Source organism: Musa acuminata, chromosome BXJ3-11 (genome assembly GCF_036884655.1).
Source record: "Musa acuminata AAA Group cultivar baxijiao chromosome BXJ3-11, Cavendish_Baxijiao_AAA, whole genome shotgun sequence".
Taxonomy (NCBI): Eukaryota; Viridiplantae; Streptophyta; class Magnoliopsida; order Zingiberales; family Musaceae; genus Musa; species Musa acuminata.
In genome coordinates, this window is record NC_088359.1 from 7,804,588 (window position 1) to 7,876,676 (window position 72,089).

At 37.6% G+C, this 72,089-nt stretch overlaps 4 protein-coding genes and 2 long non-coding RNA genes across 7 annotated transcripts; 3 read left to right on the forward strand and 3 right to left on the reverse strand.

The window, feature by feature from the left end:
* Positions 1–2,537: 2,537 nt before the first annotated feature.
* Positions 2,538–6,061, reverse strand: LOC108951726 (uncharacterized). The gene is made up of 3 exons (XR_010502165.1): positions 5,790–6,061; positions 5,575–5,701; positions 2,538–2,944 (listed from the first exon to the last, which is right to left on the reverse strand). It is a non-coding gene; the product is annotated as an uncharacterized LOC108951726 (long non-coding RNA).
* An 11,312-nt stretch (positions 6,062–17,373) lies between these two features.
* Positions 17,374–18,623, forward strand: LOC103971157 (vegetative cell wall protein gp1). The gene has a single exon (XM_009385115.3). The coding sequence runs from the start codon at positions 17,502–17,504 to the stop codon at positions 18,450–18,452; it is 951 nt and encodes a 316-aa protein (XP_009383390.2). The 5' UTR covers positions 17,374–17,501; the 3' UTR covers positions 18,453–18,623.
* Positions 18,624–22,381: 3,758 nt separating this feature from the next.
* Positions 22,382–23,518, forward strand: LOC103971159 (uncharacterized). Its single transcript, XR_670674.3, has 2 exons — positions 22,382–22,627; positions 22,694–23,518. It is a non-coding gene; the product is annotated as an uncharacterized LOC103971159 (long non-coding RNA).
* LOC103971158 (probable protein S-acyltransferase 6) lies at positions 22,835–29,284 on the reverse strand. Its single transcript, XM_009385116.3, has 6 exons — positions 29,035–29,284; positions 28,428–28,617; positions 28,043–28,225; positions 26,812–27,120; positions 23,652–23,885; positions 22,835–23,558 (listed from the first exon to the last, which is right to left on the reverse strand). Exons 2-6 carry the CDS (start codon positions 28,542–28,544, stop codon positions 23,076–23,078), a joined length of 1,326 nt encoding a protein of 441 aa, XP_009383391.1. The 5' UTR covers positions 28,545–28,617; positions 29,035–29,284; the 3' UTR covers positions 22,835–23,075.
* Positions 29,285–34,735: 5,451 nt separating this feature from the next.
* LOC103971160 (inositol polyphosphate multikinase IPK2) lies at positions 34,736–36,075 on the forward strand. The gene has a single exon (XM_009385118.3). The coding sequence runs from the start codon at positions 34,837–34,839 to the stop codon at positions 35,767–35,769; it is 933 nt and encodes a 310-aa protein (XP_009383393.2). The 5' UTR covers positions 34,736–34,836; the 3' UTR covers positions 35,770–36,075.
* A 27,165-nt stretch (positions 36,076–63,240) lies between these two features.
* LOC135652503 (probable BOI-related E3 ubiquitin-protein ligase 2) lies at positions 63,241–64,920 on the reverse strand. Of its 2 annotated transcripts, none has more exons than XM_065173470.1 (4): positions 64,739–64,920; positions 64,505–64,578; positions 64,115–64,407; positions 63,241–64,029 (listed from the first exon to the last, which is right to left on the reverse strand). In XM_065173470.1, the coding sequence occupies exons 1-4, from the start codon at positions 64,792–64,794 to the stop codon at positions 63,499–63,501; spliced, it is 954 nt and encodes a 317-aa protein (XP_065029542.1). In that variant the 5' UTR covers positions 64,795–64,920; the 3' UTR covers positions 63,241–63,498. The 2 variants fall into 2 exon arrangements, with proteins under 2 accessions (XP_065029542.1, XP_065029541.1); XM_065173469.1 differs by having other exon boundaries at positions 64,505–64,584; positions 64,739–64,919.
* Positions 64,921–72,089: the final 7,169 nt, after the last annotated feature.

Below are 72,089 nucleotides of genomic sequence, written 5' to 3' on the forward strand. Positions count from 1 at the left end.
GCTTTCGACTAACGATCTTGTCCCTATGACTTTTTCGCTGACGAGGTTCACTAGCAACTTCATCTTCTCTCTCTGGACCATGAGCTTACACGTCATATTCGGCAATGAGCCCTGCTAAAAAACAGTGGTGACCAAATTCATGGTGGTCAACATCCTCTTGGCGTACAACGGGATCATAGGCTAACCCATACTCAAGAGAAATTTGTTATGTTGAAGGCACATGACAAAATATATCCGAGACATGTGCCCAAGGCAGGCCGTTCGAGACTATCTTCCCCCAACCACCCATGTGGACAAAATGCCAAGAGGAGGACGTTGGAGCGGTTACAAGTTGTCCCCTCTAAGATCAGGTATAAAAGGTATTTCACAGCGCTACGTCAGATGACTCACTTTTCGAGAAAAAACCCATATCCAAAAAGGACCTCGGACTAACTTGAGGATTAAAGGGATCGGGTCGAAAAATTTCCTTCGACACCAATTTTAATATAGGTGACGCCCCGAGAGCTTGACACTTCCACCTCAAACCTACTTCGGAGCCACTTCAAATACTCTCATACTCTTGAGTTTGTATCACGTCGGGTAGACTTAGACATCGATGATGATTTTTCCTAATAACATAAAAAATTAAATTTAAACTCATAACCTGCTATAACATAATGATAGATATTTTTTTATTCAGTACATACTTCAATTACTAAAAAAATACCTGACATAATTATTAACTCTAATGAAAGCTATGACAAACAAAGTCTCCGAAACCATCGGATGGTCATAACTATTAACTCTAATGAAAGCTTTGACGAACAAAGTCTCCGGAACTCGGATGGTCAATGTCGAACACTATTAGAGATATTTTCATGATACTTAAATTGATATTGACATAACATAACAAAGTTGCCAACTGAACGGTCAATGTTTTCTATAATTGCTAGTAACTAGCTAGCGTGGAGAGGAAATTGTCATCCAAATTCTTTTTAATTGTTTTATCTATATAATATTGGCATTGTTTCCCCCATAAACATTCTTTTTTTTATTTTTTTAAATTGTATGTCTAGGATTCTATTGTCTATCTCTTGGTTTATTTTTAAATTATTTTTGTATGTTACTATATGCATTAGAGATGTTTATGGCGAGATTCAAATCCTTGATCACTTTATTATATATACAAATATGTTAATCATTGGATGTTTTCTTAAATGTGTCTTGTATACAGAAAAATATTTCCATATTTCTTTTTCTTACGAAAATAAGATTTGATCACGAAACATTACTATCGACAATCAAAATACTCGCTCTGTCGAGACGTCGAGTGGACGAGGAATTGGGTAGAGCGACGGTGTGGGGGCGATCTCTTCGAGGATGGGTGGGCGCGCGATTCCTGTCCGTGTCTTTTCACCATCGCGTATCGTTTTCACCACTGGTGCGCGGCATGCGAGCTCACGTCAATCTTTGCGGCTCAAACGCTTGACCTGAAGTCACGCTTTTGTGCTCGCCAGAGAGAAGGAAATGATTGATGGGTGGAAGACAGATCCATTATCCAACTCCATACGGTATATGTTTTTTCACTGACCTCACTTATATGATCTCAAACAAATTTATAATAATAATAATAATAATAATATTATTATTATTATTAAATTTAAATAAAAATAAACCAAACACATCAAAATATATCAAATAAGATTTTAAATCCTGATAAATAAATTTAATATATCATCATCAAATTAATATATTATAATTGAATTCTTACTACCGTCGATTGACTAAAGAATGGATCCAAACCAATTAGATGTCGATGAAAAATCTAACTTTAATGATAGTCAATAAGGACAATCTGATCAGATTGTCATTTTAAATTTAAATAAAAATAAACCAAACACATCAAATGTATCAAATAAGATTTTAAATCCTGATAAATAAATTTAACATATCATCATCAAATTAACATTTTAAATATAAAATTATAATTTTATTTTAATATATTATAATTGAATTCTTATTACCGTCGATGATGTCGATGAAAAATCTAACATTATTGATAGTCTATAAGGACAATCTGATAGATACTTTAGAAACGTTGGTAATCTTTAAAAACTCAAGAACATAGAGTTTTACTCTATCATCAATGAAATATTATTCTTGGAATAAAATGTTAAGAGTGAGAACTAACCTTTGTAGACATATGAAAACATGATTGCGAATGCACAGAGCATATTTCATTTAGTTCACAGGTTCAAAAATTTTCTCCCAGAAAATTTTCAGAAGCATGTTTCCTTCATGATTATAAGCCTTCAATCCTCTGCCTCAAAATGGACCAAGACATTCCCTATGTTATGAGCAGGTGGCAGGTTGGATATTGTGGTTAGTACAGTTTGTGTATCGACCCACGAGTAACAGCAGAAAGTAAGAAACAAGTTGTCCATGATTGGGCTCAGACTAAAACAATGTCCTTGTGAACCTTTGTAGTTCACCCTCTTAAGAATGATATGTAAGCTTATATGTATCTTCCCATAATTTACAAACCAATCTGTCACCACATAAAAATCACACTTCCGATGAAAATATAAAAGAAAAGAAAGAAACAATCTGACGATGAAGAAATTTTAGCGAGCATTTTGATAAATTATCGATCACAGAGAAGCTGTAGAAAAGAATATATTGAAAGAACAAATGGTACATTAATCGAGCTCAAGAGATTAATCTGCGGGACTAGGATTTGCTCGGGTCTCTGGTGCAGCATGGCCGTGTAGATTTGACATAATCTTGGAGTGGATAGCACAGAATACCCACAGAACACAGTTAGAAAAATATAAAACATGAAAATAAACATAATACTAAAAGGAAACACAGATTTTTTTATGTTTGAAATGCTATACAGGATTGTTCTTGACTGCTTCTGGTGCTTGCTCTTAGCAGTAAGCCACTTCCACAGATCTGGGCTTTCCTGCAGAATTTTTTACAAGCAAAGGTAGTGTCAATACTACAGAAGAAACATCTAGCAAACTCATTAGCACTAAAAGTGGCAGATAAAGCCAACAAAATATGTAAATAATTGCTACACTCATGCAGGGACAAGAGTAGCTATGTGGAATAAAAACCATGTTATTACCATTAATTTATTCAATTGGAGCAAGACCATGTTATTATTGTGAATTTCTTCCCAATCCTCCTTATTCCAAATTACATTCTTAAATAACATAATGAACCTGTGCCAGTTGCTAGTTATATGTGTTAATACATTCAGAAATCAAGAAAGGCAAATTAATATTAGAGACATTTGAAATAAGGACCACGCTACTATTGTAAGTTTCTTCTTAATCCTCCTCATTCCAAGTTACCTTCTTGATAACAAATTCAACTTGTACAATAGTTGCCAATCATAACATTAATACTTCAGAAATCGAGCAAAGAGAAACTAAGATTAGAGAAGGGCCACCACGCTAGATTATCGAATTAAACTTGACATATAGCAAATACATGGTGTCCCTGATATCACACACAACACACTAAAAGCCTCAATAATAATGAGGTAGGCAACTATTTGCACCCAAAATCTGAACAAAAGTACCAAATCTATGAATAAAGATCTGAAGAACTAGGATAATAATTTTGTGATGGCAATATGAAGAGGGAAGCAATTAAGGTGATATATCAAAAGTTGGAACTTCTCAAAATTCAGTGTTGGTTTCACTTGTAAGCAAATACCTAGGAAGTTATTTCAGAATTCATAAGAGTTAAGAGCTTTAATAAACCAATTGAGTGCTATTGTGGAAAATACTAAGCTTATAAGCAGTATAATAAACTTCAATAGGTGTGCCTTGTCTGAATTATCAATCAAATAACTGCTGAAAATGTTCAAGTTCTGATGAGTATGACATCAGTTTATTTTGCTTTTGAAGTATTTTCCTTGATATATCTTTTATCAATATGTATAGAGTCGATTTCTTGCATCCCAATCTCATGAAGATGTTCTTCTATATACATGTCTGATCTAATATTGAATTAAATGAAGCATATGACATGTCAGGTTATAAAGGTTCATTAGAAGAGTTACCAAGGGTACTACTCTGGAAGAAATGATTCGGCATACATGGTTGAATAAGCAAACTGAAGATAATTTTTTTATGATTACATGAATAGTTAATAAGATTGTATATGTGGACGTAAAGGTAGCTAAATTTGATGAAAGATATATTGTACATATCTATCAAACAACATATTGATGTTGGATTGAAGGTGTGATCCATGACATTGAATGGCAACAATTTGATAATTCTGCTAAACAGACAGAAAATGAAAGAAAGTTGTATTGGCATGTGGAGCTCTAGAACCAAGGCAAGATATAGTAAGTGGAAAAAGGATGAAGAGTCCTTCATAACAATTTTGAATATCTTATATGGCAGCACTTTAGTCTTAATGATGATTATATGTGGATGCACAAAGGAACATGAACAAATTGACTGGAAGAAAACTCTCTGCTGCTCTTCAAGTGATGAATGTAGTTACCCTACATAACCTAATTGAACTGAGTGAGCAAATAGGTTCAGAAACGTGGGCATCAAAAAGTTTCCGACATAGTTGTACAAGATGCATGCATTACAAGCCTAAATTACCCTCTGATATGATGCTTGAAAAGGAAAGTCCTAATTCACGGTTACAAATGAACGAAATAATAGGTCACCGGCACACTTAATTGTAAAATGTTGAAATTTTGACCATGGTAAAAGGTGTTTTCTTGGTTTGTCTTTTGGTTGCATCAATAAGGTGGATCTACTTTAATGCTCTCACAATGGAAAAGAACCTAGAGAGGGTGCCTCTTTAAGTTCATCACCCAAGCATGTTATTGTTCCAACTTGAAGCAATTTATACCTGCCTCAACAATTAATATCTTTTATAAACTAAGATCTCAGTTATGGCTAAAGACTATTCACACAAGTATTTTGAGAACTCAGCAAGAATAGACAACACTACTTCTTTTCCCGAACTACAAACCCAAATATGAAGCACCAAGCTGCCACTGCCCCTAATACCAATTGCAACACAAGCATAAGTCTCAAAAGCTGCTCAACAGTAAGTTATAACACCAATTCCAGAGATTGAATAAATGCAATTCTAGCATGAAATACCTGTTGTTTGAAATCTGAATGAGGATCAGCAAAAAAAAAAAAAGAAATCTGAATGAGGATAACATTGTAAATTGGAGGATCATTTTGGCTACTGTAATACTAGTACACATTCTTCTTATTGACAATTTCCGTTCCTTATAAATAATATGGTAAGTTGGTGTTACATTTAAGAATCCACTTCAAGAGATGCTATTATAATTTGTTGTTAGAAACACAAAATTATTGTTTCAAAAAGTAAGTATGGTTCAAACCCCACACGGCATGATGAGACCTAAAAGATGACCTTAATAGACATCATAAGATGATTTCATCAGAGCAGAGAAGAACAATGGAACACTTTTGGTACCTATATGGCTCAGCAGCTTTAGATATGTTAAATTCAGGAACATTGCAACAGAGTAATATGAGGCAAGCAAATTAAGATAGAACACAAATCAACTAAACTCACCAGGTCAAGAACATCCATGAGGGCTCTGATATGGAGCTGATCCAAGGCACGAATGTGCTCCCCTACCCATGTCCCCACTACCAAATCCAATTCAAGGAACCCCCTTTGCCTGATCCTACACAATAACCTGCCCACAACAAAGTGAATTCTTTATGGCTTCCAAGATCACACAGCACACGAATCGATTCGTCATGATGGATTGACGAGCAAAAGACCTGTTATGAAGGCGGCGCTCGCTCTCTTCGTCGGAGAGGTCGACGTCAACCGACCAATGACGCGAGGAAATCCAAGAAACGGGTCCAACTTGATATTGAATCAAGAGAGAGGATCAAATTGGATGACACCCTAGAATCCAAGGAAGCAGCTAAAATCAGGCATGGATTGGAGGAACAAATCGAGGATCAAGGTCAGAGAAATATTCGGTACATGAGGGATTGTGTATATCTCGGAGCACTTAGCATGATGCTTTGGCGAAGACGGAGGAGGGATCTGCTTATTGGTGAACAAATGTGCACAAATGTGCGTGGCTCATGATTCAGCACGGTTAGGTCCACGGGTCGATGTCGGGAGCTCTCTGTCGACTGAGCTGGATGCCAAGGTAGGTCGGACCTTCGCAACAGGGTGTTGGTCAGCATTTCTTGGTCCGAGTGCCGTCCGTGTCGAGCTGCGTCTCTCCGTTCCCGAGATAGGTAGCAACTCGCCCTCCTTCACTGGGTGGCGATTTCCGGGTCGAGGCGTTCGTGGCTCGGGATGACCACTTCCCTGCAAAAAAGGCCTTCATCGGGTGATTCCCAACTTTGGCCCCTCCGACAAGCAAGTCAGTTGTGAGTGGAATTCCTCCCCCAGGGCCGGGTGCCGGCCAAAGGTTTTTATACTACTATCCGATGGTCGATCGTACACGGGTTGGCGTGGTTGACGTGCTAAATAGTGCCTTGGTACGAATTTTGACTTGTCGTGTCTTGGGGGCGGTGCTGCCTCGGGATTCTCGAGACGTGCCAAGCAGTGGCTTGGTACGGATTCTGAGCTGGCGTGTGATACCGGCTGTGACGTGTCTTGGACCCAAAATAGGCCCTATCACTTCTCTTCCCCCCCCCTCAACATGGCGTGTCGTGGGGTCCTGGAAGGGCCAAGAGACGTGCCGAGGTCGGAGTGGTGTGATCGCGTCGGTTGCTCGTGAATGGGATCTGGGATGACGAGTCGTAAGTCGTGGATCGCGATGGAGCGAGTCGCAAGTCGTGGATCACGATAGAGCGAGTCACAAGTCGGGGATCGTCGTGAAGTGACTCGGATAACGAACTAGGCCGGCGAGGTGTGGCTCGAAAGTTAGATCGACCGAGATGTGACTCGAGCATTAGATTGGCCGCGAGACGCTGCTTGGTCTGAAGGTTGGCCCTAAAGGCCGAGTGATTGAGTCTGGGCCCATGTTTCGATGCCGATGAGCCACAAGTCAGGAACCGATCTAGAGTGGCTCAGGCACGGTCTAGGTCGACGAGTCTCAAGTCGGGAGCCGATCTGGAGCGAACTCGGGTAAGATCTGGGCTGGCGAGTCGCAAGTCGAGAACCGATCTGGAGCGGCTCGGGCAAGAGTTGGGTCGGTGGGTCGCAAGTCGGGAACCGATCTGGAGTGACCCGGGCAGGAGTTGGGCCATCGAGCCGCAAGTCGGGAACCAATCTGGAGCGGCTCGAGCAAGAGCTGGGCCGGCGGGTCGCAAGTCAGGAACCGATCTGGAGTGACCCGGGCAGGAGTTGGGCCATCGAGTCGCAAGTCGGGAACCGATCTGGAGTGACCCGGGCAGGAGTTGGGCCATCGAGTCGTAAGTCGGGAACAGATCTGGAGCGGCTCGGGTAAGAGCTGGGCCGGCAGGTCATAAGTCGAGAACTGATCTGGAGCGACCCGGGCAGGAGTTGGGCCATCGAGCCACAAGTCGAGAACCGATCTAGAGCGGCTCGGGCAAGAGCTGGGTCGGTGGGTCGCAAGTCGAGAACCGATCTGGAGCGACCAGGGCAAGAGTTGGGCTAGTGAGCCACAAGTCGAAAACCGATCTGGAGTGGCTCGGGCAAGAGCTGGGTCGGCGGGTCACAAGTCGGGAACCGATCTGGAGCGACCCGGGCAGGAGTTGGGCCAGCGAGCCGCAAGTCGGGAATCGATCTGGACCGGCTCGGGCAAGAATTGGTGCAACTTGGGCGTAGGCCTTCCTCGTCATTGAGCTGCTGTCGCCGGCTGTCGGTCCCCCAGAGATGACGTCGATCTGCCTCTCGATGGACCCCCGGGCCGCGTGGTCGCTTCTTGAGGTTCTTTGAGGTAGCGCCCGAGGTGCCCCCTTCGGATCAAGTCCTCAATTTGATTCTAGAGGTCGTGGTAGGTCTCCATATCATGGCAGGTCTCCGTATCATGGTCGTAGTCTCGATGGAACCTGTAATATTTGGACTGATTCTTGTGAGTACCTTTCAAGGGGTTGGGCTGCCATAAAAGGTATTTTTTCCTAATTTGGAGATAGATCTCGGTACGAGATGCGTTTAGGGGGAGAGGCGGTGGTCTCGGTATCGGCAGCTCTGGTCGGTCAGGCCTTCTGTTGTGGTCGCATCGGGGCTGTTGTGGTCATCCCACCGAATTGTTCCACCCTTGGCCTTTTCCCGTCCATGTGTTTTCCCACCACTAGAGCTTCAGCAGCGACGTACTGGTTGGCGCGTTGAAGCATCTCGGGGATGGTTGTGGGTGGCTTCTCGATTAGTGACTAGAAGAGCCTTGAAGGCTTCAAGCCCATTAGGAACGCCTGCATAATTAAAGAGGGGTGAGCGTCCGAAAATCCCCAGATTTCAGTGGCGAAGCATGCCACAAATTGGGAGAGCAACTTGTCTTCGAGTTGGGACAACATGAGTAAAGCTACCATGGAAGGCTTGGGCCGCACGCTGGCAAGGAAATTCTGCTCGAACTCCCTTGCGAGCTGGTCAAAGGATGAGATCGAGGAGAGGCACAGCCGACTGAACCACGTTCGGGCTGGTCCTCAGAAGGTGGTCGGAAATGCGCGGCACATTAGGGCATCAGACATGCCGTAGAGGGCCATCTGAGCTCGGAATGCGGCGATGTGCTCCGTGGGGTAGGAACCGCCGTCATACGCCTCCAATGCTGGTAACCTAAGGTTGAGGGGGACAAGCTTGTCCCGTATTTCTTGAATGAAAGGTGATCCGCCCGAGGTGCCTTCGCCTGCCTCACCCCGCGACTTCCGGAGCTCGCGTTGGAATTCGTCCAAGTGTTGGTTGTTCAGAGCATGGTTTGAGGAGTGCCCTGCCTGGGCGAGCCTCTTAGGTCCCCCATGTGCTCAAGTGCTTCACCCGTCTTGACTTGCTCCTTACTCGGCCCTTGGGGTACCAGCTCGATCGAGGGAGCTGCTAGCTAGACGATCTGAGAAATGAGGGGTACAAGGGTCTACATCATCCTAGCCATTGCTTGCATTTGCTTAGTCAAGTTGGGGAACTTCTCGGGTGTCACGACCGAGGTTCCCGCGGGAAGTCCGAGAGGCGACCACCCTAGGTCATTAAATAGACGCTAGTAGCGATTTGGCGTCGTGGCTAAGATACCCCCGTCTTTGAGAAGAGGTAGGGACGGCTCTCCGAGCCCGACAGAGGGGTGAACGGTCGTCGGTTCTTCCTCGGGAAAAGCCTCGGTGGGATGCTCCTACGACATGGCCCTCCTTCTAGTGCCAAAATATTGGTGAACAAATGTGCCATGGCTGATGAGTCAGCACGGCTAGGTCCATGGGTCAATGTCGGGAGCTCTCTGTCGGCTGAGCTAGACGCCGAGGTAGGTCAAGCCTTCGCGACAGGGTGTTGGTCAGCGTTTCTTGGTCCGAGCGCCGTCCGCGTCAAGTTGCGTCTCTCCGTTCCTGAGATAGGTGGCAGCTCGCCCTCCTTCACTGGGTGGCGATTTTCAGGTCGAGACGCTCGTGGCTCGAGGTGACTGCTTCCCTGCAAAAAAGGCCTTCGTCGGGTGATTCCCGACTTTGGCCTCTCTGACGAGCAAGTCAGTTGTGGGTAGAAATTCTTCCCCATGGTTGGGTGATGGCCAGAGGTCTTTATATTACTGTCCGAGGGTCGGTCATACATGGGTTGACGTGGTGGACATACCAAACAGTGTCTTGGTACGGATTGTGACTTGTCGTGTCTTGGGGGCGGTGCTATCTCGGGATTCCCAAGACGTGTCAAGCAATGGTTTAATATAGATTCTGAGCTGACATATGGCACTGGCCGTGACGTATCTTGGATGCCAGTACCATATCTTGGATCCAAAATAGGTCCTATCACTGCTTAAGGTCGCCTTGGGCGTCGACGGCGAGGTCGAAAGCGTTCGCCGTCCCTCGCGTTGCCGGGGGATATAAGAATTGCATTGATATAACGACACCATAAATTTTACCCGCGAGAGTGGGATTTAGTTCAGCGACTGGGCCCCCCCGGACTGGTGGCGTAGGCGACAGAATGGGTGAGCGTATCAAATTTGGTCACCTCAGTTGGCTCCACGTGTTCCTGGGCGGATCATAATTCGTCGCACGTGCTGCGGATTTGTCACCGTTCGTAATCCACGAATTGGTAAATTGGATATGGCCATCCGGAATAAGTCATAATTTTGTTTTGATTTTTTTGACGAAATTATACATAAAATGCTCGAAACTGTATCTAACTTTTGTTAAATAACTACTTATGAATATATGAAGATAATATTTTAGTTGTCTCGAGATTCAAAGCCAAACATGTTTCACTTTTATGTTAAATTAGATTCGAAATATTTCTCATTTCATAATACCTTTTCTTCATCCGTTCATTACATCTGTTTAGACATAACACACTTTCGTATTATCATCTATCATCCTTTTTTTATAATATTTCTTTTACACATGAAGATCATTGTATGTATGTTCGACTTTAGCACGGTTAGTCACCTGGGCAAACCAATCCTACCCCAAGATTTATTGTGCTATGCCCCTTAATATCCCTATAGAGTGAAAGAGCTAATTGGTGATCCCTAGGTTGTAACTGATAGAAAGAATAGAAGATAAGAAGCTTTATTGAAAAAATAAAGAACTTTATTGAAGAACTTTAGCTTGAATACATTAGCATGTCCCTCTACTATTTATAGAGATTAGGAGGGAGGATTTTCCTCAATAGAATAGAGGATTTTCCTCAACAGAATAGATAAGATTTCCTTATATAATTGGAGAAATCTTATCTTCTATCATGCCCCCGCAAGATGGTGCTCCTGACAAGGATACTAATCTTGGATCGATGCAAAATATGGTTTACAAGCAAGAGGCTTCATGAGTAGGACAAGAGCATATTGCTGCTGCTATTGTTGTTGCTATAGTTTTGACGATGATGGCTGCGGCTGCGATGGCAGTGGCTACGATTGCGATGGCGATGGTTGCGATTACGATGGCGGCGGTTGCGATTGCGATGGCGGCGGTTGCGACTGCGACGACGACGGTTGTGGCTGCGATGGCGACGGTTGTGGCTGTGATGGCGACGATTGTGGCTGCGATGGACCAACATCTCGCCTTATATTATGATGTTAGGAAAGGATCGATTAACACCTCATCTTAGGTTATTCTTAGGTTATTGTGTTAAGAAATCCAACCATATATTCTTAGGTTATGGTGTTAGGAAAGTAAAGATCCAACCCTATATTCTATAAAAACTATATGAAAGGCAAACCAAACAAGGCCTCTATAATATTAAGTTAGTTTATATTTGAAGGATTCAACTAAATACAAAGTTTATAAGCTCGAAAGAGTCATGAGCCCTTAACAACATACTTGCAAATATTTTTATATATTGTTATCATCATCATGATTAATATTACAGACAATTATATGTCTCATATGATTATGAATGTGATTGTAAAATCATGAACAGAATAGGGTAACGATTTTATTGACTCAACTTCCCACTAGTGTTACATGGTTGACGTCCTTCAACTAACGTTGGTGTTGGGTTCAACTTATAGGTGAGCTTGGATCGGACAATAGGACCATTGAGCTAAAATCTAATTAATTATTAAAATTTTAAAAAAATTAAGACATGCAAGCGAACTACGAAAGAAAATAAGATGAAAAAAAAAGAAAGAGAGAGAGGAGAGAGAAAGTTAGGTTTTAGCTTTTTATTAGATGATCAAATAACTAAACTTTATTAGTTTTGATCCAAATTTTATGAGAAGAATCCTTGCAATAAGCTCTATAATACTAACAGTGTTAATATGTGATTTGTTCTCTTTGAAATACTTTTATGATATACTCACTTGGTGAAATCTAAATTATTTTTTTGATAAAATCTATTTATGGTGATGATAATATATTATTATTGAACTAAGATCTATTTTCTCGATGTTATTGTGATCTTCTAGTTATTTTGGAGAAAGCTTGTTGTAAACCTATTATCATTATTGGTGATAGTAGAGGTTTGAAGTAGACTACGGTCCCGTGATTTTTCCCGCATTGAAATTTTCATGTAAAAATTCGGTGTCTCACTTTGTGATTGATTCATTATTCTACTATTTATGCTACTATGGTTAATATTTATTTTTAGTAACAAGTTGGTATTTTGGTGAGGAACCCTTTTTGATACACAAAGAAAGAAAAGAATTATTCTACTATAATAGTTTTTTCCCAACAAGTGGTATCAGAGTCAGGTTATTTGGTGCTAGTTTTTATTAGTATATTTAAAATGGAAGAGTCAAACAGTATGACTAAATTGAACTTATTAAATTATTTCACTTGGAAGTGTATGGTGGAAGATTTGTTTTATTACAAAGATTTGTATAAGCTCATCAAAGTTAAAAAAAACCTTCTACTATGGAAAATGAGGAATGAGATGTCCAATATAAAAAAGCAATTGCCTATATTAGAAGATGGATGTATGTAAATTTGCATGAGCATATTTCTAATGAAACCAAAGCTGATATTATTTGGCATTGGTTAGAAAATCTCTTTGCAAAAAGATAATAGTAAATATAATTTTTCTTCTTAGAAGGCTTATCAATTTAAAATATAAAGATGATGATAACATTGTTGAGCATATAAGTCTATTCTAAAAAAGATATCAAGTGTTTCCACTATAATAGGCTATATCACATGAAAAAAGAGTGAAGGTTTTGGAAGCGAGAACATAATGAAAAGAAGAAAAATAAGAAAAAAACTAATACAATTATTGCTAAAGGTGATATCGTTATTGTTTATGATGACGGATATGTCAGTCTTGCAACTCAAGATAGTAATTGGGTAATTGACTTTGGTACTTCATTCCATGTTACTTCTTATAGTGATTTTTTTTTAAATTTTACACTGTTGGTGATTTTGGTAATATTAAAATGGGAAATAGTGGTACATCTAATATTATGAGTATTTACGATATTTGCTTGAAGATCAATACTGAGAGCAAATTAATACTTAAAGATATTAGACATATTTTAAATATTCGTCTTAACTTGATATCTACAAGCATACTTGATAACGAGGGATTTACACATTATTTTGGTGAAAGCAAATGGAAGCTCATTAAATGTTCTCTAGTTGTGGCAAGAGAAAAAAAGCTAAACTCTTTTTATGTCAGGGAAACTAAGCTACACAAAGGAGAGATTAATGCGATTAAAAAGAGTAAAAGCATAGATCTTTGACATAAGAGACTTGGTCATATCAACAAGAATGGACTTCAAACTCTTGCTAGAAATTAATTCTTACCGAAGTCGTAAGGTACATATCTTAAATCTTGTGATCATTGCTTAGTTGAAAAAATACATAGAGTTATCTTTCATACATATCCACCATATAGAAGAACAAATGTTATTAATTTGGTTCACACTGATATCTGTACTATGTAAATTAGAATTCTTAGAGATGCTCTTTATTTTATTACTTTGATTGATGACCATTCTAAAAAAGTTTGAGTTTTTACTTTAAAATTTAAATATCATGTACTCGATGTTTTCAAAGAGTTTTATGTCAATTTTGAAAGAGAAACTGGTAGAAAGCTAAAGTATGTTTGAGCAGATAATGGTGATGAGTACAAGGGTCCTTTTGAGAATTATTACAAATTTTATGGTATCAGGCTTGGGAAAACAGTTCTTAAAACTCCTCAGCAAAATGGTATGACAGAAAGGATGAATAGAACCATTGAAGAAAGAATTAAGTATATGCTTTCTTATGTTGAGTTATCTAAATCATTTTGGAGGAAGGCTTTGAGAACTACAATTAACTTGATAAACCTTTCTCCATCAGTTTCTCTGAAAGACGATGTTTCAGAGAAAGTATGAAAAGGAAAGATGTATCTTATGATCACTTGAGAGTCTTTGGGTACAAGATATTTATTCATATTCCTAAATATGAGAGCTACAAGCTTGATAATAAGGTAAACACATGCATTTTCTTAGGGTATGATCATGAAAAATTTAGGTACATATTATAGAATCCAATGAACAAGAAGATTATTAGAAGTAGAGATATTGTATTTCTTAAAGACCAATTGTTTAATGATGGAGATAATATTGAGAAGCCAAAAACCTCTGTCTATATCCCTTGGAGTTTGGGTCCAATTCCTCTACCTGTAGTTCATGATGATCATGAGGGAGATGAACAAGAAGATTATGGTGAGAATATCAGTGATGGTGCTCTTACAGTTGATGATGTTGAACTAATTGAACAATTTAAGCAAGCACCTCCACCATCAGTTGAGATTCCATTAAGAAAATCCACAAGAGAACGACAATCATCTACAAGATATCCTCCACATGAGTATATTATGTTTACTGATGGGGGAGAGTCAAAAACTTACTAAGAAACTTTTTTACATGAGTACAAGAATGAGTAGGTTAAAGCCATGCAAAAAGAGATGAGATCCTTGCTTGAGAACCACACCTATAACTTAGTAAAGTTGCCTTAAGGGAATAAAGCTCTCAAGAATAAATGAGTTTATAAATTAAAGATTGAAAATAATATCTCACAATAAAGATACAAGGCATGACTAGTTGTAAAAGGATTCAGTTAGAAAAAAGGTATTGACTTTGAAGATATTTTTATCCTATGGTGAAAATGTTCTCTATCCGAGTTGTTCTTGATTTAGCTACCCACTTGAACTTAGAAGTTGAGCAACTTGATGTGAAAATTATATATTTTCATAGTGACTTAGAAGAAGAAAGTTACATAGAGCAACCATAAGGATTCAGAGTTAAGACAAAAAAAAAATCTAATGTATAAGCTTAGGAAAAGCTTATATGGATTCAAACAAGTACTTAGATAGTGATACAAGAAGATGATTCCTTTTTTATTAACCAATGGTATAATAGAATCGCATCTGATCATTATGTGTTTATAAAAAAAATTTAAATAATGATTTTATTATTCTCCTACTATATGTTGATGATATGCTGATTGTTGACCATGATGTTGGTAAAATTAAGAAGCTTAAAAAAGAGCTAAGTAAGTCTTTTATCATGAAAGAATTTGAATCAGCAAAACAAATACTTGATATGAAGATTCTTTATGATAGGAAGAATGAGAAGATTTGGCTATCTCATGAGACCTACATTGAAAAGGTTCTTAAAAGATTTAACATGAGTAAAGCCAAAATAGTTTGTTCTCCACTTACAAGTTATTTCAAGCTTAGTTCGAAATAATATCCTACAAGTGAAAAAGAAAAAGAAGAAATATCCAAAGTACCTTACTCATATATGGTAGGCAGTTTAATGTATGTTATAGTTTGTACTATGCTAGATATAACTCATGTAGTTGCAATTGTCAATCGATTTATCTTTAATCTTGGTAAGGAATATTGAACAATAGTGAAATGAATATTAAAATGTCTAAGAGGCACTTTCTGGTTGTGTTTATGTTTTGATAGTGGTGGTCCTATGTTAGAAGGGTACACAGATACAGACATGGTAGGTGATACTGATTCTAGGAAGTCCACTTCGAGATTCTTGATGACATTGCAGGAGGAATAGTCTCTTGGCAGTCTAAGTTATAGAATTGTGTTACTCTATCAACCATTGAAGAAAAATACATAGCAATTATCGAAGCCTGCAAGGAAGCTTTGTGAATGAAAAAGTTTCTATAAGCAATGGCTTGAAACAGGAAGGATATACTATTTATTATGATAGTCAAAATTTCATTTACCTCTCTAAGAATTCAATATACCATTCTAAATCGAAGCATATTGACTTAAGATATCATTAGATTTGTGATGTGATTGAGATGAAAAAATTACACTTAAAAAATGTGTATATCAATGAGAATGGATCAGATATATTGACAAAGTCTTTACTTAGAGGAGAAACTTGAAACATGTAGATAAAGAGCGGGCTTAGTATAGCCCACCAAATGAGCTGGAGGGAGAGAATTATTGAGTTCAACCTATAGGTGAGCTTGGACTGGATAATACGACCATTGAGCCCAAATCTAATCATTTATAAAAAAAAAAAGAAAGAAAAGGGAAGTGGAGATGTGCACGAACAGAAGCGAATGAACCGAAAAGACAAAGAAAGAGAGGAGAGAGAAAGTTAGGTTTGAGGTTTTTGCTAGACGATCAAGCGGGTAAATTTCATCGGTTTTGGCTTAAATTTTATGAGGAGAATCCTTACAACAAGTTCTACAATTCTAACGGTTCCGATATATGATTTGTCCACTTTGAGATACTTTTTTGATATACCTACTTGGTGAGATCTAAATATTTTCTTTGATGAAATGTATAGTGATGATAATATGTTATTGTTGAATTAAGATCTATATTCTTGATGTTATTATGTTCCTATAGTTATTTTGAAGAAGACTTATTACAAACATGTTATCATTATTGATAATAGTAGAGGTTCGAAGTAGACTACGGTCCCGTGATTTTTATCGTATTAAGTTTTTCATGTAAAATATTTACTTTACATTTACTTTCAGTAACAAGTTAATATTTTGAATAAAAATCATTTTGATACATAAAGAATGAAATGAATTACTTTACTACAATAGTTGTTCCCAATACTTTATATATTTCTTTTGGTGCAATATAACCTCAAACTACAAGCAACAACAACTAAGAGGCAAAGGACATGAAGAATCTATCGTGTCGTTTCTATTCCATTCTTTTCTTTTTATTTTACTTTTTTTTCCATTAAAGCTTATTTATTTTCACCGAGAAATGGTGGCTTCAAATTGAGCCAAATAATTCCCATTCACAAAATGGAGTTAAATTTGACCAAAAATATATGTTAATCTGGAAGATTATAGGACAGAATTTAGCATCTTATAAGAACTGTTCTCGATCACTTCTGTGATGAGGATCGACTTGTGCTCGAGGGAAAGAGTTCCTCTTTTTATGTCCGTCTGTTCCATCAATGTCCGTGCTGATGCATCACCCAGTCGTTTTCTGCTGCGCCCCCAGCACAGAGAAAAAAAGAAAGGACACGTCATACATCAGGCGATGCGACTCCTCCACCTCCTGCAGGTCAACGGCAGAACGAGTTCGAGAACAGCATCAATGCCAGATTCCCCCGAGAAATCGGCTGGAGGGCACGCGGTGTCTTGTTCGGCCTACACAACCCAGTCTTTCCGAGCTCCAAAGGAGGCACCATGGCCTCATCCTTTACCGACACTGGAGTGTGCACGTTTGAGCGGTTCATCGGAAGCTTTGCAGAGCTGCTGCTACGTAAAGGAACCATGCACAGAACGCCACCTTTCTTCAGCTTTCCACGATGACTTGATACCAATCTTATGCATTTTGGAGAACATCTACATCACATCTCCCTTTTCCTTCCGCTGTTGGAAGTATCTGATTCGTTGCCTTTTGCCGTAGTTTAATATTAGCTGTTTCACACGTCTCCTCAGTCCTCCCCACCTACAAAGAGGACTGCGGGGAGCCCTTCATGTCACCATCCCCCCGAGTGACACAGGGCGAGGGAGATGGCGAACCAGCCTCCGGCGGGCCGACCGTGGTTGCTCCGACTGGCCTCGCAGGCCCGAATGGAGCCGCAGATTCAAGCTCCGCCGCCCCAGCCGGCGCTGCCTCCTCGAGGTCCGCCAATTCGCCAAGCATCGCTAGCCCTTGGTAGGTCACCACTTTTAGCATCAGATCCACCACCACCGCCAACTCAGCCCCGGGCATTGCCTCAGACCGCACTACCGGCACAGCCTACATCACCACAACCAGTGGCCCCGCCAACACCACAGCGCCCACCGTCGCCAAGGCCTGTGGCGACGGCGGCGGCCCGGTCGCCGACGCCTCCCCAGTCTCCCAAGGTGATCCAGACTCCCTCCCCTCCACCATCCTCGCCCTCCAGGATGACCTCGACACGGCCGCCTTCTTCTACTCCGGTGCCACATCCGGAGCCTGAACCGAAGCGCACAGTCGAGCAAGAGAACGCCAAGAAAAGTGGCGCCAACGGTTCCAGCATCGGCGTCGTGGAGGCGCAAAAGAACAGCCGCAGCAGCAACCACAGTGACTCCTCCAAGCACAGCGCACAGCCCACCGACATGAAAGCATTCCCTTCTCCTTCTCCCCTCGAGAAGAAGGATATCCGCAAGATGAAGGCCATCACCATTGCAGGACACAACGTCGGAGCGTTCATGGATCTCGGTTCCTCCTACAGTTACCAGAGCAGAAGGCAGCAGGTTCACTACGCGAAAAGCGAATCCCAGGTTGAGGACGTGAAGAACACGGAAGACAAGACGTACGCCGAGGAAAAGGTGACGAAGGCCGCAACCAAGCAGCAGCCGATGTTGTCGCTGGTGAACAGCAACGTGCAGAGTGTCAACAACTCGTTGCTCTTCAACACCTCCTGCGCCCACGGCAGCCCGGGCGTGCACATCAATCTCGCCAGCAATGGCCACAAGAATCCTTCGTCTCCGCACTGAGACCAGCCGTGGCAGCTATACATGCTTTCTGCCCATGGCCCGCATCAGCTATATGTCCGTTTGTTTCCACTAGGAGTTTGCTCATGGTATAACTCTGCCTTTCTACAGCGAGCATTTATTGTAATAAGTGTCGGAGATATAATAATAAAATAATCTTTGATTAAATCAAAATTAGATATTGCATACTATCATAAGCCTATTATTCCTCAACCGCATGCGCAACTGTCATCAAGGAGTCACCAAACATATAACTGAGATGATTCTTTTAATCGTAAAGATTCTGAAGACTTTTATTTTTTTTATTATTTTTCAGAATTTTTGGTGTATTTTGTTTTCACCCCTCCGTGTTAACACCCCTCCGTGTTAAGTAGGAAGTGGCTTATTTGTAATTAATTATACACAACAAATAAGCAAGTGTCGTATGGCAATATACAAATATAGTAGCGAGTGGTGCAAGCTCTCACGTGGCGCACACTCGGTCGACACGTCGGTGAATGCCACGTTAACGCATAGTACACACTCCGGCGGCACTTGGCCCCGGGTAAATGGATAATTTTATAATTATCCAACGATAATTACTGTAGACATGGGTGATTTGTTATAAAATAAATCAAATATATATCATTCCTAAATCTAACTTATCAAATTCAAGTGTATATTAATGGGGTTGGGCAAACCTTACTTTTTAATCTTTTAATGAAACTTGTAAGGAAAAAAAGTTAAAGGGAGAAATCCCTCACTCAATGTAGGACTAAGGTTCAAGAACTTCAAGTTCCTACTATAAGATAAAAGATGAACATCTTGCCTGAAGCTTCACATGCTTCTGAAAGAAACTATCCAGATACAAATTGATGATTTTTGTTTTGGAACAAAACTAAAATATAATAAAAAAATTAACTACCACACTTCTGAATGGAAATATACATGGATTAAAGTGTACAAAATAAATTTAAAAAAATTAGATGTTTCCTTTGAAAAAAAATAACAATTCGGACTTGATTTGAAAAATAAAATAAATATTCTTATTGTTATTGGTGTGACAGGCTCATGAGTAATTATTCATTTTGGTCGATGAATATATTATTTTATCTTTTTGAAACTCGTGAGTTCTAAAAAATACTTCTAAGGATAAGGATAACCCCAAGGGTTTATAAACTCTTAGTTCTCTTATTTTTCAATCAATGTGAAACTAAATATCCTCATCAATGCTCCCCCTATAGGAGAGTCAAGGGCTTAGGACCCTCCTTCTAGTGTCAATATGATAAGTCAGGTTTTGTCCTCATTAGTATAATAGGCTCACGAGGAATTGTCCACTTTAGACGATACACGTACCTACACGATTTTACCCTTTCAGAACTCATGAGCTCCAAAATACGTATTTGAGAAGGATGACTCGGAGGGCTAATAAGTTTTTGGTTTGTTTACTTTTCAACCAATACGAGACTAATTATTCCTATCACTTCCGATCTTCAATAAAGAATGAAATTATTATTTTTTCATATAAAATATTATTATATACATAAAATATTTTAAACTAATCAAATTTAATTTATTAATAAATCAATAGCAGCGCTCATAAATCTACGGATGCATGGTCAAGAAGATGGTATATATCTTTTCATCAAGCTGGTGACTGGGGAAAGAGAGTGAGGAACGGAGGCCAACAGGTGCCGGAGGAGAATTTTCTCACGACAATAAGATAAGCTTTCTACAGCAGAAAGAGGAATTAGATTTGACATGGATTGCCCAAATTAAGTTGAATCCAGTGAGTGGCTAAGGAAAAGCATAAGTTTCCAGGACGCAGGAATCGTGGATGGATGGGCACAAGCACTTGACAGACCAAAAATGCCATGCCAACCACAGACTTAGTAGCTTAACGTCAGCTCATTATTCCTACAGCGCAAAAGAGATCATCAAAGCAAAAAAGAAAGATGTGCTGTTTCACCATGAACAACGGAAAGGAAGGATAGATAGAGCAAAAGCAATCAAGACTGTGTTCGAATATATTGAATTTTTCGGTTTAAATGCAATACTGAAATAGCACAGCCATTGTTAATTTAGACTCGGACATTTTGAATCGCCATACAACTTCGTCTTTCGACAGCGAAGAAGAAACAGATGATCCAACTCTGCACGTTGGTAACAGCGGGCACTTCTTCCGGCAGGGAGTGGGTGTATCTGCTGCTGCTGGTCGTGGCCAGCAAGAGTTCCTCCGATCGTCAACGACGTGTATGATTCGTTGAGGCAGGGAGGAAAGTCTTGTCGAAACTTCTACTTCGTGTCGGCTCATTCAAAGTACATGTCAAAGTTGAATGAATCAAATGTCGATTCATTCAACTTGGACATAGGCTTAAACAAATTACCTTGAAGAAAATAGTCTCAAATAAAAAAAATTAATTTGTACACAGATCTCACGAACCAATCTGATATAGATTAACCATCTTCTCTAGATTACTAGTCTCTTAGAACCATCATTGCACGGAGGTACTGGATGTCCAGAAATGATGTAGTTTTCAGAGATAAATGTGCTCCTTCCTCCATTATTTACCGACCTATACATACCATTTATTGTAGTTGAAGGAGGTATGGGGTCAAATTTTATTCTAGACAAAGTCCTGTTGGATGGTTTAGAAAGAGCGTGATCAGAAAAATATGTTCCTACATTCCTCCTCAGGGAACTACTAGGAAACAGAGTCGATGACTATTAAAATTGGGTTGAGACAAGCGTGATCGGCTAGTATTAAGAAGACTTGAGGTGGAGACTGACGGAGAATGAATACATTGTGAAAATATTAAATAAGTGTTGATAAATATTTTATAATTTTTAAAACTCATCATCACCAGGGGGAATAGAAAATTCTAGTACAAGAAAAATTGATAATTAAGAATTTATTTTTTATCTGATGTATTTTTTAGATTTTAATGAAAGAGAACAAGATGTGAGAAATACTCTTGGGTTTCTCTATAAGTGTTGTAGAATATGCTACCTAGAATTTATAGAAACAGAGAGAGAAATATATATAAATTTTTTAAAGTTTATGTGAGAGAGTACGTAAGAAATTTGTACTCGAGTGATAATAATTCAAATGTCTCATAATTGATTTCACATGATAAAGAATTTAATTTTATCTACGGATGTAAATAAAGATTTATCGAATCATATTAATCTTGTAAAGATTTTATAGTATATTATTGATTATTAATCTCTATTTTATTATTTTAATTTTTTTTTCTTCGGAAACAATAAGAAGGATCAACCACCTTAGTTTCTTTTCAAACTGTACAAAACAAATCTCTAACCTAGTGAGACAATTTACGAAAGGAAAACTCTAGAAAGGGTAATAAGAGTGCACGTTAAACTGCATCTTTTGCTAAAATATTGGTCATATTACTAATGGTTGAAAAAATAATTAGCCATCGGAGTTGGAATGTATTTTATAATTTGATGAGGAGTAGCTTGTAATAGATTGATTAAATAATCAATCTATTTTTGTTCTATTTCTGTATAAAAAAAGAAGAAAAAAATTATAGCTTGCAGTATTGGTCAAATGCATGTATGTATGTTTGTTGTCTTTGCCGAGACTTCACATTCACTGCATGTCGTTCACTCGATGATTCCAGCAATGAGTCATGGGTTGAACACCACAAAGTACAAACTATAGCCGTTGTCACTTGGCGTGCGTAGAGAGGCGCGTAGGGCGGATGTGGCTCTCCACAGGCCACAGTCCTCGCCCTTTTGATGAGGTGAATAGCCACAGCTTGGAGTTTTCTTATGTGGAGGCAAAACGAGGATAAGGTTGTGATAGACAAAAAAAAAAAGAAGGGGGGATGTGAACAACACATCACTTTCCACAGGCTATTATTTCTAATCCTTAGGCCGGTGCTATGTGGCCTATAAATACCCATATAGACAGACCTCCAATGGAAGACATCATAGGAAAGACAAAAAAAAAAGGAGCATGGTTTTCTTGGATCTCTCTCCCTCAAAGGTTTCTCTTCAACCAGAGGCTTAGAGAAACTTTTGTTGGAGAGGAACCCCAGAATGGTCCAATGCATGCATCATCTGTTTCCCCCTTAGTTCTTTGGCTCTAATCTAACATTTCGTCTTTTCCTGTAGGTTAGCAGTAATATGCAAAAATTAGGCTTTTTGGTGAACATCAACAAGCGAGAATAAGGTGGAAACACAAGATTTGAAGCTTACACCTGTAGTAGAGATTGATTATACCTTTTGGTTCATGCAGATCTTTCATCCGTCTTTCTCCAGCTCAATGATTTTGGTCGGGATGATGGCACATAGTCTATAAAGAAAGATCCACAATTATCAAGTTTTACTTCACCCTGGCCTTGAGCAGTTTAAGAATCATGTCAGTTCTACAGGTGCACAACAAAAATAGAAAGATAAAATTACCAACAAATTAGCGACTCATGCAGACCCTTACAAACATCTTTAAATTGAGGTCAACTACAGTATACAGTTGATACAGCATCATATTACTCCTGTCGGAAGCCCTCGGAGCAAGAGTGAAGATTACAGGCACCTGCTTTTCGCAGCTCGACTCAGACAAAGGCTTCATTCCAAGTCCATCAACTCCTAGATTGGATTCCGCCTAGCTTGATTAGCAACTACGTTGCTGCTTCTGAATGAAACGTGTCGCCGAATCCACTTTCTGTTCCAAATTCAGCAGACGATGCTTCTATATCATGTGTTCTTTCCCAATTGTGTTTGGTTCCAAATCCAGCAACCAGTTCATCGTCCCAATTACCTTTGTCGTCAGTCCAGATCGAATGTGATGATTGGGTGTTGCATCTTTCCAACGGCCTGATCTCGAATTGGTTCTGTATGTCTTCAAGCTCCTCCGTAGACACAGTATGCCTCTTCACACCAATCTCGAGGTCGAAGCTTGGCTTTGACAGATCTGGAGGCATAACTTGCCCTGTAGAATGTAATGAGGTGAACCTGGCTGAATCCTCTATCACCTTTGCTCGAAAATTATTCATCGACTTGGGAATTCCTGAGAAGAGGACCTCCTTCACATTATGAAAACACCCATGGTTATAGGGATTCATTTTGCCATCATAGCGATATCGAAAATTCTCATATGTCGTCTGCAAGCACAATGAGTTCAAGCATTAATGTTTATGTAAGTGCAGTATACAAAACAGACCAGCTATCCATGACTTGAGAAAGAAAAAGCAAACCTGGTTGCTGCAAATTAAGTAAATGTGAAAGGTTGTCAAGCCTCCAACGAACCAAGCTCCTATGAATGTATAAATGATGAGAAAGCCAGAAACAGGTGATTTCACAACAGCTCCCCAAAGATTGCATTCATATGCGTCCATAATCATTTTGATGTTAACCCAGCAGAAGGAAAAGACATATAGACACAGGATGGTCGTGGAGGACACGAACATAAAAAAGAAATGATAATTCCTCTGCTTGAATAAAAAAATGAATCTAAGTGAGGCATAAAGATGAAAAATGTGGTGTCTGTATTTAATTGATGATTTAATGCTTTTCTTTTTTAATTAACTAGATTATATGTCATCGGAGAAGCATGGTGGTAAGAGTAATGTCATGCAAAGGTACAAATGGTACTTGAATAATGCAAGGTGAATCAGAACAAAAATACAATCAGAAGTTTGTTATCATTTCATCTTAAGAAATTAATCCTTTGATGAAAAGTTTCAAACCTTGAAGAACAAACCTGCTACTTTTTGATAAAGTAAAGAAATAGCTACCTCTAGTATGACATCAAGACAGTATTTGACTGCATATATTCTTCTCTTTGGAAGTAAAAGTTGGGAACAATGAAATTTTATGCTAGCAAAATCTGTGCCAACAACTGACCAGGCTGGAGCTTGAAATAAATGTGTTCAGCATAATAGCAGAATCGGACAGAAGCCAACATGGCCTTGCTCAAGCCAATAAAAGTGCATAATTTTAATAATTGCTTAGTTTAAACCATCCATCTAAAATGATGAATGGTCAAGAATAAGCTCTAGAGATAAGATGGCTAACATTCTGTTCCCCCATACATATCCCTCCATCTGTACACTATTCTCCACCACTGTAGAAGCAATAGAAGAAAACCTTGTAGTCAGGATCATAACGAGGTTGCTTCTGAGGATACCTCCATTCCTATGGGTGCTGCTCATGCCACTAGATAGTCGATAGGACTAAGTTTAACAATTTTGTCCAGTGTTGCTTTGTGTTTCTTTTATGCTAGATCAATAGGTGTTTCTAGTGGATAGGGAAGGAGGGGGAAAAAAAAAATTCTATCATCAGGCTTTGCACAAGAGAAAGGAGTTTGTTGACAATAAAAAAAGATCCTTCTTAAAGAAAAATGGAAGCAGTACAGACTCCAGCAAATAAATTTGTAACTTGGACTGGTAATGTTTCTGGAAGAAGAAAACAACCTCAACCAACACCGACACTAAGATTCTCATCCCTCCATCATATTAACATCTCCAACACTTAGGAAGCTGACGACAACATCAGGAGGATTGTGACTATCATGACTCACAAATTTAGGGGCACAAAGTGGAGAGGCTATCTAGAACTTAGAAGGGCTAGGGAATCCCATAAATGCCACCACCAATGAATAATAGTAATTGAAACTTTGCACAATAGCAAGTCAAGGATGACACAATCTAGGATTCTTTTGTTGGGTCCAAACCTCGCTCAGACATTTGTGAAGTCGAGTTGTATTGGGCTAAGACTCTGCTCCAGCTAGACCTAAACTTCACTGCCAAGTCCACGATAGCCCATGAGACCCTATAATGAATGTGAAAATAAACAGCTAGTGTTTGCTTCCAAGATCTATAAATAAGATTTTCATTTTCGCAGGCACAATTGTGTCAACTGACAATAGGCCTGGAACGTGCAATTTATACAGCACAGTAAACCTCCACAAACACACCAATGTAAGTAACAATTATTTGAAAACCAACGGTTAGGCTCTCAAATGTAAAGTTTCTAAGTAGCAACAACCCCTATTTACCACGTAAAAAGATTATGCTAAAACGAGTCTTTTATAGTTCCCATCACAACAGTGCAAGAACCAATTTTATAGTGGCATGATGAAGATTTTTGCTTACCACAGGCTAGCATTGGGTTGACAGTAGAAAACACTATGGCAACTTTTTGATAATTATTTCAACCCCTGAGGACCATTGGATCACATAGGAGGGATCCTTTCCCATCTAGTAACTTCAAAATAACCACCAATGATTAAACCAATCACTTTGCATTTGTCAAGAGTTCCTGGGACAGTTTTCTCTTTCCCTAATCCTACGTCCTTTGCGGCACTGTGCTTTCTGGTTGTTGATAAAGTTCGAATATTTTCAGTGCAAATTATGTTTTTCTTTGTCCACCAAAAATTGTGTTTGTGGATAACCAAGACATTTTGCTTTGCAATCATTCAAGTAGGTTGTTTTCTTTGTGAAAAAGTGCGACGAGTGAGTGTCATATGGATTAGTCTGACAACAACTGTCAATGACAGTGCAGAGACGGGTTATCAGCAACATCCAAAAGAAAACATAGTCGGACAAAAAACACAAATGTATTTACCTCCATCCTCATTTTATGTTCAGCTCCAACCTCTCCTAGTTTGTCTGTCATCCCCATGGAAAAATAGCAGCAACAAGGCAATTCTAGCTGGAAACACTATAAAGTTAAAATCCCCAAAACCCAAAAGAGGGCTGACAGGATCAGATTTAAACTTACTTTAAAATCAGTCAAGTCTGCAATCAGAACTCTATGTTTAGTCCAAAAAAATCTTTAAAACCAGCATGCCTAAACTGATCCAAGTCCCCTTGTCATGTCTCAATCACTACAGCACATCACTTTCCATCTAATATGGCTTAAAAAATATGAATTCAAATCCCTAATTATAAATCACATGGAGCTATGATAATAGTGTCTCTTCCCCTCCTATGTTGCATCCATGAGTTATATCGAATTTCCTGAAATATTCATGCTCAAACTATAAGACTTGAGGATTTTTGAAGTACTAATTGTTCAAAAAAAGTAGTACCAAAATTTGACATCAGAACAGTAATTTATAAATTAAGAGACATACTAAGTTGCTTTATTGAGTATTGCGTAAGTGTTTAGACACCAACGTTATTCAGTACCTCTTTTCTGCCAAGTATAATTTAACTCATGTGGACTTCAGGGATTTAATGTCATTAATCAGGCACAAAAATACTAACACCTTAAAACTCTCATGAGCTCAGGATGCTTGGCATCAAATCTAATTTAAAAAGAACTTGCACTTAATCCATGGATAATTTAACAGGAAAAAAAAAGAAAGCTACGGAAAGGGTAGTATATGAAAAAGAAAAAGAAAATTCATACTCTTCCAATACACTGTCCAACCCAGGGACAATGATGATCAAAGCGCTCCACACAGTTGTTGCAGATAGAGCAGTGGGAGCAACGAGGGGGGCGATATAGCATGCATGTATTGCAATACTTGACCTTCACAATAGTGCCATTTACAAATACATCTTTGGTTGGTGGTAAACTTGAGCCACCATAAATCCCTGACAACTCTGAAGATAACCTGAGCGAGGAATTACCATTATCTGTTGGTTCAGGAGGACGTGCATTACGAGGAACAATTCCAGGATCTCTGCCAGAAGTAAGAAAGAGAATAACAATGTCCTGTACATACCACAGACCAACACTGCCAATATTATCCATTAATCATAATAACAAAGTTATGGCAAACATAAAGTTCCACATGTATTGACATCATCAGCACTCCTGCAATCCAACCGGTAGCATATTCTGGGCAGAGTTTGAAATGCTGATTAGTTTTGGCTTGTTCCGTATGAATTTTTAGCATTTTGGGGGGTTAACATGCTTGGTATTCTAATTTCTCGGGATAAAAAATTCTTAGGGCTCTTTTAGGAGATCCTTTAAGATTGAATTTACTATATAATTCGGTTTCATGTATAGGATATGTAAAGCTGTTTTTAAGGTTCCATCACACAGATCCTTGAAATTTGCAGTTTCTGATTTTGGGGCTCCATGACAACACTATAATGTAACTTTTAGAGAATATATTCCTTCAAGAATATAGAAAAGCAAGTAATAGAAGCTCAATTATGTTCCTTCAAGAATATATTCTTCTATCAGCCAAGCCTTCTCCCAAGACAATGCAAATCGTACATTGACTTGACATCAGTCCGAGAAAAACAGCCTCCTAAATTTTTGCACTAAGACAAAATGGATGACCTTCATGGTAATATTAACAGTCAAAAGAAGATCCACAGTTAGCCAACTAGGTTTCAAGTGCCTATAAATTTTTACTGGCCAACTCAATGGCTATTCGAGTAGCATAATCCATCATATGAACTATAACATGTCCAAGCTAAATTAAGTACTCCACAATTTATGTTGATTTTTATTCTTGAAGATTCTGATGGTATTCTTATTCTTCAGCAATGAAGGGTTTGGTAACCGATATATTGGGCTCAAGGATATCGATCATTTCTATTATAATGATCCTAAGTTTAACACAAATTACATTTGTCTGAAGCTATGACACTGATATTAAACGTGATAAGAAAAGTACACTCACATATGAGGCAAAGAGAACAGCAAAAGCTACAATGAATTTCCCAAGTTGATGTTGGAACTCATTAATCAGCTTCTGTGAAACAAATACTGAAAAGAGGATAACTGGAACTACGATAAGAGGTATTGTGAGCATCAGAGATCTCACATCTGGACCAAATATAAGTCTCCCTCCCAGAAAGAATTTCTGTAGAGTATCAAAAAAGAGATAATTAATTTCTCTTCCAAAAGTGCAATTAGCAGGTTTAGCAATGAAAAGAAAATGGAGATTGAATGATCTAACATCTAAAGTTATTTTGGCATTATATCCCTTCGACTGTACCAGAACAAGTCAAGTTTCAAAAACAAGAAAAATCATAGCAGAAAGCATGACGTTGGAGATTCCTTACGTTGCTTCCTTTCCACACTTGATACAGCCGCTTAGACGGACCACTTGTCTCAACGATCATTCGTTTCGATTCAGAGACATGACGTGGTAAAGATTTCCCGTGCATCTTGCTCTGCATGCTACCAGATCCTCAGGTACGAGAAAACCAACTACGGTTAAACGTAATCCTGCATTGCAATCTGCAACAATTTCTGATCCTCCAGTGGCATGGACAAGTAAACAGATCAAAGAGCCAATGTCAGTTTGTTCTAGTCACCAAAACGTTGTCATATCAAAAGACAACAACATCAAATTATTCCCTTTTTTTTGTTCTTCTTCTTTTTCGAGCGAAAACAAACAAATCGATGGAAAATGAAAGTAAGGATGCTGAAATGATCTCGAAGACCTAACACATGACCTTTCCACACAAATAATCTCTGAACCCGAAGGATTACATAGAATTCTCGTCCCCGAAAACCAATAATAATCACGGAGACAGAATAATTAGATTTAAGAAAGAAGGCAGAATTCCAGGCAGGGAAAAGAATCAAAATTAGGTGATAACTAACTTGAGGAAAGTAGAAAGAAGAACCAACGAACGAACCAACGAACGGGGGCGGCATCATCACCTCGAACGCAGAAAAGGGAATGAGGCTGGGAGGGAGAAACCCTAGACCGGGCCTCTCCCCGAGAATTGTCCGGCAAATGCTGGGGATCACGTCCGATGAGGTGACGGGAGTGGCATCGGGAGGGCGACAAGAGGAGGCGGCGGTGACCGGAGGAGCTACAGGTGAGCGATTCCGGCAGGGCGGAGCACCGATTCTCGGTTCATTGCCGACAGGTTGAGCTCCGCTTCCGCGATGGCGGAGGCGCGGTGGGAAGACGAATTATTATTAATGTTGTTATCGTTGGTTTTGTTGGTAGCTAAAAAAAGCGAAACCGCGCCAAATAGGCGATAGCCGATCGAGGAAAATGAGGACACCGCCATAAATTACAAAACTGCCCCCACGCCTTGAAGCTTTAAGATTCGGACACTGATCGCGCCAAATATTTTGAGGAGTTGTTGTTCCCATTACAATATTTTGGTATAGATGGCAAAGATATTATAACTACATTCAGAAATACAGCAATTTACATAAAATTTAATTTTTATTTTTATTTTTAAATCAATAAGAATGTCTATTTTTTATATTATATTTTAAGTTTTTGTTTATTAATTATAATATTTTTATTGATGTATCAAAAATATTATAATTGAATCGATTCTATCCAATAGAACAGAACGACTGGGTTGCTTTGGATGGCCAATCAAAAGAATTTTGAAATATATGAAAAGTGGAGGCACTGATAAGAAAAAAAATCGATTGAAAATTTTTGAAAATAAATACTTTTTTTTTCTAAAATTTACCAAAAAATAGTACGTGTTTAATGATGAAACTCAATTAGTGTTGACAAAAAGAATAAGCTACAAATCTTTGACAGAAAGAATAGAAAGGAAAGATTCTGCTAAAATGGCTGCAAACGGATCACAAGGATTTATCAAAATCTACATTTTATTTCCGCAGGTGTTCAGACGGTGCCATCATCACGACAGTCAACGCCTGCATTCAATTGCCTTTCTTCTTTGAACCCTTGATCGAAGGGAAGAAAAGTATGCAGAGCCACTGATCCATGGAGTGCCAGGCTGCTTTTACTAAAAGAGACGAAGAGCCTACAATTATTTCCCCTTTAAAGCGATCACCGCTGCGTTTCTTTTCCGCCGAGAAAGAGAGAGAGAGAGAGAGAGAGAGGATTGATTCATATCTATCTGCACACCTTTTGGTGTTGAACAGAAGAAGCCTGCTTTCATCAGACCATCTTTTATCAGCTTGGTGATGTCTCAGGACTGTTGCTAGTCCATCAAAGTTGCTGTGTCTCCTATGACCAATTCACTCTGCTCCATTCTTCGAGGAACAAGAAAGAACACATTATCTTAGAATAAAAGAGCATCTGTGGGTATTAGAAAGGAAATGACTACCATATAGTTGAATCCACACCAAAGACCACCCATCTATGAAACTTCACAATTCGGCATAATAAGATAATTAATCTATTAAGTTTATATTGACTAACTTAAGATGCTTGATTCTAAATTAATAATAGTACGTATATCAAACACTTATAAATCAATTCAATCCTTCTCTTAGTGGGGTTAAGGTTAGGAGTATTATAATCTTATCTGCTTACAATTCAACTCTCCATCCACGATTACGATTATTTAGAATCAAATTATTCATGGGTAGTGTATTTCTATTATTACTATTCTACATCAACTATGATATCATTTGTCACTATTTAATTATTTAAAAATAAATTATCCATTTATCGATAGTGTATTTTTACTTAAACTCATTATTTTTATAGGAGGTCGACTATGATATTATTTATCATCATCCAATTCAATAAGATTATTGAGTCTAAACTATTAATTCAAGATATTTAAGCTTAATTTAATGATAGTAAGCCCATCAAATCTTTATAAACCAATTTAATCATTCTTTCGTTTTTAATGTGAAAGTAAACTTACGAGTGTTACATATAAAAAAACGACTAAGAGTATGACAAAATGAAGGTGGCTTAAAATATGAACTGGAGCCTCTTGATAAGTAATCTCTCTCAAAAAATAAAAAGGAAGCTTCATGGCAAAATGAACGAGGAGAAGCTCTTTGTCGAAACCATCGATCATGTTATCTTTCATAGTATGTCCACTGTCACTGAGATTTGTTCTGTATAGTAGAGGATATCTTAGCAGATAGAGTATATTTCTCGAGATGTTGGATGATGACTTAAGAAAATATTGGATAGTGTTTTCAATTCAATGAATATTTTGAATTTGGAGGTATTGTTTCGCTGAGCTGCCTTCAAGCTATCAAGAATGGCTTAGGTTTCTGCCTGGAGGGGCATAGTAGAGGGATGCTTGCGCAACCCTTGAACATTGGTTTGTTTTTCTTATTCGTTAGACGAAAATCTATACTTGTAAAAGGAGAGGATGGATCTCATAGAAAGCATTGTAAAAGTGATCTTCAGGAGGTGATCACTTTGAACAATCCGAGTACGGATCTTTTGGTCTCTTTAGGGTGGGAGCTGAAAATTCTATCATCGATAAGGGAGAGGGTTCTATATCATTTGGCTCCCATTTAGCATTGGGGGTTGCAAAAGTGACAATTGTTCTTGTGCTTTCATAGCAACTAAAGACTATTTATTATAAGAGCTATGAGGCAAGATTTGATACATTCTCCAACTAAGAACCATGTCAAAGAAATAAAAGTAGTAATGGAGTTTTATTTCAGCAAGGTGCCAATAGTTCTATGCTAAGATACACTTAGAGAATATACGTTTGGTGGAATCCTAGCTTGAGTTCAAACTGGGCAAGAAGATATGTAATTGTGGAAAAAATTCAATGTCCGAAAGATACAAAGTCTTTTGCAAAGGAGTTTTCATAAGAAATTTTTTACTCTGGGAATAATCAAGAAGATTCCATTTTATTATGCACCAATGTTAATTGGAGTTCTCCCAAAGGGATCTATCTAAAATTTTACAGTGTATCTATCAAGGCTTTGGCTCTTCTCGAGACCCACAAAGATTTTACAGTGTATCTATCTAAAATTTTACAGTGTATCTATCAAAGATTTTATAATTTCAGAGATGAAAAATTCAATCATGAGCCCATTGTGGAAATAGGACGGAATAGGTGACGAGTGAGCCTAGGAAGGCTGGGTGGTAGAAAGGGAAGGAAAGTTCGTCTATAACTACTTGATGAAGGCATTTCTAATGTTATCGATATTTTTAATGATGGTTCCATTGTTTAACTTGATGGATTAGATGTTGTTAGCTCTACTCCTTTGTCTTAGGAGGTGACAAAAGTATTTTGTATTCTTATCAAGCATTCGTTCTTGTTCAAAAAATCTTTTTAATCAAACGAATTATTTTTATTTTATAGGTGAGGTTATCTCCCCATGTCATATGATTGACCAAAGGCTATTGAAAGGAGTGGATGATCAAAGGAGAATATAATAAGAAACACTTTCTAAACTATGCTAACGATAACATAACAATATGTATCGATCATTTTTATGTGTTTAATATTAAAATATAACATATATAAGAGTATTATTATGATCAATTGTGTTCAAGTCTAATTGTTTGAGAAGCTCAGCTCGAGTGAATTGGACTTGACTAGTTTAGGTATGTCAAATTGGTTAATTAACTTGGCTTGGGTCAATTGGGTCCTACCGACTTAAGTCGTGCTTACACAAATTCAATCTTACCAATATACCACTAGTTATAGATGTTCTACGAGCCAATTAAAGAGTGATGACAACTTGATATATAGTTTTTTTTGTTTATTATTATTATTTGATATTTTATCACTTTATATTACTTGTTGCATTAATATATTGTGATGTTCATGGATCTGTGTAATGAGAATCGGATCATGATGAGATCATAATAATGAGACTGATTCACCTTTAGACACAGATCCTAAATAATCCCGGTCATAGGTTACTCGAGAAGGACATCGAGATAATTGGGCAGACTGTGTGTGTTGTATACCTGTCCATATGATGGATGCAGTTGGTTTCATAATTATTCATGTAGGTATATTATGAATACAGTATAGGTGCTCATTGGAGAATAAGTTCACTGATTGATCCGCTCATGGAATGTTGGATGGTTGATGACATCTTATTATCAGATAGTGATCCCGTCGTCTTAGTGGTGTATCTGGTCCTTAGACTTGAGACATCAAAGATGTCTTGTATGAGTACTCCACTCTTTAATACCAAACTTGAGGTTCCAGATCTAGCATAGCCAGTCATCGGGAGTGGTAGTCAACTTTACGAGGGTTATTAAGTCATGAGAGGAATATCCTATGTATTCTTGCTCTGACAAATCCATAGCCAAGGTCATTCGGATTGAGAGAAAAAAAGTTCTTTGGGAGAATCCGATTAGAGTGAGACTCGTATAGAAACTGTATAGGCTTGACAGTATCGTATCCGGTATAGGATATTAGATAGATGAGGGACTATAGGTACACGGTAACTGAGGATAGATATGTCCAAAAGATTAAATTTTCCTACATCGTTTAGGGATTGCGACGTAGTGACTTAGTACCTTCGCAGTCAATGAGTCGAGTAAATGATTATGGAGATAATAATTCACTGAGCCAGAAAGAGTTCTAACAAGTATGACTCACGACCAGCTTAATATTGGGCCTAGAGAGTCACATACATATGGCATGTATTGAGACGAATAGAGGTTCGAATATGAGATATTCATTGGAGCCTCTATCTTATTGAATATCCAATAAGTCCATGAGTTATTCGATCATATAGATGAGATCCAATAATTGCTAATAAGAGATTACTGGGTAGAGAGACACTAATCTAAGAGGCTTGGGTAGTTGGATGGAGATTCAATACCCAATATAGCAAGATCCATTAGGGTTAAATTGACAAGAAACCTCTATAAATATGAGGAAACCAAAGACTCATAGGCTAGAGGTTCTTTTTTGGCTACCTCCTTATATTCTCCTCTCTCTCTCTCCTCCTCATATTGCAACCCTTATTTGGGGCATGTGGATAGCATTTGAGGAGCCTCTTCTTGATTACATGGTGCTCGCGAGGAAGAGTTTTGAACAACGATTCAATCTCCCTAGGTAATTCTCTTACGCATAGTTTTTTAGTTTCGTGGGTTTTTACACATCAACTTTTGTACGATAGTGAAACCTTCTTTTTCTACAGAGAATTTTGTTTTCTTTTTTTTTAATACACATATTATGTTACCTCATATTTCCTAACATATACCTCATTTCTTCGAGAAAAAAAATATTTTACACCCACTAAGATTCGAATTCCGAATAACATCTAATTTATGTGTAATACATCTCCCATGATCACAGAGCATGCATAATACAACCCAAGAAATCACCTTTGTGTATGGATGCATTCGATATAATAAAATACCCAATGCATCCTAAAATATCTTATTTGCACATGATATACTGACATAAGATCAAAAAAAAAAAATCCAAAGTGGCCGTTGAGTGTATCTATTTTGTGTATGATATATCTGTATAAGACAGAAGCATATAGACATCCAATACAATACGACAACAACATCTGAAATTATTCGATGCAACATAACATGAAATCATCTGATGACGTGTCTTTTTGCATGTGATGCATTTGTTTAGAATAAACAATAATTAAAATTACCTGATATAACCGAATGCATTTTCTTTGTGCATTTTGTATTTGCTTAGGATAAAGGAAGAAGTATATGAAACAACTTGGATTCGAAAGCATCCTCTTTACAGATGATACACTCGTCCAAAATGAAGCATCCATATTAACACATTGTGATCGCCGCGCCGTCCCCGACCCAGCACGATGCTGAAGCCGCCGGAGCACCAGGTGGCGGGCCACCGGGCCCAGGACGGGCAGCTGGGTCCGCTGGTCGATGGCTGCGGCATCTTTTACAAGCCACTCCAGGGCGACGGCCGGGGCGACGCCGAGGTCGCCTTCTACACCTCCTTGTTCTCTCACCCTGCCGTCCCTCCCCATATCCTCTCCTTCTTCCCGGGCTTCCACGGCACCCTCGTCCTCCCTGCCTCTGATGCCTCCGGCCCGCGCCCCCATCTCGCCCTCGACGACCTCCTCGCCGGCCTCCGCTCGCCCTCTCTCATCGACCTCAAGATCGGCGGCCGCACGTGGCCCCCCGACTGCCCCGAAGACTACTTCCAGAAGTGCATCGTCAAGGACCGCGAGAGCACCAGCGTCGCCCTCGGCTTTCGCGTGTCGGGCGTCCAGATCCAGGATCCTGCGGGCGCCGACGCGTTCTGGCGCCCCTCCAGGGCCGCGGTGAGGCGGTACATGGTCGAGGACGTGCGCCGGGTCCTGAGGCAGTTCGTTTCGGCCAATCCGCCCTCGCCCGATCAAAAGCCCGATTGCGCCCTCGCGTCCGCCGTCTACGGCGGGCCGGACGGCGTCCTCGCGCAGCTGATGGAGCTCAAGGCGTGGTTCGAGGAGCAGACTCTGTTCCACTTCTACTCCGCATCTGTCTTGCTGGTGTATGAGAAGGATGCGGCTGTTGCAGCCGCGGGGCAGCAGGCTGGGAAATCCTCGGGGGTCCGTATGAAGCTTGTGGATTTCGCTCATGTGATGGAGGGGCAAGGAGTCATCGATCATAATTTCTTGGGGGGTCTGTGCTCGCTCATCAAGTTTATGTCTGATGTTCTCAATGACCCTGAAGCTGGTGGCCGTGAATCCATCAAGGTCCAGTTAAGCTGCGAGGATGGGAGCTTGGAGAACCTTGGCATTTAAATGCCTTTACTTAAACCATTCACTATATGGCTTCTGAAATCATCAGCAACGACAGTTTCCCAAAAGCTCAAATTTGGTGCAATGGTACACTCTAGCTCTTCTTAATTTAAGTGTGGTACCAAATTCTGATCAGAATATTTCCTATGTACCTTATGTTAGTCGTATGATCCAGACAAACTCACCCAAACTTGTCTGCTTTGCTATTTTGGCTCCTCTGATGCTCAATTTTGCAATTGAGTTCCTCTATTTGGTTCACAATGCACTTGAAATCTTTTATATAATTTGGAACATGGTTGTCTTCCTGCATTGAAGGTTTACAACATGAATTGCAAACAATGGAGATGTATATATAGCATGTCACAGTTGATAATTATTTGTCGATAAAAGGTTGAGTGGGTGCAAAATACAAATCTTGTGTTGCATGAGATTTGTTTGGTGCCATATCCTATCAATGTGTGTTTAGGCATCATGCATTGTGATGTATATATAGCATGTCACAGTTGATAATTATTTGTCGGGTAGTCCATGTCTTAATAAAAGGTATATGCAATGGCTAATTTAGTACCTATTTTTTTCCAGTGGGGAACATAGTTGTGAAATGACTTGTCTATGACAAATTGATGTAGAATCTCTTGGTTTTAAGATGGGTGCAAGGGGTTATGTACGTTGGATCTAGGTCATGGAATAGAGCAACATGTGTTGTTTTTTTAATTCTTATGGCCGAATTTTGGTGTCCAAATACAAAGGAAACGAAGGATCTTTTGACTGATATCTGAATTCTATTGGTGCAGCCCAAAAATTTTACTGAGCTCTGATATTTCAGAAAATAGGGCAGTGAAATAAGTAAGCTTAAGGTAACAGTGTTGGAAAACCAAGCTTAAGTCCTCATCAGTTTATGATTCTTAGTTCTGGCTTAGCGAATATTACATATAAAAGGGATCTTGCGTGAAGAGCAAAAAGATTGATTAGGTATACAGGGCTTTCTATCTCCATTTCAGTTTTCCTCCAATCTTTTGGCTAAATCTTTACATTTTTTTTTTCTATATTTGTCCTTTAGCCTGTGCTATACAAATAGTGGCAATTCAGATGTTCTTCACTAAGATTAACAATCCCATACGACAATGAGATGTCAACCCTGATCGCAACCATTGCTTGATGTGTTTTTAGTCAAATTACATGGTTTTGGAGGTCCAGTGCTAGTGTGAGGACTTACGATCAGAAAGGAAAAGGTCTCTGTTATTGGTGGCAGACTTAATGTGACTCTATATGCTTGGTTGATGTACTTAGGAAAAAGCCGCAAATGCACAATCACCCATTTGAGTTTTGCTCACAGGTCAATTATGTTTAGCATTGTTGAATGACAATATGCTATCGGGGAGTATAATCTAATGCAGGTCTTGGCTGTTTTGCATTTTATCTCCTCCCTTTACTTTTTATCTGCAGGAAGTTTCCTCCCTTTATGTTTTGAGTACATGTTGACTGAATCTGTTTAACAAGTGATCTTTAGGATGTTCATCTTATGGGTGTTAGTCCTATGTCAATTCCATTGTGTAGCTTGCTGTAGTCTGAAGGGAATACAAGTGTAGATTGATAGCTGGTTTAGAGTGAGATTCATCGACTTGGGAAGGTAAAAAGCATCCGCGTAATACTGAAGTTTTAATTCCAGCAAAAAACCATCTAGTTCTTTGAGGAGCTTATGGTGCAGGAGGGAACTCTTCTGTTCTTCAGGAGCCATGGCCTGCAGGGTTTGTCCATCATGAACAAGTTGCTGTAATTTTTTTCATGTTCAAATAACAGAAGGACATGAAGCATTGGGTTGGAATAATTTCTCCTTGGGAGTTCTTGGTTTCCACTATCAGTTGCCTGTTGGGAAGTTTGGGGATTGTTTTCTTGGTCATTGACACATCTACCTCTGATATTGAGTTTCCACAGCTAGACTCTGATGTTCTTACAAACTTCTGGTCATTTGTTCAAACATGTCTAATTATGCAAATGATCCCCCTTCTGAACTTTTAATTTGCCATCATTAGAAGTTCCAAGTTACTGCTGAAGAGTATTTTCAATTGGAGTCCCTTTTGACAGGTTTGGCTGATACAGATATATTTACAGAGGACAACAAATTATATTCAGAAGATACACTAACACAACCGTTTCAAAAAATCATTGATCATTGATGGTGACGATGTATCATATCAACTTACTTTGATATAATTCGATTTAAGATTTAAGATATTTGTATGAATCACCTGTGAAAGGTTGAGGGTTGAAAATCTCATTCTATTTTTTTTAATTATATCAATTAGTTTAATTGATAAAGATTTTATATCGTAAGTTTTTAAATTTGAATATTATTTTTATGATTTATTTTTTATAATAAAAAAATAAAAAATATTGGGATAAATCAAGTGCTAAATAGAGCACTTGGCATTAAATCATCTAAGAAATTTTATTGGCTATCAAAGTTATCTCTTTAAATCTAATTTGAGTAAATATATCGTTACAAAATTTAAACTTGTGTATATGCTCTGATAATTAATTATCTTCAGTTCGTTGGTAAAATAAAAATGCTAGGGCTTTAATTGACAATAAAACCTTCTAAATTTATTATGATGGAGAGAAAATTTTATTATATTCTTATAAAATTAAAGTCTCTATTGTTGATTCTGATTTACAGGGGCAAATATATAAATTCCTAATGTTTACAAGGTTAAATATGTCAACTGTCAGGATTGGGTCGAGCTATATTGGATTGCCTGTCAACAGAAGTTGGGCTAAGTGTTGCGGATGAAATCGTAATCTACTAAGCTGTGCCGCAGAGACAACGTAAACGATGGTCGTCAAATTTGGGCGGAATCACCCGTTCGATTCGACCCCCTATAAATAGTCGGCGCAAAGAATTTGAACTCCGAGATAACTTTGCGAAGAACAATAGATGGAGAAGAGAGGCGACGCGATGGGGAGGACGTTGCTGTGCTTCTTGCTCGATCTCCGAACCATTTCTGCCCCATTACACCTCGATCTGAAGAAGGTAATGCCTTCCGTCTTATTCATCGTTTCCAAATGCTCTTTCTTGTTCCTTGTGATCGGACTCTTAATGCTTGTTCTTCGACTTGGGATCTCTTTGGATCATTTGATCTAGTTCTGCTACTACATTCCTTCTTTTTATTGTAAAAATACAGCAACCTTTACTTGGGTTGACAGGCTTTGCAAGCTTTACCCGTTCCTCCTATACTACATCGTTTCTCCTCTTTTATGGAGGTCAGTAATGGCTACCTCTCCTACGATGGATTTGATTTAGATCATAATGTAAAACTCCCTTAGCAATGGCTCGGTCATTAGGCCATAAGTATTTCTATAGAATCTAAATCTAGTCCATGTGAGAATGAGTACTAGAGAGGAATGTTGTGTTGGGAAAAACCTGGCGGAATAATTCTTTTCCCTATTTGTGTATTAAAATGGGTTCCTCATCAAAATACTAACTTTATATCAAAATGGAAATATCAACCAAAATAACATAAACAATAGAGCAATAAATCAATCACACAGTGAGATCAAATCTTTTAACGTGGAAAACCAGGAAAAACCACGGGACCATAGTCCACCTCAAACTTCCTCTGTCAATAGTAATGATAACAGGTTTATAGTAAATCTTCTCTAGAATAACCAGATAATCACAATAACATCAAGAACATAGATCTTGGCTTATAGCATATCTTCATCACATAGCATGGATCTCATCAAAAAGAATTCTAGTTCTCACAAAGTGGATATAGCAGGAAAGTACCTCAGAGAGGGTAAACCGCAGATCAACACCGTTAGAATTGTAGAGCAAGGATTCTCCGTATAAAATGAGTCAAAATTGACAATGTTTGACCATCGATCGTCAAACAAAAAACTCAAAAACTTTACTTTCTCTCTCCTTTTCTCTCTCTCTCTCTCATTTTCTCTCTATGGGCCATCGCTCGCTGCACGTATTCACTACTCGCTTACTGCGTTTGCTGATCTCAAATTCCTGCCCTATCTCACATTTTTCTCTTTTAATTAATGATTTGAGCTCAAAAGGCCCAATTGTCCAAGCTCACATATGGGCTGGACCCAACAATTCTCTCCCTCTAGCTCATATGGTGGGCTGTACTAAGCCCATTCTTCGCCTACATGCTTCAAGCTTCTTCTTCGGCAAAGACATTGTCAACATATCTGAACCATTCTCATTGGTATGCACTTTTTCCAACTTTAATTCTTTCATCTTAAACACATCACGAATCCGGTGATATCTCACATCAATATGCTTGGATCTAGAATGGTATGTTGAATTCTTGAAGAGGTGAATGACGCTTTGATTATCACAGTAAACAGTATATACTTCTTATTTCAAGCCCAATTCCTGTAAAAACATTTTCATCCATAAAGCTTCCTTGCAGGCTTCAGTAATTGCTATGTATTCTTCTTCTGTGGTTGATAGAGCAACACACTTCTGTAACTTAGAATGCTAAGAGACTGCTCCTCCTGCAAATGTCATCAAGAATCCCGAAGTGGACTTCCTGGAATCAGTATCACCTGCCATGTCTGCATTTGTGTAAACATTATATACTTCCTATTTCAAGCCCAATTTCTGTAGAAACTTTTTCATCCATAAAGCTTCTTTACATGCTTCAGTAATTGCTATGTATTCTGCTTGTGTGGTTGATAGAGCAACACACTTTTGTAACTTAGACTGTCAAGAGACTGCTCATCCTGTAAATGTCATCAAGAATCCCGAAGTGGACTTCCTGGAATCAGTATAACCTGCCATGTCTACGCTTTTGACAAATTTAGCTGCTATAGATATATTTAAACAGGACAACAAATTTTATTCAGAAGATACACCAACACAACAATTTCAAAAAATCATTGATTGTGATGATGTAGCATATCAACTTACTTGATATAATTCGAAACCTCATTCCATATGTTTTTAGATTTAGGACATTTGTATGAATCACCTATGAAAGGTTGAGGGTTGAAAATCTCATTCTATTTTTTTTAATATTATCAATTAGTTTAATTGATAAAGATTCTATATCATAAATTTTTAAATTTGAATATTACTTTTATGATATATTCTTTATAATAAAAATAAAAAATATTGGGATAAATCAAGTGCTAAATAGAGCACTTGGCATTAAATCATCTAAGAAATTTTATTGGCTATCACGAAATGTATCATTTAAATAAGTTATCCCTTTAAATCTAATTTGAGTAAACATATCGTTGCAAAATTTAAACTTGCGTATATGCTCTGATAATTAATTATCTTCAGTTCGTTGGTAAAATAAAAATGCTAGGGCTTTAATTGACAATAAAACTTTCTAAATTTATTATGAGAAAGAGAAAATGTTATTATATTCTTATAAAATTAAAGTCTCCATTATTGATTCGGATTTACATGGGCAAATATATAAATTCTCAATGTTTACAAGGTTAAATATGTCAACAACCGGGATTGGGCCGAGCTATATTGGATTGCCCGTCAACAGAAGTTGGGCTATGTGCTACGGATGAAATCATATTCTACTAAGCTGTGCCGCAGAGACAACGTAAGCGATGGTCATCAAATTTGGGCGGAATCGCCCGTTCGATTCGACCCCCTATAAATAGCCAGCACAAAGAATTTGAACTCCGAGGTCACTTTGCGAAGAAGAATAGATAGAGAAGATAGGCGACGTGATGGGGAGGACGCTGCTATGCTTCTTGCTCGATCTCCAAACCATTTCTGCCCCATTACACCTCGATCTGAAGAAGGTAATGCCTTCCGTCTTATTCATCGTTTCCAAATGCTCGTTCTTGTTCCTTGTGATCGGACTCTTAATGCTTGTTCTTCGACTTGGGATCTCTTTGGATCATTTGATCTAGTTCTGCTACTACATTCCTTCTTTTTATTGTAAAAATACAGCAACCTTTACTTGGGTTGACAGGCTTTGTAAGCTTTACCCGTTCCTCCTATACTAGATCGTTTCTCCTCTTTTATGGAGGTTAGTAATGGCTACCTCTCCTACGATGGATTTGATGTAGATCATAATGTAAAACTCCCTTGGCAATGGCTCGGTCATTAGGCCTTAAGTATTTCTATAGAATCTAAATCCAGTGTATGTGAGAATGAGTACTTAGAGAGGAATGTTGTGTTGGGAAAAACCTGTTAAAGCGGAATAATTCATTTTCCTCTTTGTGTATCAAAATGGGTTCCTCATCAAAATACCAACTTGATATCAAAATAGAAATATCAACTAGAATAATATAAATAATAGATAAATAAATCGATCACACAGTGAGACCAAATCTTTTAACATGGAAAACCCAATGCAGGAAAAACCAAGAGACTATAGTCCACCTCAAACTTCCAATATCAATAGTAATGATAACATGTTTATAGTAAATCTTCTCTAGAATAACCAGATGATCACAATAACATCAAGAACATAGATGATCTTAGCTCAAGTATAGCATATTTTCATCACATAGGATGTATCTCATAAAAAAAAATTTTAGGTCATATAAAGTAGATATAGCAGGAAATAACCTCAGAGAGGGTAAATCGCGAATCAACACCATTAGGATTGTAGAGCTTTCTGCAAGGATTCTTCATATAAAATTTGGGTCAAAACTGACAACGTTTGACCACCGATAGTCAAATTGAAAACTCAGAAATCTTCCTTTCTCTCTCTCTACGTCGTTGCTCGTTGCACGCGTTCACTTCTCGCTTGCTGCGTTCGCTGATCTCAAATTTCTGCCCTATCTTACATCTTTCTCTTTTAATTAATGATTTGGGCTCAAAAGACCCAATTGTCCAAGCCTACATATGAGCTGGATCCAACAATTCTCCCCCTCTACCTCATATGGTGGGCTGTACCAAGCCCACTCTTTGCCTACTTGCTTCAAGCTTCTCCTTAGGCAAAGACATTGTCAACATATCTGAACCATTCTCATTGGTATGTACTTTTTTAAACTGTAATTCTTTCATCTTAAGCACATCACGAATTCGGTGATATCTCACATCAATATGCTTGGATCTAGAATGACATATTGAATTCTTGAAGAGGTGAATGACACGTTGACTATCACAGTAAATAATATATACTTCGTGTTTCAAGCCCAATTCCTATAAAAACTTTTTCATCCATAAAGCTTCCATGCAGGCTTTAGTAATTGCTATGTATTATACTTCTGTGGTTGATAGAGCAACACACTTCTGTAACTTAGACTGCTAAGAGACTGCTCCTCCTACAAATGTCATCAAGAATCCCGAAGTGGACTTCCTGGAATCAGTATCACCTACCATGTTTGCATTTGTATAAACAGTATATACTTCCTGTTTCAAGCTCAATTCCTATAGAAACTTTTTCATCCATAAATCTTCTTTACAGGCTTCAGTAATTGCTATGTATTCTACTTCTGTGGTTGACTGAGCAATACATTTCTATAAATTCGACTGCCAAGAGACTATTCCTCCTGGAAATGTCATCAAGAATCCCGAAGTGGACTTCCTGGAATCAGTATCATCTGCCATGTTTGCGCTTTTGACAGGTTTGGCTTCTACAGATATATTTACAAAGGACAACAAATTTTATTCAGAAGATACACCAACACAATAGTTTCAAAAAATCATTGCTCGTTGATGGTGACGATGTATCATATCAACTTACTTTGATATAATTTGAAACCTCATTCCATATGATTTTAGATTTAAGACATTTGTATAAATCACCTATGAGAGGTTGAGGGTTGAAAATCTCATTCTATTTTTTTAATATTATCAATTAGTTTAATTGATAAAGATTTTATATCGTAAGTTTTTAAAATTGAATATTACTTTTATGATTTATTCTTTGTAATAAAAAATAAAAAAAAAATATTGGGATAAATCAAGTGCTAAATAGAGCACTTGGCATTAAATCATCTAAGAAATTTTATTGGCTATCGCAAGATGTATCGTTTAAATGAGTTATCGCTTTAAATCTAATTTGAGTAAACATATTGTTACAAAATTTAAACTTGCGTATATGCTCTGATAATTAATTATCTTCAGTTCGTTGGTAAAATAAAAATGCTAGGGCTTTAATTGACAATAAAACCTTCTAAATTTATTATGATAGAGAGAAAATTTTATTATATTCTTATAAAATTAAAGTCTCTACTATTGATTCTAATTTACAAGGGCAAATATGCAAATTCCCAATGTTTACAAGGTTAAATATGTCAACAACCGAGATTGGGTCGAGCTATATTGGATTGCCCATCAACAGAAGTTGGACTAAGTGCTACAGATGAAATTGTAATCTACTAAGCTGTGCCGCAGAGACAACGTAAGCGATGGTCGTCAAATTTGGGCAGAATCGCTCGTTCGATTTGACCCCCTTTAAATAGCCGGCGTAAAGAATTTGAACTCCGATGTCACTTTTCGAAGAAGAATAGACGGAGAAGAGAGGCGACGCGATGGGGAGGATGATGCTGTGCTTTTTGCTCGATCTCCAAACCATTTCTGCCCTGTTATACGTCGATCTCAAGAAGGTAATGCCTTTCGTCTTATTCATCGTTTCCAAATGCTCTTTCTTGTTCCTTGTAATCGGGCTCTCAATGCTTGTTATTTGACTTGGGATCTCTTTGGATCATTTGATCTAGTTCAACTACTACATTCCTTCTTTTTATCGTAATAATACTGCAACCTTTACTTGGGTTGACAGGCTTTGCAAACTTTATCCTTTCCTCCTGTACCATATCGTTTCTCCTTTTTATGGAGGTCAATAATGGCTACCTCTCCTATGATGGATTTGATTTAGATCATAATGTAAAACTCCCTTAGCAAGTCATTAGGACTTAAGTATTTCTATAGAATCTAAATATCGTCTATGTGAGAACGAGTACTAGAGGGGAATGTTGTGTTGGGAAAAACCTGTTAAAGTGAAATAATTATTTTTCCTCTTTTTGTATCAAAATGGGTTCGACATCAAAATAACAATTTGATATCAAAATGAAAATATCAATCAGAACAACATAAACAATAGAGCAATAAATCAATCACACAGTAAGACCAAATCTTTTAACGTGGAATACCCAATGTAAGAAAACCCATGGGACCGTATTCCACCTCAAACTTTCACTATCAATAGTAATGATATCAAGTTTATAGTAAATCTTCTCTAAAATAACCATAGGATCACAATAACATCAAGAACATATATCTTGGCTCAAGAATAGCATATCTTCATCACAAATGATGGATCTCATCAAAAAGAATTATAGGTCTCACAAAGTGGATATAGCAGGAAAGTACCTTAGAGAGGGTAAACCACATATCAACACCATTAGGATTGTAGAGCTTACTGCAAGGATTCTCCATATAAAATTTAGGTCAAAACTGACAACATTTGGCCACTGATTGTCAAATAAAAAATTTAAAAACCTTACTTTCCCTCTCCTTTTCTCTCCCTCTCTGCACATTTTCTTTCTATCCGGTGATATCTCATATTAATATGCTTACATCTAGAAGTATGTTGAATTCTTAAGGAGGTGAATGGTACTTTGACTGTCATAGTAAACGGTATATACTTCCTGTTTGAAGCCCAATTCTTGTAGAAACATTTTCATCCATAAAGCTTCCTTGCAGGATTCAGTAATTGCTATGTATTCTGCTTCTATGGTTGATAGAGCAATACACTTCGGTAACTTAGACTGTAAGAGAGTGCTACTCCTACAAATGTCATCAAAAATCCCGAAGTGGACTTCTTGGAATCAGTATAACCTGCCATGTCTAAATCTGTGTAAATAGTATATACTTCCTGTTTCAAGCCTAATTCTTGTAGAAACTTTTTCATCCATAAAGCTTCCTTGCCGGCATTCGTAATTGTTATGTATTCTGCTTCTATGGTTGATAGGGCAACACATTTCCGTAATTTCGACTGCTAAGAGAGTGCTCCTCCTGCAAATGTCATCAAGAATCCCGAAGTAGACTTCTTGGAATCAGTATAACCTGTCATGTCTATATCTGTGTAAATAGTGTATATTTCCTATTTCAAGCCTAATTCCTATAGAAACTTTTTCATCCATAAAGCTTCCTTGCAGGCTTTAGTAATTATTATGTATTTTGCTTCTATGGTTGATAGGGCAATATACTTCTGCAACTTCGATTGCTAAGAGACTGCTCCTCCTGCAAATGTCATCAAGAATCCCGAAGTAGACTTCTTGGAATCAGTATCACCTACTAAGTCTGCGCTTTTGACTGGCTTGGCTGCTACAGATATATTTACAAAGGATAACAAATTTTATTCAGAAGATACACCAACACAACAGTTTCAAAAAATCATTGATCATTGATGGTGACGATGTATCATATCAACTTACTTTGATATAATTCGAAACCTCATTCCATATGTTTTTAGATTTAAGACATTTGTATGAATCACCTATGAAAGGTTGAGGGTTGAAAATCTCATTCTATTTTTTTAATATTATCAATTAGTTTAATTGATAAAGATTTTATATCATAAGTTTTTAAATTTGAATATTACTTTTATGATATATTCTTTGTAATAAAAAATAAAAAAATATTGGGATAAATCAAGTGCTAAATAGAGCACTTTGGCATTAAATCATCTAAGAAATTTTATTGGCTATCGCGAGATGTATCATTTAAATAAGTTCTCCCTTCAAATCTAATTTGAGTAAACATATCGTTACAAAATTTAAACTTGCGTATATGCTCTGTTAATTAATTATCTTCAGTTCAGTGGTAAAATAAAAATGCTGGGGCTTTAATTGACAATAAAACCTTCTAAATTTATTATGATAGAGAGAAAATTTTATTATATTCTTATAAAATTAAAGTCTCTACTATTGATTCTGATTTATAGGGGCAAATATGCAAATTCCTAATGTTTACAAGGTTAAATATGTCAACAGTCGGGATTGGGTCAAGCTATATTGGATTGCCCATCAACAGAAGTTGGGATAAGTGCTGCGGATGAAATCGTAATCTACTAAGCTGTGTCGCAGAGACAATGTAAGCGATGGTTGCCAAATTTGGGTGGAATCGCCCGTTCGATTCGACCCCCTATAAATAGCCGACGCAAAGAATTTGAACTCCGATGTCACTTTGCGAAGAAGAATAGACGGAGAAGAGAGGCGACGCGATGGGGAGGATGCTGCTGTGCTTCTTACTCAATCTCCGAACCATTTATGCCCCGTTACACCTCGATCTGAAGAAGGTAATGCCTTCCATCTTATTCATCGTTTCCAAATGCTCTTTCTTGTTCCTTGTGATCGGGCTCTCAATGCTTGTTCTTCGACTTGGGATCTCCTTAGATCATTTGATCTAGTTCTGCTACTACATTCCTTCTTTTTATCATAATAATACTGCAACCTTTACTTGGGTTGACAGGCTTTGCAAGCTTTACCCGTTCCTCCTATACCAGATCGTTTCTCCTCTTTTATGGAGGTCAGTAATGGCTACCTCTCCGACGATGGATTTGATTTAGATCATAATGTAAATCTCCCTTAGCAATGGCTCGATCATTAGGCCTTAAGTATTTCTATAGTATCTAAATCCAGTCTACGTGAGAATGAGTACAAGAGACGAATGTTGTGTTGGGAAAAACCTGTTAAATTGGAATAATTCTTTTCCCTCTTTATATAACAAAATGGGTTCCTCACTAAAATACTAACTTGATATCAAAATGAAAATATCAACCAGAATAATATAAACTATAGAGCAATAAATCAATCACATAGTGAGACTAAATCTTTTAGCGTAGAAAACCCAATGCAGGAAAAATCACGGAACCGTAGTCCACCTCAAACTTCCACTATCAATAGTAATGATTACAGGTTTATAGTAAATCTTCTCTTGAATAACTAGATGATCACAATAACATCAAGAACATAGATCTTAGCTCAAGAATACCATATCTTCATCACATAGGATGGATCTCATCAAAAAGAATTCTAGGTCTCACAAAGTAGATATAGCAGGAAAGTACCTCAGAGAGGGTAAACCACATATCAATGCCGTTAGAATTGTAGAGCTTGCTGTAATGATTCACCGTATAAAATTTGGGTCAAAATTGACAACATTTAGCCACCGATCGTCAAACAGAAATCTCAAAAACCTTACTTTCTCTCTCCTTCTCTCTCTCTCTCTGCTCTTTTCTCTCTATGCATCGTCGCTCGCTGCACGTGTTCACTGCTCGCTTGCTGCATTTGCTAATCTCAAATTCCTGCCCTGTCTAACATCTTTCTCATTTAATTAATGATTTGGGCTTAAAAGACCCAATTGTCCAAGCCCACATATGGGCCGAACCCAACAATTCTCCCCCTCCAACTCACATGGTGGGCTGTACTAAGCTCGCTCTTCTCCTACATACTTCAATCTTCTCCTTAGGCAAAGACATTGTCAACATATCTGAACCATTCTCATTGGTATGTACTTTTTCCAACTGTAATTCTTTCATCTGAATCACATCACGAATCCAGTAATATCTCACATCAATATGCTTGGATCTAGAATGGTATGTTGAATTCTTGGAGAAGTGAATGACGCTTTGACTGTCATAGTAAACAGTATATACTTCTTGTTTCAAACCAAATTCCTATAGAAACTTTTTCATCCATAAAGCTTCGTTGCGGGCTTCAGTAATTGCTATATATTCTGCTTTTGTGGTTGATAGAGCAATAACTTGATATCAAAATAAAAATATCAACCAGAACAATATAAATAATAGAGCAATAAATCAATCACATAGTGAGACCAAATCTTTTAACGTGGAAAACCCAATGTAGGAAAAACCACGGGACCATAGTCCACCTGAAACTTCCACTATCAATAGTAATGATAACAGGTTTATAGTAAATCTTCTCTAGAATAACCAGAGGATAACAATAACATCAAAAACATAGATCTTGACTCAAGAATAGCATATCTTCATCACAAAGGATGGATCTCATCAAAAAGAATTCTAGGTCTCACAAAATGGACATAGCAAGAAAGTACATTAGATAAGGTAAACCATATATCAACACCGTTAGGATTGTAGAGCTTACTGTAAGGATTTTCTGTATAAAATTTGGGTCAAAACTGACAACGTTTGGCCACCGATCGTCAAACAGAAAACTCAAAAACCTTGCTTTCTCTATCCTTCTCTATCTCTCTCTGTGCCGTCGCTCGTTGCACGCGTTCACTGCTCACTTGCTATGTTCACTGATCTTAAATTCCTGCCCTATCTCACATCTTTCTCTTTTAATTAATGATTTGGTCTCAAAAGACCCAATTATCCAAGCCCACATATAGGTTGGACCCAACAATTCTCCCCCTCTAGCTCATATGGTGGGTTGTACCAAGCCCGCTCTTCGTCTATATACTTCAAGCTTCTCCTTAGGCAAAGACATTATCAACATATCTGAACCATTCTTATTGGTATGCATTTTTTCGAACTGTAATTCTTTCATCTTAAGCACATCACGAATCCAGTGATATCTCACATCAATATGCTTGGATCTAGAATGGTATGTTGAATTTTTGAAGATGTGAATGGCGCTTTGACTGTCACAGTAAACAATATATACTTCCTATTTCAAGTCTAATTCCTGTAGAAACTTTTTCATCTATAAAGCTTCCTTGCAGGCTTCAGTAATTGCTATATTTTCTGCTTCTGTGGTTGAGAGAGCAACATACTTCTATAACTTAGACTACTAAGAGACTGCTCCTCCTGCAAATGTCATCAAGAATCCCGAAGTGGACTTCCTGGAATCAGTATTACCTATCATGTCTGCATCTGTGTAACCTTATAACACAGGTTCATCACTGTCAAAACTTAAATACCACTTGGAAGTATCTCTTAGATATCTTAATATCCGTTTCACTGCTGTTCAATATTCCTTTCCAAGATTAGAGAGAAATCGGCTAACAACTCCAACTGCATGAACTATATCTGGCCTAGTACAAACCATAATATACATCAAACTACCTACTGCAAATGAGTAATGCACTCTTGACATTTCTTCTTTTTCTTTCTCACTTGTAGGACATTATTTCGAACTAAGCTTGAAATGACCTGCAAGTGGAGAACAAACTGCTTTGGCTTTATTTTTGTTGAATCTTTCAAGAACCTTTTCAATGTAAGTCTCTTGAGATAGCCAAATCTTCCTTTACTTTCTATCACGAAAAATCTTTATGTCAAGTATTTGTTTCACCGATCCCAAGTCTTTCATGGCAAAAGACTTACTTAGCTCTCTTTTAAGTTTTTTCAATTTTACCAGCATCATGACCAACAATCAGTATATCATCAACATATAGTAGGAGAATAATGAAATCATCATCTGAAAATTTCTTCAAAAACACACAATGATCAGATGTAGTTCTATCATATCTTTGGTTAATCATAAAGGAATCAAACTTCTTGTACCACTATCTAGGTGTCTGTTTAAGTCCATATAAGCTTTTCGTAAGCTTGCACACTAGATTTTCTTTTCTCTTGACTTTGAAACCTTCTGGTTGCTCCATGTAAATTTTTTCTTCTAAGTCACCATGAAGAAATGCTATTTTCACATCAAGTTGCTCAACTTCTAAATTTAAGCGGGTAGCTAAACCAAGAATAACTTAGATATAGGACATTTTCACAATTGGAAAAAATATTTCTTCAAAGTCAATACTTTTCTTCTGACTGAATCCTTTCACAACTAGTCGTGCCTTGTATCTTTGTTGTAAGCTATTATTTTCAGTCTTCAATTTGTAAACCCATTTATTCTTTAAAGCTTTCTTCTCTTTAGGCAACTTTACTAAGTCATAGGTGTGGTTCTCATGTAAAGATCTCATCTTTTCTTGTATGGCTTTAACCCACTCATTCTTATGCTCATGTAGAATAGCTTCTTGGTAAGTTTCTGGCTCTCCCTAATCGGTAAGCATAATATACTCATGTGGAGGATATCTAGTAGATGGTTGTCGCTCTCTAGTGGATCTTCTTAGTGGAATCTCAACTGGTGGTGAAGTTGCTTATTCAGTTGGTTCAGTATCATCAACTGTAGGAGTATCATCACTTACATTCTCACCATGATCTTTTTGTTCATCTCCCCTATGATCATCATGAACTACAAGTGAAGGAATTTGACCCAAACTCCAAGGAATATAAACAAATGTTTTTGGATTCTTAATATTATCACCATCATCAAACAATTGATCTTCAAGAAATACAACATCTCTACTTCTAATAATCTTCTGGTTCACTTGATCCTATAATCTGTACTCAAACTCTTCATGACCATATCCCAATAAGATACATGCTTTTGCCTTATTATCAAGCTTGGACCTCTCATCTTTGGAAATATGAATAAATATTTTACACATAAAGACTCTCAAATGATTATAAGATATATCTTTTTCTCTCTATACTTTCCTTGGAACATCACATTTCAGAGGAACTGATGGAGAAAGATTTATCAGGTCAACTGTAGTTCTCACAGCCTTCCCCCAAAATGACTTCGGTAACTTGGCATGAGAAAGCATACACCTAATTCTTTCTTCAATGGTTCTATTCATCCTTTCTGTCATACCGTTCTGCTGAGGAGTTTTAGGAACTGTTTTCTCAAGCCTGATACCACGGAACCTACAATAATTCTCAAAAGGCGAACACACTTTAGTTTTCTGTCAGTTTCTCTTTCAACACTGACATGAAACTCCTTGAAAACATCGAGCACCTGGTCTTTAGATTTCAAAGCAAAAGCCCATACTTTTCTAGAATGATTATCAATAAAAGTAACAAAATAAAGAGTACCTCCAAGAGTTCTAGTTTGCATAGTACAGACATCAATATGAACTAAATCAATAACATCTGATCTTCTAGATGATGAATATGTATGAAATGTAACTCTATGTGTTTTTTCAACTAAGCAATAATTATAAGATTTAAGAGATGTACCTTGCAACTCTAGTAAGAACTACTTTCTAGCAAGAGTTTGAAGTCCCTTCTCGCTAATATGACCAAGCCTCTTGTGCCAAAGATCAATATTTTCACCTTTCTGAATTGCATTAATCTCTCCTTTGTGTAGCTTAGCTTTCATGACATAAAAAGAGTTAAGCTTCTTTCCTCTTACCATAATTAGAGAACCTTTAGTGAGTTTCCATTTGCTTTCACCAAAATAATGTGCAAAGCCCTCATCATCAAGTTTGCCTATAGAAATCAAGTTAAGACAAAAATCTGGAACATGCCTTATATTTTTTAGATTAATTTGCTCCCAATACTAGTCTCCAAGCAAATATTTCCAATACCCACAATCTTAGATGTTTCACTGTTTCCCATTTTGACATTACCAAAATCACCAACAGTGTAAGATCTGAAGAAATCACCATAAGAAGTTACATGAAATGAAGCACTAGAGTAAATTACCCAATTACTATCTTGAGCTATAAGACTGACACAACCGTCATCACAAACAATAGTGATATTACCTTCAGCAGTAATTGTATTGGCCTCTTTCTCATTTTTCTTTATTTCATTCTATTTTCGCTTCCAAAACCTACACTCTTTCTTCATTTGGCCTGGCCTGTTACAGTGGAAACATTTGATATCTTTTCTAGACTTAGATCTTCTTTTATAACCATGTGGATTTCTGCTATGACTTCTTCCACGTCTTTCTTGTTTTTCAGTAATAAATGCATCAGAAGAAGATTCACCCTGTTCTTTCATTCTAGCATCTTCATTTAGCAAACTGTCTTTAACCATATCTATAGTTAGAGTCTCCTCTGGCGTGGAGTTATAAATTGTCACCACATACGTTTCCCAACTTTCTGGTAAAGAGCTGAGAAGTAATAATCCTTGTATCTCATTATCTATATTTATTTTCATAGCAAACAACTTGTTTGTAAGACTCTGAAATAGACTTATCTAGTCAACAATATTATCCCCATCTTTATACTTCAAATTTACAAGTCTTTTAAGGAGAGAAATTATATTCCCCACCGTCTTTTTCACAAAGAGGTTTTCTAACATTTGCCAAACAACATCAGCTATGATTTCATCAGAAATATACTCATGCAAATTTATATTCATCCATCTTCTAATATAGGCAATAGCTTTTCTATGTTAAACTTCTCATTCTTCATCGTCCATAGTAGAAGGTTTATCTTTAACCTTGATGGGCTTATACAAATCTTTGCAATAAAACAAATCTTCTATCATATACCTCTAAGTAGAATAATTTGATGAATTCAATTTAATCATATCATCTAACTGCTCTATTTCAATCACACAAGAAAAACTAGTACCAAATAACCTGTTGCTCTGATACCACTTGTTGGGAAAAACTTGTTAAAGCGGAATAATTTTTTTCTCTCTTTGTGTATCAAAATGGGTTCCTCATCAAAATATCAACTTGATATCAAAATGAAAATATCAACTAAAACAACATAAACAATAGAGTAATAAATCAATCATACAGTGAGACCAAATCTTTTAACGTGGAAAATCTAATGTAGGAAAAATCACGGGACCATAGTTCACCTCAAACTTCCACTATCAATAGTAATGATAACAAATTTATAGTAAATCTTCTCTAGAATAACTAGAGGATCACAATAATATCAAGAATATAGATCTTGGCTAAGAATAGCATATCTTCATCACATAGGATATCTTATAAAAAAGAATTCTAGATCTCATAAAATGGATATGGTAGAAAAGTATCTCAGAGAGGGTAAACCGTAGATCAATACCGTTAGAATTGTAGAGCTTGCTGCAAGGATTCTCCGTATAAAATTTAGGTCAAAACTAACAATGTTTGACCACCGATCGTCAAACAGAAAAACTTAAAAACCTTATTTTCTCTCTCTCTCTCTCTCTCTCTCTCTCTGCGTCGTCGCTCGCTCACTGCTCCCTTGCTGTGTTCTCTAATCTCATATTTCTATCATATCTTGTATCTTTCTCTTTTAGTTAATTATTTGAGTTCAAAAGATCCAATTGTCCAAACCCACATACGGGCTAGACCTATTGTTACTCCTCAAATTTCTGAACTAAATTTGACAATAGAACATTGGATTGGAATAATAACAAGAGTGTTTATTAAATCCATCGGATATCTCAATTCTCTCCTTGCCACTCCCTAGTCAACAAATATCTTAACATTTTTGTTGAAAAAAAACCTATTAAAGCAGAATAATTCTTTTACCTCTTTATGTATCAAAATGGGTTCCTCATCAAAATACCAACTTGATATCAAAATGTAAATATCAACTAGCACAGCATAAATAATAGAGCAATTAATCAATCACATAGTGACACCAAATCTTTTAACGTGGAAAACCCAATGTGGAAAAAATCACGGGACCGTAGTCCATCTCAAACTTCCACTATCAATAATAATGATAACATGTTTATATTAAATCTTCTCTAGAATAACTAGAGGATCATAATAACATCAAGAACATAGATCTTAGCTCTAGCATCTCATCATATAGAATGAATCTCTTCAAAAGAGAATTCTAGGTCTCACAAAGTGGGCATAGCAGGAAAGTACATCAGAGAGGATAAACTATATATCAACACCATTAGGATTGTAGAGTTTGCTACAAGGATTTTCTACATAAAATTTGGGCCAAAACTAACAACGTTTGGCCACCGTTCGTCAAGTAGAAAACTTAGAAACCTAATCTTTCTCTCTCCTTCTCTTTCCTCTTTTCTCTCTCTACACCGCCGCTCACTACACGCTCACCTGCGCACATGCACGCTGCACTCTCTAATTTGCTGCCCTCACCTTTTGCCCTTTCTCTCTTAATTATTGATTTGGGCTTATGGTCCAAATTTTCCAAGCCCACATATGGGTTGGACCCAACAATTCTCCCCCTCTAACTCATATAGTGGGCTATATTAACCCCGCTCTTTGCCTACATGCTTCAAGCTTCTCCTTAGGCAAAGATTTTGTCAACATATCTAATCCATTCTCATTAGTATGCACTTTTTCTAATTGTAATTCTTTCATCTCAAGCACATCACGAATCCAGTGATATCTCATATCAATATGCTTGGATCTAGAATGGTATGTTGAATTCTTGGAGAGGTGAATGACGCTTTGACTATCATAGTAAACAATATATCCTTCCTGTTTCAAGCTCAATTTCTATAGAAACTTTTTTATCCATAAAGCTTCCTTGCAAGATTCAGTAATTACTATGTATTCTGCTTCTGTGGTTGATAGAGCAACACACTTCTGTAACTTAGACTACCAAGAGACTGCTCCTCCTGTAAATGTCATCAAGAATCCCGAAGTGGATTTCTTAGAATCAGTATCACCTGTCATGTCTGCATTTGTGTAACCTTCTAACACAGGTTCATCACTGCCAAAACATAAACACAACCTGGAAGTATCTCTTAGATATCTTAATATCTATTTCACTGATACCCAATGTTCCTTTTCAGGATTTGAGAGAAATAGGCTAACAACTCCAACTGCATGAGCTATATCTGGCATAGTACAAACCATAGCATACATCAAACTGCCTACTGCAGATGAGTAAGACACTCTGGACATTTCTTCTTTTTCTTTCTCACTTGTAGGATATTGTTTCGAACTAAGCTTGAAATGACCTGCAAGTGGAGAACAAACTGCTTTGGTTTTACTCATATTGAATTTTTCAAGAACCTTTTCAATATAAGTCTCCTAAGATAGCCAAATCTTCCTTTTCTTTCTATCACAAAGAATCTTCATGCCAAGTATTTGTTTCACCGATCCAAAGTCTTTCATGGCAAAAGACTTACTTAGCTCTCTTTTAAGTTTCCAATTTTTCCAACATCATGGCCAACAATCAGCATATCATCAATATATAGTAGTAAAATAATAAAATCATCATCTGAAAATTTCTTCATAAACACACAATGATCAGATGTGGTTCTATTATAACCTTGGCTCATCATAAAGGAATCAAACTTCTTGTACTACTGTCTAAGTGCTTGTTTGAGTCCATATAAACTTTTCCTAAGCTTACACACTAGATTTTCTTTTCCCTTGACTTTGAAACCTTTTGGTTGCTTCATGTAATTTTTTTCTTCTAAGTCACTATGAAGAAATGCTGTTTTTACATCAAGTTGCTAAACTTCTAAATTCAAGCGGACAACTAAACCAAGAACAACTCGGATAGAAGACATTTTCACAACTGGAGAAAATATTTCTTCAAAGTCAATACCTTTCTTCTGACTGAATCCTTTCACAACTAGTCGTGTCTTGTATCTTTGTTGTGAGCTATTATTTTCAGTCTTCAATTTATAAACTCACTTATTCTTGAGAGCTTTCTTCTCTTTAGGCAATTTTACTAAGTCATAGGTGTGGTTCTCAAGCAAGGATCTCATCTTTTCTTGCATGGCTTTAACCCACTCATTCTTATTCTCATGTAGAATAGCTTCTTGGTAAGTTTCTGGCTCTCCCCCGTCAGTAAGCATAACATACTCATGTGGAGGATATCTGGTAGATGGTTGTCGCTCTCTAGTGGATCTTCTCAATGGAATCTCAACTGATGGTGGAGGTGCTGGTTCAGTTGGTTCAGCATCATCCATTGTAGGTGTATCATCACTGGTATTCTCACCACAATCTTCTTGTTCATCTCCCCCATGATCATCATGAACTACAAGTGAAGGAACTGGACCCAAACTCCAAGGAATATAAATAGAGGTTTCTAGCTTCTCAATATTATCACCATCATCAAATAATTGGTCTTCAAGAAACACAACATCTTTACTTCTAATAATCTTCTTGTTCACTGGATCCCATAATCTGTACTCAAACTCTTCATGGCCATATCCTAAGAAGATACATGCTTTTGCTTTACTATCAAACTTGGACCTCTCATCTTTGGGAATATGAACAAATGCTTTACACCCAAAGACTCTTGAGTGATTATAAAATATATCTTTTCCTCTCCATACTCTCTCTAGAACATCACATTTCAGAGGAATTGATGGAGAAAGAATTATCAGATCAATTGTAGTTCTCATAGCCTCCCCCCAAAATGACTTTGGTAACTTGGCATGGGAAATCATATACCTAATCATTTCTTCAATAGTTCTATTCATCCTTTCTACCACACCGTTTTGTTGAGGAGTTTTAGGAACTATTTTATCAAGCCTAATACCATAGAACCTGCAATGATTCTCAAAAGGACCCTTGTACTCGCCACCATTATCTGATCGAATACACTTTAGTTTTCTGTCAGTTTCTCTTTCAACATTGACATAAAACTCCTTGAAAACATCGAGTACCTGATCTTTAGATTTCAAAGCAAAAGCTAACACTTTTCTAGAATGATCATCAATAAAAGTAACAAAATAAAGAGCACCTCCAAGAGTTCTAGTTTGTATAGTACAAACATCAGTATGAACTAAATCAATAACATATGATCTTCTAGATGATGGATATGTATGAAATACAACTCTATGTGTTTTTTCAGCTAAGCAATGATCACAAGATTTAAGAGATGTACCTTACAACTCTGGTAAGAACTACTTTCTAGCAAGAGTTTGAAGTCTCTTCTCGCTGATATGTCCAATCCTCTTATGCTAAAGATCTATATTTTCATCTTTTTGAATTGCATTAATCTCTCCTTTGTGTAGCTTAGCTTCCATGACATAAAAAGAGTTAAGTTTCTTTCCTCTTGCCACAATCAGAGAACCTTTAGTGAGTTTCCATTTGCTTTCACCAAAATAGTGTACAAAGCCCTCATCATCAAGTCTACCTATAGATATCAAGTTAAGACGAATATCTGAAACATGCCTTACATCTTTGAGATTAATTTGCTCCCAATATTGGTCTCCAAGCAAATATCTCTAATACCCACAATCTTAGATGTATCATTGTTTCCTATTCTGACATTATCAAAATCAACAACAGTGTAAGATCTAAAAAAATCACCATGAGAAGTGACATGAAATGAAGCACTAGAGTCAATTACCCAATTACTGTCCTGAGCTACAAGACTAACACAACCTTCATCACAGACAATAGTGATATTACCTTCAGCAGCAACTATATTAGTCTCTTTCTCATTTTTCTTCATTTCATTTTGTTCTCGCTTCCAAAACCTACACTCTTTCTTCATGTGACCTGGCTTGTTATAGTGAAAACATTTGATATCTCTTCTAGACTTGGATCTTCCTCTATATTCATATGGGTTTCTACTATGACTTCTTCCACGTCTTTCTTGTTTTTCAGTAACAAATGCACCAGAAGAAGATTCACCATTTTCTTTCCTTCTGGCATCTTCATTTAGCAAACTGTCTTTAACCATATCTATAGTTAGAGTTCCCTCTGGCGTGGAGTTACAAATAGTCACTATATACGTTTCTCAACTTTCAAGTAAAGAGCTGAGAAGTAATAATCTTTGCATCTCATCATCTATATTCATTTTCATAGCAACTAACTTGTTTGCAAGACTCTGAAATGGGCTTATGTGCTCAACAATATTACCACCATCTTTATACTTCAAATTTACAAGTCTTTTGAGGAGAGAAATTATATTTCCTACTATCTTTTCCGCAAAGAGATTTTCTAACCTTTGTCAAAGCTCTGGTTTCATCTAAAATATGCTCATGCAAGTTTATATCCATCTATCTTCTAATATAGGCAATGACTTTTCTATGTTGAACTTCTCATTCTTCATCGTCCATAGTAGAAGGTTTATCTTTAACCTTGAAAGGCTTATACAAATATTTACAATAGAGCAAATCTTCCCTCAGACGCCTCTAAGTGGAATAATTTGATGAGTTCAATTTAATCATACCATTTAACTGCTCCATTTCAATTACACAAGAAAAACTAGCACCAAACAATCTGTTGCTCTGATACCACTTGTTGGGAAAAAACATGTTAAAACAGAATAATTATTTTCCCTCTTTGTGTATCAAAATGGGTTTCTCATCAAAATATCAACTTGATATAAAAATATAAATATCAACTGCACAGCATAAATAATAGAGCAATTAATTAATCACACAGTGAGTGAGACAAAATCTTTTAACATGAAAAACTCAACGTGAGAAAAATCACGGGATCGTAGTCTACCTCAAACTTCTACTATTAATAATAATGATAACATGTTTACCGTAAATCTTTTCTAGAATAACCATTATACACATAATACATAATACACATTATACACATTATACATAATAGCTCTCACGCACAGTGCCAAGATTCCCAGGACCTTAGTTGGTCTTATCACATTGCTTTATCTTTTTGAGCTGACAAAATGAATTGTTAATGACTGATGCTTGAAAAGTTATGTACATTTAGCATCTTGTAGTTTCTTCATTTCATGCATAAATTAATGGAGAGTAAATCGCGTGGAAGTGTTACTAATGTGCTACTGTTGAAAAATCTCACTCGCAAAATTTAGTGTCCTAATGGAATGTTTTGAGACAGACTTGTGTGCGCCATGGCTATCCTATTATTGACTTGCAAGGTGAAATTCTATGCTACCATTAATATTCTTGAATGTAACAATGAATGATTTCTTTGATTTGCAGCAATTGCTAATAGTTCTTTTATCATTACTATGTTGATTGGTGGACAAGGATTTATATAACTAACCCCAAATAGTTGGGATTTTATGACTTGCAATTGTTGATGTTTGTCAACAGGTTTTTATACTGGAGGTGTCCTTTTTGTAACTCCATCTTGCAAGAGAGTCTGCTCCTAATGAATCTGCTACGTTGGATAACTTCTCATTTATCTCCTTCATTCATTACAAGATTCGACGGCCTGTGCAGAAGAACTCTTTTGGTTTACAACTAGTAATACCGAAACAATGTAAGGTGGAACCTTCTGGTGCTATTACATTTTTCAACCTTCAGGAAGGCTAATGCTTCTGAGGGTAAGCTATATTTTCAGCTTTATTGGCCATTTCATTTTGCAATTAGCATAATTTGCATGTGGTGATGGCCCTACTGGTATTATGAAGTTATAATTGTTTTGTACATAAGAGAACACTCATTATGCATAGCTAAATTGGCAACTTAGTCACAGGATTACTTGGCATTTTTTCCCAAGACTGCAATGACAGAAAAAGAAACACTTGATTCTTTTAGAAATTGTTGTGGAAAAACATGGAGGTTCTCAAGGAGCATTTCTATCTGGGCTGGTTTCAGTTTAACTAATCGAGTGATTGTGTTGCCACCGTCTCACTTTTGGATCCTTACATGTAAATGACAGTCACGAGTTCATGGATGAGGCAAAGCCTGTCCATTCCTGTAAAACTCAGGCAAGCGAGGTAGCCATTTTAAATAAGGTAGAAAACTCAATCCTCTTTAGTAAAGGTAAAACATTCTTCTCTTTGTGAAACAGTTTTTATTGATATAGTCATCTCCAGGAAAAATTATTACCTAGGTGTGTCAAGAAAAAAAAATGAATAATTTCCTCTTGTGAAATACTTCATTCTGATAGCTTTGGATGTTTTTGCTTCTTCAGGCTACAATCTGCTCCAACATTAAAGCGGTTTTCATGGTAAACTAAAGTAGCAGGCAAAAGAGAGCTTGAGATTTGGGTAAGTTTTATCTTTTATTGCTAGAGAATATACTTTAAATTGCAGTTGTTCAGAAGTGCAGAATTCCAGATGAGATGCATTTACAACCTTGATTATTTCATCTCAGGCATTGTCTGCTTCCGTACATTTCAAACGATTATGGCATTTCCACGTAATAGTCATACTTCAATGAAGACATCAATGCTACTTAAAACAAGTTGTGAATTAATCGATTGGCCTATATATAAAACTGTTGGTAAATTGTTTTCCAGGTCAATTTCTTCGTGCTGCTTTCAAACAGGTCCCAGACTTAACGAATTCAAATGGAATCAGCAGCCTACAAAACAGAGGAGTCCGAGCTTCTCATCGTAGATGACAACCAGAGTTGTCTATGTTTGCTTTATGCCGATGCTACACAGCTGAAAATTCAGAATATAAAGTCACATATGCGAGTAAGTTGCGCATTGGAGAAGAGCTGAATATGTTCTATTCCATCATCCTATAATTCTCGAGTAAGAATCTTATCTTTCATTATTTTATTTGTGTAAAGATGGGTATATCCTACAAAGTTTTCTTTTGCAGCTTCGTTGACGTTGACGGTCGGTATGAAATCTTAACATCGAGCGTGTTCTTAAAGCAGAACTCTCGTGAAAGGGATCATCTCCATCGACCTAAGCTGTGGTGATTCTAAAGGGATCATGTTGTCTACCTTCAAGTGCTACAGTACTGGTGTATATTTGGCTGATGATCCATCCCGATGACATTTTCTCATGAATGCAAGATAAAAAAAATCATGGAATCTATGTTTACCACTTCAAGAAGATCAAAAGAAAAAGTTTTCAGAGCTCAAGAACTTTTCAAAGGGTCTTCCTATCACAGTAAAGCATTGGCAGGCAGTGGCAAGGCATGATCATCACAAACTACAACGACGAAGGATTAATAATGGAACGGTCTGATGCTCACGTGGAAGGGGTGTGCAGATGGCATATGCTTCATGACCGTGGCAAGGACAGTGATAAATATGCTCACCAGGCCTGCGTCAAAGAAGGGTTCCATTGCATGTGCTCTCGCCAAGTCGAGCCAGGTCTTTAGCAGAAGCTGATGCCGCTTGGCAAATTCCCATTCACTGCCCATGTCAGCAATATCTTCGCATTATATTGTAGTATTGTGAACCGCCCACTTGGATTCAGACGCTTACATGATAGAAGATGGAAAGATTCCAAGAGAAATATAGAGGTGTTGCGTGAAGGCATCTAACAATATCCCTCTGGATTGGAAGCCTTGAAGGTTGAAAGTCGACGACTCTACAACCTCACAACTTGTTTATTCTTTGTTTCTCTATCCAAGGATATGGCCTCAAGAATATACTGCTCTTGTGGGCACACCACGTTTCGGCACAGGATTACGCTGGGAATGGTTCCTTATCGAATGCTACAATTGAATGTGACAACGACTCCATATGCCTTAATTCTTTTATAATTACTATTTACGAAGGGAGATTTCTATGGGATAACTATGCACTATTCTTGTCAAAGTTCGATTTCCAGAGAAAAAGAAGAATATAGAAAGCCTATTCTACAGTGGTTGGGACAGCTCAAATTTCAACACAAGCGTCGTGGAAGGAGGTAAGAAATTGACGATCTTTTTATGGACATTTGCATTCATTTTTGCTGCTTTCTTGGCAGCACAACCCCGACAAGTCCCAAGCCCAGGCATTAAAGACAACAACGCTCTCCTCTCGGGCTTCCTGGGGACCAGAAAACTTGGACGAGCTACAGAACAAAGGAGCTCTGGTGAACCGATTTCCGCCACCATCTCCAAGTTACCAAATCCAGAGAAAGCCAAACGCATCTGACAAGGGGTAATTTCTCACCCTTAAATGCTTCTTTAATTGATCGTTGCAAACATATATATATATAGCAGATAAGATATAGATTACTCCCTTTTCCTCCACCTCGTCAGGACAAAGAGAAAGGAGAGGGTAGGTCGACAGGATAGGAATCAGCGTTTCACCACTTCACATGTAATAATACTAATTAATCGGAGTGTGGGTGGGGTATGATGCCATACTACCATAAATAAGAATCCCCTTCTCTTTTGACCGACTCAACATTCCACATGCTCTTCGAGAAGAAGCGAAAGGATAAGGAAATTGTGCCTTGGAGCAAAGTAGAGGGTCTAAAGCTATGATGAAAATTATGCCGGTTGAGACCAGAGATTCCACCTTCAATCTTTGGGTAGTAAATGGAATGTCAATTATCTCACCTTTATGTCACCCATCTCATCAAGTAAAATTTTTCCTTAATTATTTTGATGCAGGAATACTTCAACCAATACATTACGTAGTTCATAGTCGCACTATCTTCTATAACCGAAAAAAATACGTCATGTTAAGCATTATAGAAAATGTGCTTCCCATGTTTGAAATAAGACGGGTACAGTTTTTTCCGTTCATATTGTATTGATGTGATCCCGTTATGTGGGTGCCTTTATTGTATGTATGTATATATATATATATATATATATATATATATATATATATATATATATATATATATATATATATATATATATATATATATATATATATATATATATATATATATATATATATGATTATCCTTTTAGATTTAAGTTTAATATACATAGTCATTTCTATTTCGTTTTTAAAAATAAATAGTTGTAGTCTTAAAATGTAATGAATTGTTTAAACAAAAGAGAAGGAAGAGGGTTGCCTTCGAGAGAAGGCAAGCAAGGCGTGTCATTGCACTGCAAGTCATAGAAATATCATTCGATTACTGATCGGATGGCATAATCAATTTAAAAAATATATTTAGCATATTATAATATTATATAAAAGTATCATATGCAGTGTTTTAAAATCTATCAAAAATTTACAGCTGCTCTAATTTAAAAAAAAGTATTTTCTATAAAACATAACTCGCGAGATATCAATATAAGAGTATTATATAGCTTACATTTGAAAGTGTACGATATATAATGTAATGCTTTTAGTCACGTCACATGACTATCCAAAAACTTGGCCAAAGTTCCACAAAGTATAAACAAAAACAAACAAAATTACTAACAAGAACAAAGAGACGAACAAATTCCACGAACGAACCGGACTGGAGTCCACCGGTCCGACCGGCCCACCGAGCAGGGAGAATAAACCATGCGGAAGCCGAACCGGAACGCCTCCCGGGCGCTCAGCACATGAAGATTTGGAGGGAGACCTCCTTGGAGGAGCCACAGATGGGACACGCGTGCGCCTTCGATTCGCAGTCCTTGCAGAGGGAGAGATGCTTGCAAGGGAGCAGCAAGACGCACACGTCCTTCTTCCCGCACGCCCTGCAGACCGTCCGCCGCTGGACCCTCTCTTCCACCCCGAAGCAGCACGACTGCGCGTCGTCGACAAGCAGCTTCGCCGCTTCGCTGTCGCCGTACCCTTCCTGCCCTTCTCCCCCCTCGCCGGCGGCGCTCCGGAGAAGGGCCTGCTCCAGGCTCGTCCTCAGGCTGCACACTACGGCCTCGTTGTTCTTGGCCATGGCAAACCAGATCTTGTTCTCCTCGCTCACCTGCCGCATCTGCTGCTCCAACTCCGCATTCCTCCGGTTGACGCACTCCAACTCGGCTTCCTTCTCCATCAACCGTTTCACCACCTGCTGCTCCAGCCCCGAGACGAGAGCCCTGCATCGCCTCTCGCACGTCTCCCCCATTCCAGCCCGCAGTCTCTCGCTCTGTTGTTGGCCACCAGCCGTTACTCATTAAGAAATCAACACATCAAACGAGCGAGCCAACACCAAATAGGAAAGATTAAGACACCTCAAGGCGGACGAGGGCGTCGATCTCAAGGTTCTGCTGGTAGAGAAGGGAAACGAGATCTCGAGCCAGGGGCGATGCGGGTTGAGAAGACGGAGCCTGCCGGCCGCTGGTGGAGGCGGAGCCGGACTCGAGCAACCGAACCCCGGAGATGTTGTTGACTGTCGCGGCCATGGATTCTTCCCGCGCCCGCTTCCTCGACGCGGAGGCATTGCAAGTGAGCTCGCTCCGCGGGTCGCTTGACACAGTGGCGCCGTTGAAGATTTCCTGCCGGTGGTGCCGCCGCGGCTGCTTCCCTGCGTCACCCAACGCAACCGTTGCGATCAGCCATCCCATAACCCCACGAATCGGAAGCAAGAAGACGTGCATAAGAGGCCGGAACCGGCCGCTCACCGAGGCCGAGACCGGCGTGGAGTCCAAGGTGGTCCTGCATCGCCTGGAGATCACCCAGCGCACCCTTCCCCGCTCTGCCACTTCACAAGAAGAGAGAAAGGAAACAGAGAGGAATCAGCAGAAGCAATATCGATCTTAAATTGCGGCAGGCGGATAAGAAATCCAAAAGAATCGCTCCAAGAAGCACGAGTGGGCAAAAAAGGGGGCCAGCGGGAGAACCGACGCAGGGCTCACCGGTTGCGCAAATCCGGGGAGAAAGCGTCGGAGAGAGGTCGAGCTTGCACGGCCATCACCCCCCCGCTGCGTGCGTTTGTTTCGGCTGTGTTTCCCTGTTCTTCTAATGGTCAGAGATGGCGTCGGGCCAGCGGGATCGAGGGAGTGATGACGGAGATGGCGTTTGACAAGTATATGTGCATATCACATGTATAACGCTTATATATACAGAGGTGGACACGTAGGAGAAAGGCCAAATGTTGTAGCCACGATAAAAATGAACCGGTTCTGTTTCGTAGTGGTTGAACAAGGATAAGGAGTGGCACTCCATACTAGTTATTAATCGAGTTTGAAACCGATCCGAGTAGAATAAAAACAAGCAGTGGACGATAATATTCATAGTTATCGTATTCATGATAATTCCTCTATATATATAATATTATATATATATATATATTATATTTAAAAGGAAGGGGGAAGGAGATGGGAATCGGGTCGCGGAAGTGTAATGTGCGCACGCACCGCTTGACGCATCGCATAAAGAGAGAGAGAGAGAGAGAGAGAGAGAGAATCCAATCCTGGATCATTAATTGGGCGGAGCTTCTTTTTCTTTCTTTGAGATTCCCGCCCCATCACTCGGTTTCTTTGATGTTGTGCTCTGGACCACTTAAACACGCGAGTGGGCGCGGGTGCCTGTCGCAGTCGCATGGGAATAACGTGATCCCCCGATACGGGCACGCATCAAAGAACAGTGGTGGCATCATGGCGCCTTTAAACGTGGCCTCGGGTCGTGCGCGGTGCCGCCAACGGGCGGAAGCGACGCAGCCAACGGAAGACATGGCTTCACCGGTGCGACCCCCACCATGAACCGGACGGTTCACGGCACTGTAACTTGACCTTTATGTGGCCATGCAAGTCAAACGATCTCGATTGTTGTAGGACAATATGCCTGACTCGCTGAATTCACTCTTCTCTTGTACACACCACACCGTCCTCTGATGACCGGTGCCACCACGAGGCCACGTACAGTGGGGACACCGCTTTCCGCTTTCTTTTCGATGCAGCTTCCTTCTTTTTCCTTCCTGTTGTTGTTTTCATGCTCTCCGGTGCTGAGAACGAGAAAGAAAAAGGTAATGCGGTGAGTCCATTCCATCACGTAACGCATGTCAGCTGCTGCTGCTGCTGCTGCTAAATAATGGGTGAAGCAGGCAACCCGTTCGATGTAATGTAATGTGGACTGCCAGCACAGCGTTCGATGGAGCAAAGCATGCGCTGTGGAGTGTCGCGTCGCGTCGCGTCGTCGTCTTCTTTCGCCATCTTCCCGGACGCTCCCCTGCACGCATGAGACACGGCCTTTCGGCCCTCTCTCATATGTTCTTGCGTGGTAGCCAACCTAATCCATTTTCCTGCTCCTGTCTCTTTCTCTAGGCTTATCTTAATCTGGACCCCGTTGTTCGCTTGTGCCTGCCGACTCCAACAGCCACCACCCCGGACCTCCATACCCATCCCATGACAAGGACGAGTAATTGGAGAAGACGACGACTCCCTCACCCACGGCTGACTTCAGCGTGCGTGGACAGACGCAGAAGCAGCTTATCATGCCACCACAGGGTGAGATGTCAATTGACCGGAATCTGGAGCTAACGTGGGACCTTTTCCATGATCCAATTGTTCAACGAAGTAGTAATGAAGGGCGGAATGTGGCCATGCCTTCTCGATGGTTGCTCGCCTTCCAGGGGAAGGCATGGACTTTCGGGTGGTCGAGAGGCTCGACGGGCCTGTCATGACCACTTGTAGATTGATTGCCACATCGATGACTTTTACTATGTTAGAGAATTCATTTATATTTTTAATGTGCAGGGATTTGAGTAAATATATAATTGTGAAATGTTTAAGTGTTTAGTAAATAATAAATAAATAAAATAATATTATATATATATATATTAACGTAAGAATTATTTAGTAAAATTATATTTTAAAAGATTATTGGATATTTTATGATAAATTTCTCATTCTATTATTTTTAATATTTACTCAAAAAGAAATATATATATTTTAATAAGTAAATAAAATAAATATATATATGTAATCTTATAAACATATTGTATGGCCCAAACATATAAAAAAATAAAAATATATATTTACATAAATAAATAAATTTTCATCTTATAGAGAATATAACTCATGTTGATTTATCACTAAATCATTTTGATAATTTTAAATTTTTAAATAAAATAATATGGCCCTTTAAGAATTTTAAAAATTATATTAGCATCCTACAAATATTGGAATGTTAATGCTATCTCAGGGTAGCATAAGCATCTAAGCATTTTCAATACGACATTCAAATCGGATACATTTTGAAAAAAAATTATCAAATATTAATTCATATTTAAAATATGTATTAGATCCTCGATATACATTTCAAATGTATTGTGTGGAATATTTATAATGATCATTATACATGTAAGTATGTATGATAATGGCTCTTTTTGTTTGAAAATTTATTTGATACGTAACGAGGGTAAATTAAATTGAGATTGTCTACCAAAGATGGATGATCAAAGCTGTCTAATGTGCACAACTTAATTTAAATACAAATTTTTAAATATTGATGGTAATAGAGCATATTTTTATTTTAATATGATATTATTAAAATCAAATCATGAGTTAACATATATTGAATTTGACATTAATTCAATAAAAAAAATAGTTTTTAGGTTACCTTGACCAATATTTCAACATGATATTTGAAATATCATGTTATTTGAGCCAATATTTTCTTTTATTGATTCCTCATCAATTTCTCATCAATTTCAACATGATATTTGAGCCAATATTTTCTTTTAAAAAAATATAATAAATGAGTGAAACATGTGAAATAGGATAGTCAGACAAAGTCCAAACCATCATTTGACCTATCCTTAAGAGTAGCAAGGAGAGGAGGATTGAAGCTAGGAGAAAATGTTAGGAATAATTCATATAAGAAAAAAAAAGAAAAGCCTCGAGTCGGATAATATATTTTAAGTCCGATAACATTATTAAAATTTTAAGTTGAATTAATGAATAACTTAAATATATATATTAATTTTGACTCGTGAAAGATAAAAGTACCTATCGGAGTAGCTCCAATTCGACATGTCCATTACTCATTAAGATCAAAGAAAGCAACCATTGAAGGGAGAATTAGGCGGCCCACTTGTCGCTACACGTTTTCAAATACCACCTGAATCACTTTTTTTTCTTTTCTCAAGCACAAGGTTTGGCCATTGACAATTCATGAGCTACCGCAATAGAATTAGATGGAGAGAGAGAGAGAGAGAGAGAGAGAGAGAGAGAGAGATCATAACCTTTATCCAAAATAAAATAAGACTTCAGCATATTTGATTTCGTATGGAACTAACTTTTCTACTAGAATAATGCAGTGTCATTGAAAAATGATAGCTTAGTTGTTGTTGAAGTATGAACTACAAAGGAAGGTCGCTCAATTGGCCGAGGAAATGTAAGTTCTCATGCAATTTCCAACACGTCCCCTCGCTATTCTTGACAAGTCTAGAATATTGGCCATCAATATCATCTATGTTCTCCGAGAAACTGATTGTTTATATAATACTTTGATTTAGTTATATATTATAAATAAATAAATAAAGACGTGTATTAATTTATAATGATATGATGAGTATATTATATGAGATGTGTATTGTATTTACTGTGGCTTACATCATTTTTTTTAACTACTACTTCCACACGGAGATTATTTTTTAATTAATTATTTGACCTATTTATCATGAATTTTGGAATACAATTGAAGGATTGAAAGCAAAAATACTATCTCATGGACACATAAGGATTATTTTTTAAATTAATTATTTGGCCTAATTGTTGTGGATATTGAAATATACTTCCGAAGAGGTGAAAAAAAGTGTTATGTGGCATGGACCAATTGGTCGATTTCATGTTTAATTATCTTAAAATGTAATAATACAAAAAAATAGAATTAATTTGTACCTTGTTACTAAAGCTTAGATAAATTTTTTGAAATATATTATTATTTCAATTATTATAATTCTAAACGATAAAAGAATTTCAGACGAGTAATTTTTAATCAATTTTGGATACTCTTATATACTAGAAAGTACATTATGTCCGTTAGTTAGAATAACATATGAACAAGAGAAAGAGCTTAACGACTTAGACAATACTTCTGTAAGTCATTTAGGTTGAGAGGAAATCAACCATTGGCTATTTTCAATATGATACTATATGGTTGCTGAGTTAACTAACTCATTAACTTGATTAATATATAACCAGGCTTACATTTCGGAGATCCATTTATCGAGGGTTGAGAATTTAAAATAATATCCAATATATTTTACACTTCAAAGCTCAATTATGTTGAAAGTGATAGATCATTGTAAGATCTTAAATCTCTTGATTAGGAGATCATATATTTCTCAAATTTCTACGGGATTTGACATCTCATAATTTGTGTAAATCCAACTGTGTATGAGATTGATTTGATTATCTTTTACCCTATAAATAGGATTGTGATTTACGCAATAAATATATAATAAAGTTATAAGCTTTTTCTTTTTTTCTTTCATTTTATCATGATATCTTGTGAGATTCCTTCATCGTTATGATTATTTTTCAATCTCTCCTCCCGTTGAGTTTAATCAAGATCCTTCACTATTGAATATAGTCGAGATCCTACTCTAGTTAGATCCCTCGTTATTAAATGTAATTGAGATCTTGCTCTCACTAAGCACAACCAAGCTCCTCTTATGTATATCTCGTTGTCCTAACTCCGTTGCATACTAAAGGATGGCATCATCCTTTAGAAGGAGACCCTCATTGGATCCTCTTCTACCTCTTGTCAACAATATCATATTTTTGTTAGTTTGCATTATATGAAATAATCCCTAGATCAATTTATTAATGAATTTTATTTTCAAATGATATTTCTTTAGGATAAACTTATTTTATATGAACCTTGATGGGGATGCAAAAATAATGCTACATTATTTGAGACATATTATGATATATTAAGATTAAATCATATTTTAATGGCTTTAAATGATGATTCTGAGTGTTTTTCTAGTTTATTGCAAATTGATTCTTTCTTTAAACGTTGCTCTTTCATAACTTTTATCTGAGTTGATGATAGTTAAATAAGTTATAATAATCGAATAACTCATGTCATTGTTTCGTATTTCTTATAAAAGCCTCCTTGTTATTTGACATCTAAGCTGAGCTAAGCATTTTACTCTAATCATTTTTTAAATTTGATACTATTAAACTAAATCTTTGGAACCCGATTTAATGTTTTTACTCCTAACCATCCTATAACATAGGGTTAAGGTTCATTTTAGCCCATATAGTTTTGACCATGAACTACTTAAGTCATTATAGTTTACTAATATTTAAAATAATTCATATATTTTAAAAAAACATAATATATAAGCCACTCCCGTTAAATTTGAGTTAACATACATTAGTGTCTACTTACTTACATGACATATTGACTCATAATAAACTATTAATATAATAATATATATAATTTAAGTTTTAAAAAAGGGGTCCATTTTAGTACTTGTGATTTTGGTCATAAACTATTTTAGCCATTTTGTTTATGTCTAAAATAATTCATACATTTTTTAAAACATAACATATAAGCCCCTGTTGTCAAGTTTGAATTGAGAGATATTAGAGTCTACTTACGTGGTATGCTGACTCATAATAAATTATTAATATAATGATATGTATAATTTAAATTAAAAAAAGATCTATCTTGTCGAGGAAGAGGAAGCAATGAAGGCCATAACAATGGACGAAGGCTGAGAGATAGAGGCAGGAGAGGCCGGAGGCAGAGATGAAGGGAGAACTAGACCACAACGTAGTGGGCACAATGGGTGAGGGCATAAGAGAGGATGAAGTGAGAGGTGGTGAGAACGAAAATGCTTAGGAGGAGGAAGAGGGACCAAAAGACTATCATTGTATGCTTAGCATTGAACTAGTCGACGCATATCCACCTAAGGTAGGATCAGAAGCTCCTGTGCTTATCGTTAGTATGGAAGAGGCTGCATGCGTATGATGCCCTACTAGGCAATAGTGGCTTGATGCTATTGTTGGTGGTTGCTTCCACGATGATGTCTCCTTCCGCTATTGATAGTGGTCTTAATTTTTTAATTTAAATTATATATATTATTATATTAATAATTTATTATGAGTAAGTATGTCATGTAAGCAGACTTTAATATATGTTAACTCAGACTTGATATAAGAGGCTTATATGTTATATTTTTAAAAATATAGGGGTTATTTTAGACACGAGCAAAATCATAAGGACTTAAATGGTCCATGACGAAAGCCACAAGGGTTAAAATAGATTTTTTAATTTAAATTATATATCATTATAATAATAGTTTATTATGAGTCAAAATGTTATGTAAGTAGACTCTAACGTCTGTTAACTCAGACTTGACGGGAGGAGCTTATATGTTATGTTTTTTAAAATATAGAAGTTATTTTAGACATAAGTAAACTATAAGGATTTAAATGGTTTATAATCAAAATTATATGAGCTAAAACGAACATTAATCCTATAATCGAAAAAAAAAATATAATCTAATCCACCTTTATATCGGATATGACATAATAATATCTAAATATAGACTAAAATTAAAAACACACATTGAATACATCAATTTTCTTCACGTATGTATATATATACCCTATATTTATATTTACATGTATCTAATCGGCTTTAGTCAAATTAAAATACCATTAATTGAACTTCAAAGGTTTTTGTCACTAAGATCAAATAACAACGAAACAAAGTATTTGGACAGCTATTATGTCATGATACTCTACCAGCTATATGTCTATAGTGATGCTTGCAAATTATTCTACTGTTGCAAGAACTTTCATCTGAATTGAATTTCGTGGACCACAATCCACTCATTTTGATCAATAAAACATACAACATCATTTATCTTGATATCAGAGACATAACGATTGCATTCATTCTCAAATATTGTCAAACATAATTACTTGGCAGCAACATTATATTTCTTATTATGTTCCTTCCAAAATCATTGTTGTTAGGGATAGTATCGATCAATAATCGGTATGATTTGATCTTGACCAAAAAAACACAATATGATAACCTGCATCACAATATGATGAGACGATTGTTATGAAATCGAGATATCCAAAATGGCTCCTCGATGGTGATTAATGTTAGAATATTTTCTACTAATCATGTCTTTAAGATATTTAATTTTATCTCAATCCTAAGCTGCCATATTTGATTATTTTTAAAATTTTAATTAATAATATATCATCATCATCATCATCATCATCATCATCA

Excerpts from the sequence above, each read along its gene's own strand:
- LOC103971158 (XM_009385116.3), bottom strand. The coding sequence starts at position 28,544 with ATGCAGAGCAAGATGCACGGGAAATCTTTACCACGTCATGTCTCTGAA. Across the intron at positions 28,226-28,427 it reads AAGTGTGGAAAGGAAGCAAC|AAATTCTTTCTGGGAGGGAG; the intron begins GTAAGGAATCTC and ends GATACTCTACAG. Across the intron at positions 27,121-28,042 it reads CTGTTCTCTTTGCCTCATAT|GACATTGTTATTCTCTTTCT; the intron begins GTGAGTGTACTT and ends TGGTATGTACAG.
- LOC103971157 (XM_009385115.3), top strand. The coding sequence starts at position 17,502 with ATGGCGAACCAGCCTCCGGCGGGCCGACCGTGGTTGCTCCGACTGGCC.
- LOC135652503 (XM_065173469.1), bottom strand. The coding sequence starts at position 64,794 with ATGGCCGTGCAAGCTCGACCTCTCTCCGACGCTTTCTCCCCGGATTTG. Across the intron at positions 64,408-64,504 it reads CCACGCCGGTCTCGGCCTCG|GGAAGCAGCCGCGGCGGCAC; the intron begins GTGAGCGGCCGG and ends TGGGTGACGCAG. Across the intron at positions 64,030-64,114 it reads ACGCCCTCGTCCGCCTTGAG|AGCGAGAGACTGCGGGCTGG; the intron begins GTGTCTTAATCT and ends GGCCAACAACAG.
- LOC103971160 (XM_009385118.3), top strand. The coding sequence starts at position 34,837 with ATGCTGAAGCCGCCGGAGCACCAGGTGGCGGGCCACCGGGCCCAGGAC.